Genomic DNA, 72,089 nt, shown 5'->3' with positions numbered 1-72,089 from the left:
CTTTAGTATTACTGTCTTCTGGCAACCAGGTACAAAGGTTGTGACTTAAATCTAGACCAGAGCATTATAACATCGATGTTATACCCCAGAGGAAGACAGTGTGGCATTGTCTCTCAGTGAAAAAGTAGTTAGACACCAAAAGCGGGTTCAGAAAAGATTGGTGTGTCTACTGGCTTACAAAAGGATCAGCTGCTTACTATTCCACATCAAGATACAAAGGCTAGTCTTGTGCTTCTCTTTCCATACTAGAAAAGCTTTGTGAAGTAGTAAAGAGAAAGAAGAATAATACTCACCTCTGTGGCTTTTATAGAAACTTTCTCTGACATAGTCCTGAAAAGCATCATTTTCTTTCCTGAGTCACATAAACTCACCCAAGCTCTTTTGTGCATTTGTATGAGGTCTTTTTTAATTGCATGACTGTTCTTCCCAGTTTCTTGACTGCAGTAGGGGCTGGACTACTGGCACCATATAAACAGCAATAATATCTTGTAACAAAAATATTGTGTCAAAAATATAGTTTACAAAAATGTCGTCTCCCTATAAGCACAACAATATAAACAATTAAATATTGTTTATATTTGTGTTTCACACTAATATTGTTAAAAACACGTATATAAATATTGTTTTTTTATACATATAGTTTAAAATAGCAAATCTTAAATATTTTAATATATAACAGTAATATAATCTAAATTAAATACATTTAAATAATATTTAAAATGTTATATAAATATATACTTACATAAGAACACATACATATGTATGTGTGTGTATGTTTATATTATCTGTAGTTATAGCCAGGTTCACCAGAGATAAGAACTTTTGGAATATTTGTCCCTTAATCACTTTGCACCCATTTGACGAATGTCCGCATAACTTTGCTGGCCTGTAGCACCCATTTAATTGTTGGAGGACTAAAGCTTTTGCAGAGTTGGGTCAAGGGCGTGCACACAAAAAGGGGGTCTCCAACAGGCTTCGCATTTACATAGACTTTTGTATTTCGTGTAGTGCGAAAAAGAGCAGTCGGATTTTGCTGAAATTTGGTTGCATTAGATATTAGGGTACGCAGGTGCTTCTTTTGGGTACTACAGTTAAGCTGAGTTAATATTTTTGAAGTTATAAGTTTTTTCAACTTAGTGATATCTAGTAGCACAACTCTACTAAAAGTAGCAAGGAAGCCTAAAAAATTAACTAGACTGCATATTTAAAGTTTCCAATTTAATACATGAACATTTGAAAGACCCATTTTAATGGAAACCTATAAGCAAATAACTAATGAATAGAATATAGCGTAATCTACATACGTTGTCTTTCCATGCTCCCTGGCTCACAAAATAAAACTGGCCTAGCAGGTGATCCAGCGCTCCTTTTTTTTAATTTTTTTATTTCATCATCATCAGACATAATACATTTCATTCTTCGATGATTACCATCATTTCATATATCAAAATCTTATATACATGGAAAAAAAAGAATATATTTGGTTAAATTATACAATATTTCTCCTCATACTGGAACAACATTCTACATATATTATCTATTTACATTGAGTTATGATATAGAAAAGAGGGAGAGATAGGAGTTGGAAAGAAAAAACAGAAGAAGACAGAAAGAAAAGAGGGCAAGCAGCTAATTCGAATTTCTAGCAATTTTCCAGCCTTTGTTTCCATTCGGTTATAGGGGCCCATATTCTTTTCCCCAGTTGTTTTGCTGTCCGTCCCTTTTTGTCATACATTGCTTTTTCCAATACATATATAGCAAACAACCGTGATAGCCATTGTTGGAATGTTGGCGGGTTAGGATCTTTCCACATTGTTGCAATGCATAACCGACTTAAAGTCATTGCTAAGTACACAAATTCTGAATGATATATTTCTATGTCATCCCTGGTGATCCCTAAAACCATAACTTCATTCGTTATGCTAATATTGATCCCTAGTTCTTTGTCAAAGAATTTCTCTATTGAGTTTTTAAATAAGTCCAGGGCTGGGCAGGCAGCGAACATGTGTATGGTATCCGCCTGTGTTGCCTGGCATCTAGGGCAGACAACCCCCGTAGTTCCGCCCCATTGAGCAATTCTATATGGTGTATAGTAGAGCTCAAATAGGGTCTTGTATTGCTGGGCTTGTAGGTTAGTTACTCTTAGCACTGAGTTTAGCAACCTGAACGATTTTTCAACCTCATTGCCAGTTAGATTTAGCTTGGTGTTCCATTTTTGTATGGCCTTTCCACAATAATCCTTCTTAAGCTGGATCAAAAATTGAGTATAGCAAAAGCAGTAGTAGGCGAGGTATTGGCAGTCAAAGCTGCAGGAAAGTATATGGCAGCAGGATCAATACGAGTTCAGCGAACAGATCGGCCGTATATTAGCCATTAGAACACGCCAGGCAGCAACTAAAGGGGAAATCTTACAAATTATCTCTGAGGCAGGGCTCTCAGCTACGACACCAAGAGATATATGTTTAATTTTCCAGAATTTTTATCAAAACCTATATAATCTTGATAATAATGCCGAAATCGAGGAGATAGAAAGATACCTAGAAAGTGCACAAGTCGAGAGGTTTACAACGGCAGATAAAGAAGGGTTGGAAAAGGATTTTACTTTGGAGGAAATACAGATAGCAATTAAAGATTTACCTGCTGGAAAAGCCGTGGGCCCTGATTACATTCCGTTGGAATTCTACAAAATCTTTTTACCAAATCTGGCAGAGGATATATTTCAGCTCATGGTTTTAACACAGAAAGGAGCAGTACCCCCAAAATCTTGGGGTGAGGCCACCATGGTAGTCTTCCTGAAAAAGAACAAACCTCCAACAGATCCCGGGTCTTATCGTCCCATAAGCTTGATGAATAGCGATACGAAGATTTTTTCAAAGATATTAGCCAATAGAATAAGTTCGATCATCGGTAAAATCATATCCCCTAGACAACATGGGTTTATTCCGGGCAGGGGTACGGCAGATCACATCAGAAGAGTGTGTACCATGTTTGATGGGACGGCTGCCTCACGAGACCCTATGGCCCTAATATTGCTAGATGCTGAGAAAGCATTTGATAGGGTCTCGTGGGACTTCCTCTGGGCAGCACTAGCAAAGGCAAATATTGGTGATGCTTGCATCAAGGCTCTAAGCGTTTTATATGTAAATCCGACAATAAGACTCAGGATAATGGGAGAACAGAGTGGGACTATAAATATCGGACGAGGAACTAGGCAAGGATGCCCATGCTCCCCTCTGCTCTTCGCCTTTTATATAGATGCCTTCATCAGAAGGATAGAGCTAAATAGGAACATCATACCAATTGTACTGAATGGATACGAAACAAAAATTCTAGGCTATGCTGATGATCTAGCCATAACATCTGCGGACCCGGCCAGTGCGCTCTTGGAGATAGAAAGAGAAGCTAACATATACGGGGCACTGTCGGGCTATAAATTAAACCAGAGCAAAACTCAAATCGTAATTAACAAAAAAATAACAATGGCAGATCAAAGGGTAACGGACTCCACAGTATATCTAGGTGTAACAATAACCTCGGATCTCTCTAAGATAGTGGAAATGAACCTAGGGCCGCTCATTAAAAAGACTAAGAATGATCTAGATAGATTAAATAATCTACACTTAACAATAATCGGACAGTGTAACTTAATAAAAATGACATTTCTGCCTAAAGATTTATACTTGTTTCGGACAATGCCATTGAAATTTAATAACAAATGGCTTGAGGAAATAGAGAGAGTCACAAACCGCTTCATCTGGGCTAAGGGCAGAACACGGCGAGCACTAAAATTTCTATCTCTGCCAAGGGAGAGAGGAGGCCTCGCGGCTCCCGACTTTAAGGCCTATTACTGGGCAACTGTTCTACAATGTCTTAAAGGGTTAGTTGGCGGGAGCATGGAGGACCAGTGGAGAGGGCGAGAAAGTGTCCCCGACATATATGAGTTATTAATTAAGGGCTCCAACAACTGGCTTCTTACATTTAATGAAGCCAGTTACTACAAAAAAGTTAAGTTCAAGACCCTCGGAACAGCAATATCAATCTGGTCTGCCCTCAAGAAGAAAATAAAAATGGGGAGGATGAATCATTATACACCTCTGTATAAGAACCAACTTTTACCGGTGATATTTCACGACCAGGTAATGAAAAGGTGGGATACATCGGGAGTGAAAATTATCGGGGACCTCACAGATACGACAGGCTTTATGACATTTACGCACTTACAACAACTATATAACATAGACCGTAGAGACTTCTTTAAGTATTTACAAATTAGATCTGTGTTGGCAAAAAAGCAGGGAGGGGATATTAATTACAAGAGGGAGGAAATTATGGAATTATTAAGAGAACAGAAGGGCTGCTCGATATCCCAGATTTATGGCGAATTGATCCAGCGCTCCTAATGAAAAACTGTCCCACAAACTCTATCTATCACCACAATACTTACCATTAATCATAAAACACATATAAAGGCCCATAAACCAACGAGACAATTTTTGAGCAACTGAATCAAGTGGCCTAAGTAATCGAACTATTCACAATTTATTTACATTTTATATACATCTGCAGTTTATCTATTCTCAACATGGTTTTAAAACGTATAACATTTTAATTAAGCCACTAAGGCGAATGGATCAACTGATGATAACTAGACCATGAATTAACAAGACCAGCTTGTCATTTCAAATCTAATTTTTATTAACTTTATTATTCAAGAAAGAGCATTGTAGTTAAGAATCTCTGTTTTATTAGCAAATAAAGCAGCATTTAATAGAAAATGACTTTTAAAGACTGACACTCCCAAAGAAAGTCAGAAAGCATGAATTAAAAGCATATAACAGTTTTCATTCCCTAATTCTATTTCCCTGTCTAAAACTCACTCCACCTAGAAAGGAATAATCATTAAAGTCTGCTGTCCTTACGTGTGCCAAAGAGTCCAACAGCACGTCACGTCATTCAGGAATCAGAAAAGCGAGAAGAAGAAGTAAGGAATTATTCTCTACTCACGATGTCAGGTTTTATACCTTTCTTCCTAACTAAACTTTCTACAAATTATATCTTTCTTAGAAATCCAAGTCACTCATTGGCTCTGCCTTGTCAGTCCACGATAAAATGTTAGGTCCCTACCGTTTCTTGACCAAGTCCAGGCTTTTTCTTAAGCCCTATTGTCTTTCATTTCCATGACATTCGGCTTCCTCAAGAAAGATACTTTCTGCGAATTCCAATATAACTTCCTAGCCTTGGCAAAGACATCGGGTTTCTGTCCTTGGGCCTTTCCTCAGAGTGCACGTTCTGCACAAAGAAAAGAACTGCTTTTTAAACATTCATGTCAGCGTGGTAAAAATCTTCACAACTGCGCATGTGCTAGGCTTCACTCTGGACAAGTTTTTCGCATCAGAACCTCTGTCAGCCATATTTCTGAATCATCTTTAGGCCTCTCTCTCTGAAACTATTATTAAACAAACACAACATCAATTAATTAAAGAATTGAAACCCATTCTGTTTCCTACCCCCAAAACTAATTAAATCCGTTAATCATGTTACCTAGCATAGCACACAAAACCAGCATTATATTTACCAATCTTCTTCTAACTGGACGAATCTCCGCAAGCATTTTATCACAGAAAAGACAAAAGACATAACATAAGCACACATAATAAGCACATGCCATTAGTTAAACAGCCGCATTTAATACTGACAAAGACAATAGACATGGTTAGTTTATTATTTTCTCTTCACGTTTGCAACATAAAGCATATTAGTTAACCCCATGTGTTCTGATGAATAAGTCCTTATACTAAGTTGATTAGTAATTTCACCACATGCTTATTAATTCAATTAATATTATTATGGGAGATTAACTTTGCAAGTTTGAACAAAATCTTGTTCATCACCTTGCTCCATCACAGGTTAAAAGAAATCATCTTTCTTAGGCACCCCTGTACAACAAAATGAAAAATTTACTTAGCAGAAAGCTACACAAACTGCTATTTGTAGGACTTAATAATTGGCCACTAGGAAAAAATAATAACTCTATTTGTATAACAATGACAACGATTGCTTTTCATTTACTTTGGCCTTCAAATACAGCATAATACTTCTAAAAGTAGCAAGGAAGCCCAAAACATAAACTAGACTGCATATGTAAAGTTTCAGATTCTACTACACGAACAAATGAAAGATCCATATATGGTTACGTTCTAATGGAAACCTATAAACAAATACATAATGAATAGAATACATCTTAATCTACATACATTTTCTAAGCATGCTCTCTTGCTCAGAATAGAAACAAGCATTTGCAATGCAATAGGTCTCCAATTTAAGTGAGACATATTACATTCCAAACGGTTGGCAAAACGGGAGGGAGAGCTGGGGGGGGGGAGAAGGCACAGACATTGGTAGGGAGGGAGGGAGCACGGGCACAGCTGCCAAGGTTTCCGATTGCTATGTGTGACATTTGTATAATTTCAGTGTAATTATGAGTGACATTTCAATGACTATGAGTGACACTTTCCCAAAGCAATGAAAACGAGGGAAAGATAAATATGAAACATGAGACCCATTTGAGCAACAAGAAACTATAAGATCCTAAAACTGCTGCAAAAGCAATAGAAGGGCACTAACCTAGTGCCCTTGTAAACGGATTGTACTGTTAAATGTGTAACCATGATATTAAACATGAAACAAGTCTTTCAGCGGCAGCACTTATTAAAGTCTTCTACACATATGCAGACACACCTTTCAGTTGAAGGTTATTTCTAAAACAAAACTAAAGACTACAGTGCTTAAGCCTGGTAAAAATCACTATCAGCCAGCTGAGCAGTCCGCCCCCATTAGCGCGCTGCTACCTGCCCAGGTCCGCAGCCAGCGGCACCAGACCTACTACACCTGACCAGACTTAGCTGAATTAAGTGACGCCGCTGGCGCTGGCCGGGCAGTGTCCTCTATTAAACTAATAATTTATTAGACCACATTTTTGAAGCAGTACGAAATACCTAACTCTAGGCATTATTTACTGTGCGAGGCGACTCGAGGAGCTGCAATTCGTAGGGGCTGGCTCGTGCCTGCAACGACTCCTGCGGCAAACGGCGGCCAGGGCATGTGATTCTGTGGCTCAGCAGCAGCTGCACAGAGGACGGCAGGTGTACTCTGGGCTGCTCAGTGCTGAGAAAATGCAGCTGCTGTCACGGGCCATGGGGGGGTTCAGCTGAGCCTCCGGTCCCGACTCAGAATAATTTTTTTATATATATCAAATAAACACGGCAGTGCCAGCAGCGCTGCTATGCCACTACTTCAGCCTGCCACACTTTATTCAAAGTGCAGCCAGCCGCATTGCGCCGCCACAGGCAGCAGCAGCAGGACGTCTCCGCTTATTACAGAGTATGTGTTTAAGCTTATTTTGGGGCAGAAGGCATGGATAATGGGAGGGCGGGCGGGCGTGGGGGAGCAGGAGAGAAGGCACGGACAACAGGAGGGAGGGAGGGTGGTGAGGCGAAAAGACACTACATAGTTACCTGGTCCATCTGCTGTGGCGGGCTCGGGCTGCTCCCTGGGACTCGGGCCTTGGACTTCCAGAGGAACTTCACCACTGCAATAAAGGAAACAGTACATGCCATTGTAACAACCAAGTAAAGGGGCCAGTAGCCATGGGAGGATACAAATGACGACATGGCTGTACTAAGGCGGGACTAACAAGCCTCATAATGAATCAGAAGACAGCATTTACAAAGGATAAACACACAAGCCCAACAAATTAAGGGTGGGGGAGTGGGCATGGCTTCTCTCCATACTCTCTTCGTACTGAAATACCAAAGCTCTTCGAAGAGCAGGGCTTGCTCGCTAGCTCACGCTCGACCTAAAAAGTGGCCAACAATCCAAACAGAAAACATTTTCCTTATCTATTCCTGCGCAACAAAATTAAAATGTGACGTAATATTAAGCTACACAAACTACCATATGGAGGACATGATAATTGGCCATTAGGAAAAAATTATAATAATCTTAATTTTTATAACAACAATGATTTGCTTTCACTCTCTTTGGGCTTCATATGTAGCACAATTCTACTAAAAGAAGCAGGGAAGCCCCAAAAATAAACCAGACTGCATATGTAAAGTTTCAGAATTACTACATGAACAACTACAATACATATTTAAGGAGACACGATTATGTAAACCAATAAACAAAATACATAACAAAATACAAAAAATAAAAAGAAAGAAAGCACATTAAATCTGATTGCCATTCTGTAGGTATAGTTAGTATTCCCAAAGATAGAAGTTCCTTGGCTATTAGCTCTCTAATAACGTACCACCCGTTTGATGAATCACCACAAAACTTTGCAGACCGATAGCCTTTTCTACATTCTGAAATGATGTACACTTTTGTGGCGAATCCCTAAGTGGGGCAAAGATAAAAGCGGAGGTCTCAAAACTTGTTTTTCCACAAATGCGGCGTGAAAATGGCTGAATTAATTTATATGAAATTAAAAAAATTGTAAAAGATTATACATTATGGTGCAGAGATGATGCTTTTTGGGTACTGCAGTTAAGAAGGGTTACTATTCTTTTAAGTTAAACTTAGTGATATCTATCAACGCTGTAGTTTCATAGAATTTCACAAAAGCTTGTGAAACTACTGTTGTACATGGCAGTAAACTTATTTAAAAGTATATACAAATATAAATACATATCCCTACCTATTACCATTTTAATGAAGCGGTAATAGGTAGGGACCTACTACTTACCTCTATCTAAGGCCCTAACACTGAACACAGCAAAATGTTGTAAAAACAATATGGTCACCTTATCATTCTCTGAAAACGGGCATTATCGAATTGTATACTGGCTAGTCATTGCCATATACCATGGTATGCTGCAAAGTAATCACGGTATACCATATCACAAAATATACCTATGGCATAGCTGTATTTTTGGATTTCAGTACCCTTGCGCCACTCATAGTTTCGTATGCACAATGCAAAAAAAGCTAGATTTACAAAGGAACGCAAGGCCACCAAGCGTGGCTCTGTGTTGGTTGGAAAATCTGGAGAATTGCAGGAGAGCGCAATTCGCTATTTTGCATTACTCTGCACACTATATTCTGCATTGCTGCTACATTTCACATACACCCGTATGCCGACACTGTAGTCAGTCCACTACGCTTTATTCTACTCTATGCCACTCCAGTCTATGCCTCTCCACTGTATGAGACTCCCCTCTATGCCACTCCACTCTACGCTACTACACTGTACTCAATGCCACTGTACGGCACTCCAGGCTACGTCACTCCTCTACACGCCACACCACTGGAAGTTACTGCACTATACACTATTCCACTCCAAGCCATTCTACTGTGCGCCACTCCACTCTACTGTATTCCACTGTATGCCCCTCCAGTGTACGCTATTCCACTGTATGCCACTCCACTGTACGCTACTCCACTCTGCCACTCCAGTGTATGGCACTCCACTCTAAGCCACTTTATTCTATGCTACTTGATTGGACTTCACTCTAATGTACGCCATTCCACTGTATACTATTACACGCTACTGCATACCACTCTGCTCCACTCCAGTCTACATCAATCTATTACACGCCACTCCACTGTACGCTAATCTCCTATACATTATTACACTTTACGCCACTCCACTGTACAACACAATGCTCTACACCACTCCACTCTACTCTATTAAATTGTATACAATTCCAATCTACAACAGTTCACTCTACACTATTACAATGTATGCACCTTCATTCTATGCCTCTTCAGTGTATGCCACTCAACTGAATGCTACTTGCTATACGCTACTCCAGTATATGCTATTCCTGTCTATGCTATTCTACAGCATGAACGTCCACTCTATGCGATTCCACTGTATGCCATTCCACTGTAAGCTTCTCCACTCTTTGCCACTCCAGTGTATGGCACTCCTCTCTATTCCACTTAATTCTACCCTATTTGATTAGACCCCACTCCAATGTACACCACTCAGCTGTATGCTGTTACACTCTACCCCACCCCACTGTATGCCACTCCAGTCTACACCACTCCATTATATGCCACTCGACTGTGCGCTACACCGCTATACACTATTACAATATACGCCACTTCACTGTACAACATTCCGCTGGATACCACTCCACTCTACGTTATTACATTGTACACAACTCCAGTCTACGGCAGTCCACTCTATGCTATTTTACATGTTTGCAAAGCCACTATATGCTTCTTCTTTGTACACCACTCCACTGTATTCCACTCCACTTTACGCTCCTCCAGTATATGCTATTCCACTGTACGCCACTCCACCACATGCTATTCCACTGTATGCCACTCCACTGTATACCAGACCCTCCAGGATATCGCGATTTCGCGATTTGCCGCGAAATCGGCACCTTTTTAAAAATGCCGCGATTTTTACAAAAGTGCCCGCGAAATCGGCACTTTTGTAGAAATCGCGGCATTTTTACAAAAGCCGCTATATCCTGGGGGTCTAATGGATGTAATCCTGTTCATGGGATTAACTCCGAGGTTCCACTAGGGGGAGCTGCAGTCTCGCTGCATTTCTGGACAGTCTAGCTACCTTACTCTGCGCCTTGCATGGAGCTGAAACGCAAAGAGCCAACTGGTTTCAAAAATAGTGACTAGAGAACAACTCTTATGTCGGCCCACGAAGCTGCAAACATGCAGCAAAATGCCCCGATCCCTGTCTTTGATAACAAGCCCCTCTTTGCTATAGCGACACCCTCTGTGCCTCTGTGTATTCTCTTTGGCACTCTAGAGGTGTTCTATTCACATTACTGCCATAAACCTCCTTTCTGCTTACACCCTTAGCTCCAGGGCACAATCTATAATCAGAGTCGGCTGCGATTTAAACAAAGGATGTGGGCATTCATTTCCGTGATCAGAGGGGAAAGGGTGTATCACATGAAAAAATAGCATTCCTAGTCACTGAAAAAAACACATTGATTTTGGATTTTTAAGGTATAAGCAATCTGGCAACGAAAATATGCTAAACTGTGTTGACACGACTCAGTGTCTTCACCACAAATCCTGAGAAACGCTTGAATGGCACTGGACAACACTCAGCTCTCCTGTTCAACATGCCACTATATTGTACAATGTGCCTCTACGATACTCCACTCCACGATATGATACACCATGCCACTCCACTGTATAACACTTTACTCTCCTGTATGCTATGTCATTCCACTCTAATCAACTCCACTCTAATCCACTCTACAATACTCCACTCTACGACACTTGACTCTACAACACTTCACTGTACTGTACTACACTCTGCTTCACGACACTCCAGTAAATGACACTCCACATTGTGATTTGAAACACATTTTATTAAAATAAAAACCATTAACATACAGTGAAAAAAACGAAGTTAAGGATAATTTATAGTTAGAAATACTTTACGTATTCTTTCTATACAAACCAACTTAAAATGCATAAACATTAAAAATTGTAAAGTTATAGTTATAACTTCAATTTATAATTTATACATCACCTTCAAATCACTAAAAGTTGTGCACCTCCGAACACAGTCTTCTCACCTCACTTGCCACACTACATTATAAAACTCATGTATTTTCCATTCACTGTTTATACTCTTGCATTCTGCATTCTCTTATAACATGTGAAATCATAACATTCATAACAACAAATACATTTTTAAATTATATTATTTGTCATAACACTTCATTTTAGAGTGTCAAGTTATAATTAGTGTTGTTTTGTTAGCAAGCTAAAAAGAGTGTGTAATGAGGCCTGCTATTTATAATAGTTTGAAGGTGGTGGATAAATTGTAAATGAAAGTTATAACTATAACTACAATTTTTAAAGTTTGTTTTGTTTAAACTTGGTTTGTATAGGAAAAGTACGTTTTACCAAACATAACTAAGCTTTAACCTTTTTTAAATTAATAAATATATATCCAGGCTCCGGTTGTACCGTAAATCCCAAGGCACTCGTGGGCGGGTGCTCCAACACGCCGGTACAGCGAGTGAAAATCAAAGCTCGGAACTTCGTGGTATTGGAACACAAAGCAGAAGCACTCCGTGGTGGGCGGAAAGTTATTTTAATCCAGCAAACAGCAAAAGTGTGTACAGACGCGTTTCGGACGTCTAGTCCTTCGTCAGTGTTTCACAAAGTCTGTGTGAAATGGCTGTATTTAAAACACGTCATCGCAACGTGATATTGAAAGCGATGACAGTTAAGGAACATTCATATAGCATGCAAATCTGGCGGCCATAATGGTACTGTTTACATACAGATATTTGAGTGTTAAAACGCTACAGATGAAAGCGCCATTCTTTCAAATACCATAATCTCGCCGTGTATCGGCAATTACGCCGCTGTGAGCCGGTATTATTGACAACAATCTTGCCGTGTATCGGCACAGTACCAGCTATCACTTTGCATGCACGAAAAATTGTGTGTGGCCCAATAAGTGAATAAATTATGGTACATAATGATTACCTGCAATTCAAGTATCATAATTTGTCACAAGCATTATTTACATTCATCTCAGCAACCTGGCAAGGTAAATCAGGCTCAATAATAATAATCAAATTACACAATACAAAATTACAATAGTGAGATTACAGCAATTAATCATGTGTTCAGTAACGAGATTAGATGCATAGTATGGATCAACATCAGTTGTTCATCAGAACTCATCAACATCCTATTTCCCCAAGTGTGCTGTTAATTCCTCCCCACTGTTCATCCCTTGTGGGGTCTTGGTTTCTAAGTCAATGATGTAGCGTGACTCTAGTCTACGCAACTTGAAAAGTCTATCACCACCTCTCGGTTGTGGAGGTACATGATCGAGCCCCCAATATTGTAATAGATCCCTATTACTCTGGTGCATTTTAGCAAAGTGCCGGGCAACAGGGTATGCTCCGTCTTTGTTGGTAATTGCACGTTGATGCTCTAAGATACATAGTTTCACACTATTTATCGTGCTGCCGATATATTTAAGGCCACAAGGGCATGACAGACAATATACTACGTAGGGGGTCGTGCAAGTGATGAATTTTGTGATTTCTCTACGTCTAGAAAGGCCCGGTATGTTGTAATTAAGTACTCTCTGACTGTTTTCGCACGCTTTGCATTTTCCACAGGGAAAAAAAACCTTTCATTTCTCTTAGAGTACCCATGTTCTTAGGTTTGGGTGGCATAAGATGACTTTGAACTATTTTATCCCTAAAGGATCTCAGCTTGCGGAATGTGATCAGTGGACGTTGTGGTACATCTTTACCTATAACAGGGTCAGTTTGCAATATGTGCCAATTTTTTGTCAATATTTTTCTTAAGCAATTGGCATCATCAGAGAAAGTTGTGATCATCCGAAATTTGTTGGTTATTTGAGTTAACTCACATCTTTTTTCTTTAGGCATTAGAAGTGTTTTCCTAGGGATTCTGAGTACCTTTTTATAGGTTTTTTCTAAGAGGGCGCTGTCATACCCTCTGATTTTAAATCTTTGCATCGATTTCTCAGCTTCCCTAATGAAATCACCATCTAGTGAGCAATTACGTCGCAGTCGCAACAATTCTCCGTAAGGTATACTGCGCACCAAATTAGCAGGGTGGCTACTCGTAGCATGTAATATGCTATTCCCAGCAGTGGGTTTTCTGTACAATGCAGTATCTAATTTTTGGTCATCATTATTAAAGACCCTAAGATCTAAATAATGGACCTCCCTACTACTGATCTCATGGGTGAAATTAAGATTTAGATTGTTTCTATTCAGGGCAGCCACAAAGTCCTCTGCTTCGCTGGAGGAGCCCCTCCATACGAGAAAGAGGTCATCAATGTAGCGTCGCCACGCCCCTACATTCGATGCCCATTTCGCATTCTCGCCTGCGAGGGCCACCTGCTCCTCCCACCAGCCCACGAATAAATTCGCGTAGCTGGGGGCGAAGCAGGTTCCCATCGCAGTCCCGGACACTTGTTTGTAATAAGTTTCTTGAAACAAAAATATGTTGTGTGTTAGGCAGAATTCTAGTAACTCTATTAACATCACCCCATGCTCTGTATATTTGGCTGGTCTCTTATTTAGAAAAAACTGTACAGCCTCCACACCTTTGACATGTTGAATGCAAGTGTACAAACTTGTGATATCTAGAGTCATCAATATGTCATTAGGGTTCCAATCAACAGTTGCTATTTGACTAATAAAGTCTTTCGTATCTCTCACATACGATTTTAGCTTGGTGACATGGGGTGCCAGAAAAGAGTCAATAAAAGTGGAAAGATTCTCTGTGAGTCCGCCCTTAGAAGAAACTATAGGCCTACCCGGAGGTGATTTAAGATCTTTATGTACTTTAGGTAATTGATAGAACGTAGGCACTATTGGTTCGGGATTCCTTAGGAATAAAAATTCATCCATATCTAGCATTGATCTATTGCGCCATTTGTTTAAAAGATCATGATACGTAGTGTGGTTACGTATCATGATCTTTTAAACAAATGGCGCAAAGACTTTATTAGTCAAATAGCAACTGTTGAAGGTCAAAGGTGTGGAGGCTGTACAGTTTTTTTCTAAATAAGAGACCAGCCAAATATACAGAGCATGGGGTGATGTTAATAGAGTTACTAGAATTCTGCCTAACACACAACATATTTTTGTTTCAAGAAACTTAGTACAAACAAGTGTCCGGGACTGCGATGGGAACCTGCTTCGCCCCCAGCTACGCAAATTTATTCGTGGGCTGGTGGGAGGAGCAGGTGGCCCTCGCAGGCGAGAATGCGAAATGGGCATCGAATGTAGTGGCGTGGCGACGCTACATTGATGACCTCTTTCTCGTATGGAGGGGCTCCTCCAGCAAAGCAGAGGACTTTGTGGCTGCCCTGAATAGAAACAATCTAAATCTTAATTTCACCCATGAGATCAGTAGTAGGGAGGTCCAATATTTAGATCTTAGGGTCTTTAATAATGATGACCAAAAATTAGATACTGCATTGTACAGAAAACCCACTGCTGGGAATAGCATATTACATGCTACGAGTAGCCACCCTGCTAATTTGGTGCGCAGTATACCTTACTGAGAATTGTTGCGACTGCGACATAATTGCTCACTAGATGGTGATTTCATTAGGGAAGCAGAGAAATCGATGCAAAGATTTAAAATCAGAGGGTATGACAGCGCCCTCTTAGAAAAAAACTATAAAAAGGTACTCAGAATCCCTAGGAAAACACTTCTAATGCCTAAAGAAAAAAGATGTGAGTTAACTCAAATAACCAACAAATTTCGGATGATCACAACTTTCTCTGATGATGCCAATTGCTCAAGAAAAATATTGACAAAAAATTGGCACATATTGCAAACTGACCCTGTTATAGGTAAAGATGTACCACAACGTCCACTGATCACATTCCGCAAGCTGAGATCCTTTAGGGATAAAATAGTTCCAAGTCATCTTATGCCACCCAAACCTAAGAACATGGGTACTCTAAGAGAAATGAAAGTTTTTTTCCCCTGTGGAAAATGCAAAGCGTGCGAAAACAGTCAGAGAGTACTTAATTACAACATACCGGGCCTTTCTAGATGTAGAGAAATCACAAAATTCATCACTTGCACGACCCCTACGTAGTATATTGTCTGTCATGCCCTTGTGGCCTTAAATATATCGGCAGCACGATAAATAGTGTGAAACTACGTATCTTAGAGCATCAACGTGCAGTTACCAACAAAGACGGAGCATACCCTGTTGCCCGGCACTTTGCTAAAATGCACCAGAGTAATAGGGATCTATTACAATATTGGGGGCTCGATCATGTACCTCCACAACCGAGAGGTGGTGATAGACTTCTCAAGTTGCGTAGACTAGAGTCACGCTACATCATTGACTTAGAAACCAAGACCCCACAAGGGATGAACAGTGGGGGGGAATTAACAGCACACTTGGGGAAATAGGATGTTGATGAGTTCTGATGAACAACTGATGTTGATCCATACTATGCATCTAATCTCGTTACTGAACACATGATTAATTGCTGTAATCTCACTATTGTAATTTTGTATTGTGTAATTTGATTATTATTATTGAGCCTGATTTACCTTGCCAGGTTGCTGAGATGAATGTAAATAATGTTTGTGACAAATTATGATACTTGAATTGCAGGTAATCATTATGTACCATAATTTATTCACTTATTGGGCCACACACAATTTTTCGTGCATGCAAAGTGATAGCTGGTACTGTGCCGATACACGGCAAGATTGTTGTCAATAATACCGGCTCACAGCGGCGTAATTGCCGATACACGGCGAGATTATGGTATTTGAAAGAATGGCGCTTTCATCTGTAGCGTTTTAACACTCAAATATCTGTATGTAAACAGTACCATTATGGCCGCCAGATTTGCATGCTATATGAATGTTCCTTAACTGTCATCGCTTTCAATATCACGTTGCGATGACGTGTTTTAAATACAGCCATTTCACACAGACTTTGTGAAACACTGACGAAGGACTAGACGTCCGAAACGCGTCTGTACACACTTTTGCTGTTTGCTGGATTAAAATAACTTTCCGCCCACCACGGAGTGCTTCTGCTTTGTGTTCCAATACCACGAAGTTCCGAGCTTTGATTAATAAATATATATTGATATATTTATTATATAGCTTATAGAGCCTGGTTACTCCAACTGAGTGTCCTCACGCTAAAACACCAAATTAGTACCCATTAGCTGGGTCTGAGATCACCCACCCATCCTGCAGCCCAAAACCCCCTAAAGAACAGTTGCATAAGACCTATGGACAGCGAAATAGACACGTCTTAAGTTTTTTCTGAAACAAAGTCTCCGACGGGCACATCCTTAGATCAGCAGGGAGGTTGTTCCAGGCTTTCACCGCCAGCCTTCGTGAAATAAAGTATCACTTGGACTACAACCTACCTGTTTGTGGCTCTTCCACTGGGGGTAACTCTGTTTGACTGATGTAAGCGGCCGGACCGGCCGCGGAAGAAGCCCCGCTGTAAGCACAGCGTTTCCAAGGTGCGGCCATTTCGGCGTCATCGCAAAGGACGGTAGCCTGCTTCACGAAGGCGCAAAGATGCAACAGACTTGAAAAAAGGAGTGTCATCATCGCACTTGGGAAGAATCTTGTAAAAATCGCGTTGCACAGACCGGACCCACTTGAGTTTCATATTGGTGCATACTACAGAGACCATAAGGCCTTACGATAGGCCACGCCCACTGGGGCTGGAGACTTGAATTGGCCATACGACAGGCCATGCCCACCGGGGTTGGAGAATTGAATTTAAGTAGTTGCACGTTCCCGCCAGATGTCACGTGAGCCCAAGATGCCATGGAAGAAGAGTCAGGAGACTCGAAACGCGTCTGGCAGGGCAGCTGAATTGGGATGAATTCCGTGCCATTTTTGTGTGCAGCCTTCGTGAAATAAAGTATAACTTGGACTACAACCTACCTGTTTGTGGCTCTTCCACTGGGGGTAACTCTGTTTGACTGATGTAAGCGGCCGGCCCGGCCGCGGAAGAAGCCCCGCTGTCAGCACAGCGTTTCCCAGGTGCGGCCATTTCGGCGTCACCGGAAAGGACAGTAGCCTGCTTCACGAAGGCGCAAAGATGCAACAGACTTGAAAAAAGGGGTGTCATCATCCCACTTGGGAAGAATCTTGTAAAAATCGTGTTGCGCAGACCGGACTCACTTGAGTTTCAAATTGGTGCATACTACAGAGACCATAAGTTCTTACGATAGGCCACGCCCACTGGGGCTGGAGACTTGAAATGGCCATACGACAGGCCATGCCCACCGGGGTTGGAGAATTGAATTTAAGTAGTTGCACGTTCCGGCCAGATGTCACGTGAGCCCAAGATGCCATGGAAGAAGAGTCAGGAGACTCGAAACGCGTCTGGCAGGGCAGCTGAATTGGGATTACTTCCTTGCCATTTTTGTGTGCATCCTTCGTGAAATAAAGTATAACTTGGACTACAACCTACCTGTTTGTGGCTCTTCCACTGGGGGTAACTCTGTTTAACTGATGTAAGCGGCTGTCCCGGCCGCGGAAGAAGCCCCGCTGTCAGCACAGCATTTCCAAGGTGCGGCCATTTTGGCGTCACCGCAATGGATGGTAGCCTGCTTCACGAAGGCGCAAAGATGCAACAGACTTGAAAAAAGGGGTGTCATCATCCCACTTGGGAAGAATCTTGTAAAAATTGTGTTGCGCAGACCGGACTCACTTGAGTTTCATATTGGTGCATACTACAGAGACCATAAGGCCTTACGATAGGCCACGCCCACTGAGGCTGGAGACTTGAATTGGCCGTACGACAGGCCATGCCCACCGGGGTTGGAGAATTGAATTTAAGTAGTGGCACGTTCCGGCCACAATTCACGTGAGCCCAAGATGCCATGGAAGAAGAGTCAGGAGACTCGAAACGCGTCTGGCAGGGCAGCTGAATTGGGATGACTTCCTTGCCATTTTTGTGTGCAGCCTTCGTGAAATAAAGTATATGGACTACAACCTACCTGTTTGTGGCTCTTCCACTGGGGGTAACTCTGTTTGACTGATATATATATATATATATATATATATATACACATATAGACACACGCGTGCACACACACACACACACACACACACACACACACACACACACACACACATAGGTGTTTCATTTACCTTATATATCCTTACCTTAATTTGTAAAGATATATGTGTGGTACATTTTTGCCTGGTAAAGGCATTGTGTTGTAATGGATGTGTGGTAAAAACCATGCATTGTAATTGCACATATGGTAATGTCATGCAACCTTTATTCTGTGTTCTGGCACCTTCACTCTGGAACTCTTAGAGGGTCATTAGGATGGTGGGCAGACTTTGTCTGCCTGCCATCCTTTTGGAGAATGGGAACACCCACCATTGGGGCGGGGGTCCGGTTGGTGGCATTAGGATGTGCCCGCCACACTGACGGGTGCATCCTGCATTCTTGACATTGCGGTGGGTGGTGCTCTCACTTCCATGGCAGGCACCGCGCTGTGCCTGCCATGTTGTGCCTGGAACTGCAGGGGGGTACCATAGGTAACCCCATGTGAACCCCCACCCCCCCCCAGAAACCCTGGGGGCCCGCTATGGGCCCCCAATGGCAAAAACCACCTGCCTTCCCCGCCATTGTAATTTGGCGGGGGAAAATCTAAGCGGGCTGAGGTTTTTAGCGGGCGGATCGCCATCGCCATACGGGCGGTGGCGATCCGCCCACTATCCAAATGACCCCCTTAGTCTCTGGTGTTTGGGTCTGTTGTTAACCAGTCACAAAGATCATAAATACTCGAGAAGCTTTTAGTTATACAGTATGCTTCAAAAATCTAGAAATAAAATACTTCTAGAAATATGGCTGAAAGATGTCTATTTTCTGTTGCCTGCTTTTTTTTCATAAAATGGAAAAGGAAAAATCTATAAATTATATTTTTTTACAAGTTTTCCACAAATAACATTTTTGTAGAGCAAACTCCGTCCCTTTTGCTCGAATCCCTGGAGTGGGGGATAAAGTGATTCCAAACATGGACAGGAGAAACTTGTTAATCGCAGACGCACATATAGGCGAGGGTCTCAGACACCTCAAACTAAAAGATTCTCTGGAAGAATTACAATCAATGTACTGGTGGCCAGGCATGAGCCTGCATCATACCCTGTTTGTAAAAAACTGCCCAAACTGCAACAGGAATCGCAGTGGTGAGAGAAACGGTGTAATACCGTGTCGTTTCACTCCAGAAAAAATAAACAGTAAAAAGCAAGGCTTGCGATTAACATATACAGGCTAGTTTCCACTTATAATGTAGATCACCAGCACTCGGCTGACGTCTGGACTGTTATACAAGATTTGCAAGTCTAAATGGCATATACGCTAAGAGCATGCTACGTTTGACCATTGTTTTTACTCTAGCCCTCCAGCCTGATGGGAAACCTGGCCAAATGAGCATAGCACAGCGGGAATCTTCTCACTTCCTTCCTGAGGGATACGGGATGGTGTAAAGAAAAAACCAAGGCATAAAGCAATCTATAACGGAAAGGATATTAGGTTCGGGAGCTGGGTGGGTCAAACATCTAATAAGTGTCCAACGTAGTCTAAATAACTTGCCAAGAAATTCTCTGAGGGGATTCAGTCCGTACGAATTATTATTTGGAACTAGGATGTTAATCTCTGACCTTGACAGTCAAACTTCAGTGGTGAAGGAAAAAAGCTTTGATATCAAAGACCGTTTGGCTATTTTGCAGGACTTAAATGAAACAAGAAAAGACCTGAGCAACATAAAGTTGAAACAACAGCCAACAACCACTGAAGAACCACCACCTGTCCCAGCAAGACCTGTCTGGATTCCAAAAGTCGGGGATCTAGTCAGAGAAAAGATCGCGGTAAAGAAGGAATTTGGGCCTTCTTACAGAAAAGCAGTTCCTGTCTTGTCTGTCAACGGGACAAGATCAGTTGTACTACCGCCGCTTGCTGGTAAAAAGGAGAACCGAGTTGTATCCATCGACCTGGTAAAACCACAATCATGTGGCCGATAACAAATAGTAGGCCAAGTGGACCCCCAAATAAGTAGCAGAACACCAAGGTTTGCTACCAATACAGAGGTCCTAACAAAGAGGCTAATCACATTCGAAACGCCTACAGAAGAACAACAAGGACTATGCAACAATGCAATGGAACTTAAACCTCTGAAAATCCAAATAAAAACATTTAGCAGAGACACACCAATCTATAATGAAGTACCAAATGATAATGCAAGAAACAGTAATCCTGAAGCAATTGGAACAATTGACAGAACTGCATCCGGCTACTTCATAAACTTCGATGATTCCTCTGACGGCTTCAGTGAATCAAAGACACAGCCATCATCAAAAACCTTTAAAGATAAAGCTAAAGAACTTTTGAAACAACTGAAAGAAACATATCTGATTTCTCCATGGATCGAATTTTGGGTGGGTTTTGGTGCCTTTATCCTCATACTTTGGCTCATCATGGTACTAACTTTGGGACGCTTCATTGAGGGAAAATATGCCAAAATGGACACAGCAAGTCAGAAAATCAACTTGATCCTCAAACCACACACATCTTCACACGTCGAGAAAAGAGAACTTTCTTCAGTCAACTTCACAGCCAATCCTATACCGGGTGGGGTAGCATGGGACAACACTGACTACGAAATCTATGGTCCGGTTGAAATCCTGAAATATCCACACCAAATTAAGATCTCATTGAGTGACTTTGTAAAACCAAACTCATTTGCTGATGATTGGGACTTCGAAAGCATTAATAATATGATGTCTGACTTAGTAATGTCTGCTAAATTTACCAAACATGATTATTTGCAGGGTTCTACAAATTATGATAGTATGTATTGTTATAACCACTATGGTAACCATTTTCTACATAAATCTGCACAACCTAGAAATGTTTTAAATTATAATCAATGGGAACATTGTGCAACCCCTCCAAAAGGAAGCTCAAGAACCTTTTATGACAAATATCCATATTTTTCAGGTTTTAACACAAGTAATGCTGAAACATTTTATTTCAAATTGTCAAATAAGACAGGGACAAAGACCATGATAACAAACACGAAATTGATATATTCAGACTCATTCTTTGAAAAAATGAATACTTTTGGTTTTGATTATTGGGACAAACATGTTGAAGTAAAAAGTGTTTGGGGTACAAAAGAATGGCAAGTACAGGGTATAGAATCTTTGTTTAGAGCCTGCATGATCCCAGAACAAATTATATTTTTAAATGACACTGTTCAACAAACCACCTGTCTTGGCCTAGCCAAAATCAAAGACTTAAATAAACCGTCTATTCCAAAACCAACAATGAACAGCAATAGCTCTACAGATGAAGAGATAGACGTAAATTATGTATTAAACCAAAACAGAACACATCCTGATTGGAAACAGTGGTTGATCTGGCCCACAGATACTAATAACTGTCAAGACAGATTCCTGAACAAAACACAGGGGTTCAAAATGACCAGGCCAGACCCTAGATATCCTCAAAGACAACACCCAGGGATAATAACCACCTACAGTGTGGGCAAATTATGCCTTCAATGGCTACAAACTTCCACACTGGCAGAAATTAAGCAACACCTAACTTTACTGACTGATGGTGCTGACTTGCGTGATTTCATTATGGGACCGCGCAAACAGCGTCAAAAACGTTTCATAGCAGCCTCTGTATATGCAGCATACAATGAGGCCTGGAAGGTTACTCAAATTGAGACAGCAGAAAGAATACGGGAAATTGACCGAATTAATTTGGAAAAATCACTTTCTGTAGTGGACAATGGGTTAATGACTCTGTCCTCCAGAATTTTTTCTTTGGACAGCATTGTGTCTTCAGCAATCGACATATTATCGCAAGACTTACTGCTATTACAACACGGTCAGTCTCAATTGCGTTCTATTGTACAGCTTGGCTGGACGTTACAAAATCTGCGTTCAGGCTATGTGCCTTGGCGTTTAATCAACACGACGTCACTATTCAATATCTTTAACCTTACTGATAAACAAATCAGTATGGCCCAGAAGGGTGCTGATTATACAATCCTGAGCATTGAGAAACTTGAGAGATTACCAGTGACAATGTCAGAACGACCTGTCAGTGAATGGATAATACATGGGATAATTAATATTCCAATTTCAACCTTCAGGTTTCAATACTGCCAAAAACATATACAGGCTGGCATGTACGAAAAATTGGGAAAAGGGTACATTAAAACAACATGGAACCTGCCCTATTCACATGCATGTGTCAGTAATAAAGGACAGAAAGTGTTTCTTAGTGGCAATAATTGTGCAATGTCACTAAGCGGTACTCTTCTGTGTAATGGAATTAGTTTGCACGGAGCCTGTGAAGGGAACTCGAATAACCTTTCATGTCACCAGCAAGGCGCACCTGCAACAGAGATAGAACCATTCTTTCAAAGACTCTACAATGGGAGTTACATTCTAATTGTAGATCGCAGATGTTGTAGTCTTATGCCCGGGACTCCTTATCTCGTAACTACGACTGCGAAGGTCAAGTGCTGTGGACACTTATTGTTCCCCAGCTCCTTTCCAGACAGGGAGGCAAGGGCATGGCCCAACTTGAAAACTACTTCTATTCGAATAGACACTTTAAGCAGAATGAAAACAGTGCTTCTTCAGACGCCGACCAGGCTCACGTCATCAAAAGAAACGTATGATCTCCAAGGCGCAAGGACGACTGCAGAGATACGCTCCTTATTATCAACTAATTCCCCCATACATTTCGCAGAAATCCTGAATGAAATCTTAAATATTTCTGATACCAGTGGAGTCTCACAAGTATTTAAGACAGTATTTTCGATGGCATTAACACCATTCAAAGCCATACTGGGTATTTTTCCAGATTTCGTCCACTCGATTTTTGGCGGACTTCCCCTCATTTTAGGACTGATTGCAGGAATCCTATTCCTAGTCCTTATATTTCGTTATGGCAAACCGTGTCACAGACAAAACACCTGCGACAAGGGAAGAAACAATCCGAGCCATTGGATACCGGGACCGGATATCAAAAATCCTGGGACTATCCCGGCTTAGAGACCTGAACATGACTTGGTTTCTATCATTTCGACCAATGTGGCATCGATGTGTTTTACCTGTATTAAGGTGCCTGCTATGCGGAGAAGAATGCGTGTTAGACACCTGTCTGACGCTACAATCGGATGCGCCAATGGATGCAGAAACATTGTTGAGTCCAATAAAGGCTCATGCTTTGTGCTGCCCTCAACGGCTACCAATCCTGATGACGGCATTCGTGGAAGCTTCACCATCACGATTAAGGGGTAGTGAAGTTCAAGATGAAAGCAGCATCGATCAGGTACGACCTTCTGTCATCATTCCAAATCAAAACGCCAGCGGAGACAATCATGCGACCGAATGCATGGTTACACCTTTTTCCGAGTTAGTGGAACTCTCCCAGGAAGCTGTTGACAGCTTTTTCGAAAGCCTAAATGATATGATGTTCTCACCAGAGCAGAAATAGAGACTTTTGAGCAAGCTTGCACACGGCGTTCCCTGAATTTGGCCTTCAACTTTAATAATAGAGTCACATGAACAATTTTCCCACCAGTTCACGGACAGCAATTTTTTCACCAGCCCCAAAATATTTTTGCATATTTTTCGGGACACTATCTTGTGCTTAAAGTAAGAACTATTCTTAAAGAACTAAAATTTCTAATTTTAGATAGCTTATAGACATTAGCTGCCCGCAGGAATGTTCATAATTATTTTACTCTGTGATGAAATGGTCTCGAACTTTTTTTCTGTATTAAGAGCCGTTTCATGTGTAAATTCTCATATACCAAATAGCAATAATGTATACTAATGCGTAATTACTTTAGCATTATTTCACAGCTTGAGTGCATACAATACATGTAACTGCATTTTTCCGTATATTTGATAATTTCAAAATGCATTTATGTATTTTGGGGAGGTAAGGTATACACTATACTCTACAGTATGTTTTACTATGCATAGATTAGTAAATATGTCCATAGTTAGCGTGGAGTGAGTGTGATGTATTCCTATAGGTTCTGTATCGATCCCCCTATTCCTGACCCTATTCTGGTTAACAAACTAACGAGTTAACTAAGCAGCAATCCCATGAGGCAGAAAACCCCCATGATGCAGGAACCGTTATCTGATAAAGCCACACTACGGCACAGGAACGTGTTATCTGATTAGGTCATAACGCTTGCCATCTAATTAGACAAGCGATAATCCTCCAGCCCCTGATAAGGCATACGGAGTTCTCAAAACAAATCAAACCTATGTCAACCTGGAAAAACCCTGCGGCCATTGTTTTGATTTCTTCGAGAACTTCAGCAAAAGAATGTGCTAACGACCAAGTCGTATGACATCCTTATTGACGTATCTATGTCCATCCTTACGTCAATCTCGGCACCTTAAAGGTATAAATATTACCGATATTGCCCTATGCAAACACACGCGGTGGTGACGAGCTCGGAGCAGCCAGACTTGCCGAAGCCCAGAGCAGAGCAGACCCCGCTGGCGCAGCCCCGCCTTCCTGACGCGCTGAGAACGAGACGCTGCTTTTCTCCTGCCGAGAAATCCAGCTCCGGCGCTTCCGGGTAGCCCTCGCAGGCAGCCTGGAATATCGAGACCAGAGACGAGAGATACCATCACTCATTCATCCTAACTTCCAGGTACAGAACTGAATAACTCCTCGCAGATAATTCTTTAGTCAGTCACTTGGCAAAAACAAACTTAACTTAAACTGTAACTTTCTATTCCCGCCCACGTATTAGGCTTAGGTCAGGTACACGGGGTAGGCGTAGCTAGAAACACCAGTTGAGTACGATTAGTCAAATGTATATGTATATGTATATATTTTATTCTTTATTCTATTTTATATATTTTATTCATTTTAAACCTTCATATGGCTTAGAAACCATATCAATGTTTTTACAGTATTATTTTATACTTCTGCTTTTAATGTATGCACTTTACTTAACTATAAGTATTGCAATAATATCGATCCATTTCTCTTGTATGAGAAAAGAGACTGATCAATAAATAACATCTTTTATTGAACACGCCCGTCTCTTCCTTTTCTCTACAATCTGATGAGACTAAGAATGCACGTACTGACTGAGTAAAATAAATTGCCTTTTGTTCACACGACTCTCGAGATACACTCTTGATTAGGGGAGAGCAAAGTTGTCATGTTCTATGGTTGTCAGAAACTAAATCCCTTCTTGTCTATCCAGGAAGGTTCAACTCCTCCTTGCCTATTCGAGAAAGTTTCTAGTGAACTCTGAGCTAAGCTGGCAAACCCAAAACTTTAAGTCTAATATCGACAGTAGTAGACCTAGTTAACGTCTGGTCTAGGCCTATACTATTGAAGGTATTATTCCAATGCGCAGAGCCTATTGGGATAATAGGAACTACACTACATGGCAAATGTCATGCTGGTCAGTCGTACAAATGAGGTAAAAAATAAGCAGTGTAAAAACGGCTTCAGAGCGCAGTCATCACGCACCTTACAGTATCTATGAAAACAACTAAATGTACAGACAAGCATGGGGTCAATAAGCACAGGTATTTATTATTATATGAAGTAGTTTTCTTGGGGTCCTTTTATCAAAAGTGCCCAAGGGCACAACAGGCTTGGGCTGTCCTGTCTGTAATGCAAATAGCACCAGTGCACATGTAGTGTCTGTGCAATATCAAGAAATAGATCCCCCATTTGCATGCAATTGAGGGAACCATTTTCCTCTTCTCTTGTACAGTGTTACAGATATGGGGCACAGGCCAGGGAGGGGCCTGGGGGAGCACTGATTGTGCCACAGTGATCTGGCGCTTTTTCAGTGTGACCTCCACAGGCAAATTTTGGAAGGGGAGAATGGGGTACCCATAGACCCTTCAGACATCCCTGTTCTAACAGATGCAGACTCATAAATGAATTGGCCTGATGTCGTTCATTGGTAATGGGTAATATATAGATTCCTGGAGGGAATGAAAAAATCCAGGGGAGATTCAAACAACTAAATATATTTATCTATACTATCTGTATAGTGAAGGAAATTTCATCTGTGAATGCTTCACTGAATTTTCCATTTCTTCCAGGAATTGGAGGATTCTTAGTTACCGTTCATCTCTAAATTAAAATTCCTTTTCGCTCTAATTTAGGCTCTTAGCATGCAAAATCACAACTCTACCAAGAGATTACTCTTCAGCTGTACTTACAGCAAGTTTGTAGCAACCAAACCAGTTTTTGCAGTGATGGCGCCAGTGAACTAGGTCAATAGGAAGCAACTTAGGGGCCCATTAGGATGGCGGGCGGATCGCCCCCGCCAGGCTGGCAGTTGCCACTGCCGGCCTGGTGGGAGCGATACGCCCGCCATCCTTGCCGGAATGAGCCCCCGCCATATTAGTATGGCTGGGGGGTCCCCGGCGTACGGAAAGACCGCCCGCCGCTTTTCCGCCCTGGTCACCTTGCGACCGGGGCGGAAAAGGGTTTATATGGTGGCGGTGTCTATTAGACACCACCAGCCATATTACCATGGGCATTTTCCAATGCCTTTCCGTGGCGGCAATGCTGCCATGGAAAGGCATGAGGAGCCTACTTTGGGGGCCCCTTGCAGGCCCCCAAGGACTCCGGAGGGGTGGGGGATTCATATGGGGATACCTATGGTACAACCCCCTACATTTCAAAGGACAACGTGGCAGGCACCATGCGGTGCCTGTCACGTTTGCTATGAAATGCACATCATGTATTTTGGACATTGCGGCGTGCGGTGCATTCAGCACCGCCCGCCGCAATGTTAAAAATACAGGATGCGCCCGCCACAGTGGCGGGCGCATCCTAATTCCCTCCACGGGACCCCCGCCCTTATGGCGGGCAGTCCTGTTATCCGAAAGGATGGCGGGCGGACAAAGTCCGCTCGTCATCCTAATGACCACCCTAGTCTTTGTAATATATTCCAGTGCCAGTTCAATTAAACATTTGGGGCCATTTACCCAGAATGCCTTGTGTTTCAAACATGTGACCCTAATGCCTGCTGCTGAACTTGGCACCAAATTCAACAGTCTTCATGTGACTTGATCATGTGCAGAGAGCCTGTCTTGGACATGTTTTACTCGCTTCAATGATCTTGTCTGGAAGGGCTGTTGAGCCTGCTGTGGTCTAAATAAGATAGAAAAGAGCTACAGTTTGCACAAGGGCAGCTATGCGCTTGAATCCCAATATAGAAGAATACCAAATAGCAGGGCCGGCTCTAGGCTCCTGGCGGCCCTGGGCAGGGAGCGTAGGTAGGGGGCCACTGGAGGAACACAGGCGCAGAGGCCAGTGAAGAGGGGGGGTCAGGGTGTTTGGAAGTGGAACAGAGCCGGAGGCCGCCAAATCCCAGCCAGGGGCCGCCACGCAAATATGTATCTATCCTCAGAGGATTATTATATTAAGGATATATATTGGCATGGCGGCCCCTGGGGTTTGGCGGCCTGTGCAGGTGCACAGCTTGCACATGCCTAAGACCGCCCCTGCAAATAGCTTATGTTGAAGGAAATTTTGGTGCCTTACCCATGGATGGTGATTCAACAAAATGCCAATGGTAGCGGAAGCGATGACTGCAGAGTATTGACAGCCTTCTCTCTCTTCCTTACGGGAAAGGCAAGTAGTGAAAACGAATGTACTACTAGTACCCTAAAGGCAAATATACTTTCGTTCCTTCCACTTCAATCATTTCCCATGCTACCAGGGACAGCCAGGGTAGTTACCTGGGCAGCATGTGCTCCTGCTTGCTACCCCGATTGACATTCATGTCATTACCAGTCTGTTTACCTGTACATTAAAGTAAAGATCATTTTTGGACATAATCTGCAGATTAAGGTATTTATTTAGAGTTTGGCAGAGAGCTACTCGGTCACAAACATGACCTACATCCTGCCCGTTTTATTACAAGTTCATTATATGCGAATATACTTGTAATGAGGTGGACAGGAGATCTGTCACATTTGTGACAGAGTACTCATCCGCCAAACACTAAATGAGACCATAAATTCCTTGTTCACTTGTGCTGCGGCTGAGCCAGTCTGTTCTGCTGGCCAAATGAGTGGTCCCCATCCAGGCTGTAGCAAAGAGCAGGGTCTCCTGTTTACTGCTACTGATGTCAGAGCCAGTAATCTTGAATACAGCCATATGTCAAGCTCAGACATTCTATAATTAAATGGTAGTATCTAAGTATAACGGACGGATCGTAGGCACACTTCTGTGCATGGACATTAATTAGGGGCTGCCAGAGGTCGCAGCTCTGATCCCTGCCCCTTGCGACCCCTGGCACTGCCTTTGCAACCCTTGGTGTGCATACAAAACATCAAGTTGGAAATGTCGAACTACAGAAATATCGAGTCCTAAATATCATGAGTCAGAAATATCGACAGACAGAATATCGTTGTCAGGAATATCGATTTTAAGGTAAGAAATATCGTTTTAAAAAATATAGAAGTCATTAATAGCATTTGCAAAACTATAGTTGTTTAAAATATCGATTTTTTATTAGTGTTATGTATTTTAGTATATTTTTTAAATGTATGTGATGTATTTTCTTGTATAAGAATTGTTTATGTTTTTTAATATATGTATTAAATTGTTAGTAGTTATCAATTTTATTTTAATTAAATTTCTTCAGTTCCGTAGCGGGTTGTGGGTTTATAGGGGAATAGGGTAGAAAGTAATTTATTATAATAAATTACTAAATATTTTTTCTTTCTTAATATTTATTTAATTGAGATTTTATAGTGTTAATTGTGGGAGGTAATTTATTATTAGTTAATTATTAATTGGTTGTTAATTAAGATTCATTAATTGGTAATTAATTATGGTAATTGTGTAATCGTTTAGGTGCGGGTTGTTGGGTTTATAGGGGTAAAGGGTGGGAAGTAATTTATTTTTAATTAATTACTAATAAGTTGTTAACTATTATTAATTCATTTTTTGAAAATTAAAGATAGAAATTGTGTAATTTATTTTAGGTGCCGGCTGTGGGGTTTATAAGGGTAATGGGTGGGAAGTAATTTACTTTTGATTAATTAATAATTAGTTGTTAATTGATATCAACTAATTGAAAATTAATTATGGAAATTGTGTAATTCATTTTAGGTGCAGGTTGTGGGGTTTATAGGGGTAAAGGGTGGAAAGAAATGTATGTTTAATTAATTAATAATTAGTTAATTAATATTCATTCATTAATTACATTTAAATATGGAAATTGTGTAATTAATTTTTGTGGGGTGTAAAGGGGTAAAGGGTGGGAAGTCATTTATGTTTAAATAATTAAAGTAGTTGATCATTAATTTTAATTAATTAATTGATATCTAATTAGGGTAATATTTATTTTTTTGTGTGTGGGTTTTGCTTTTATAGGGTTAAGGGAGGGGGGTACATTAATTTGACTTATTTAGAATTAGTTGTTAAATACTATTAGTTTTATAATTGAAAATAAGTTTTAATTGTGAAATTCATTTTTTAGAGTTTATTTGTAGGTGTGGGTTGTGAGGATTATAGGGGTAAAGTGTGGGAAGTTAATTCATTTTTATGAGTTTTAATTTGATTTAATGAATAATATTTCTTTAATTGGTAATTAATTATGTTAATTATGAGTACTTTTTTAAAAGTTTAGATGTGTGTTGTGAATTGTGTAGTGTCAGAGGGAAGGAAATAAAAAATAAATGTATGTAATAAATAATGTTTTTGTTTCTAAATATTTTCGAATAAAAAATATTTATTTGTTTGAAAATTATTTTTTATTTGATTTATTATAATATTTGTAGTTATTTGTCATACGTATTTAACATTATAATATGATTTTATTTTTTAATTTGTAATATTAAACATATTTGTATTTTAATTTTTAATATATTTATTTATATTTTATTTATTTTGTTTTTTAAATATTTGTTTGTTATTTATTTTTATTTTTTTACTGACTGGAGTGGTAATATTAATTATTACCCCTCTGCAATCCCACACTTTCCCTACTGTTGCACTGATTAGAGTGGGAATAGTACATTTTATCCTGCCATTATCCAACACTTTCCCTACTATTGGAGTGGGAATAGTAATTTTTACCCCTCTGCTAGCCAACATTTTTCCTACTGTTACACTTTTTGGAGTGGGAATAGTAATTTTTTCTTCTCCGCGATCCAACACTTTCCCTAATGTTGCTTCACTGGAGTGGGAACAGTAATTTTTACCCCTTTGCTATCAAATTCTTTCCCTACTGTTGCCCTGACTGGAGTGGGAATAGTACATTTTATTCCTCCGCTATCCAACACTTTCCCTACTGTTGCACCCCTTGGAGAGGAGTGAGAATAATCATTTTTACCCCTCCGCTATCCAACACTTTCCCTACTGTTGCACTGAATGGAGTGGGAATAGTAAATTTTATTCCTTCGCTGTCCAACGCTCTCCATACTGTTGCACTCACTCGAGTGGGAATAGTAATTTTTACCCCTCCGCTATCCAACACTTTCCCTACTGTTGCACTGAATGGAGTGGGAATAGTACATTTTATTCCTCTGCTGTCCAACTCTCTCCATACTGTTGCACTCACTGGAGTGAAAATAGTAATTTTTACCCCTCCACTATCCAACACTTTCTCTACTGTTGCACTCATTGGAGTGGGAATAGCAATTGTTACCCCTCCGCTATCCAACACTTTCCCTACTGTTGCTCTTACTGGAGTGGGAAATGTAAGTTGAAAATGTTTTCATAGTTGAATGTTTACATTTATAATAGAATGTTTTTTTAGTAGATTTTATGTAATATATATATTCCTCAGCAAACAGTGCAGATTCAGCGCGCACTATCGCACAGCCGTTGCGGTATTGGGAGGTTGGACTTAACTTCTTAACATGTGATATATACGAACTTTCGGTAAACCATCCATGTAACTTAGAACTTGTTTATCCAAATACAAATCACAGAACTCATAGTTCCAGAATGCCTCATAATGAGCTAACATGGAACTACTATATAAAAGAGACATAAAAAAAGGACTCACGATACCGTGATCAAGGCCATTTCTTGGCTGAAAGGTTGGTGGCGATAGTGGTGAAAATTGTGCTTTAAATAAAGTTAATTGTTGGAGATTTGTGGAGTGTGGTACCCTTTCTTGATGAGGAATATATATATATATATATATATATATATTTGTATTTTTTTTATAACTTTAAAATTATAAAATAAAGTTAATAGTTTATTAATTGTTTGAAAGTAATTATATATATTATTTATCTAGGTTTAACTTTTTAAAGTAAGTTTCATCGTATATATTTGTTTAAATGTATATTAAATCCAAATTAATTTATTAATTTTATTATTGAATATATTTAATATTTATTATTTTATTTTCTATATATATGAAAATCGATATTATGTACAACTCTTTTTTTGACACGATATTTTGTGTGTGATATTTTTGTACTTACCTGTTTAAGTATGGGGGTATTTTTGCATTCTATATTTTGACCTCGATATTTTTTACATATATATTTTTGAGGTCACTATTCTGTCAGTCAACTGTAACCTTTGGGCTCAGAGACGGCAAATTGAGGGGACGGGGACACAGGGGCAGCTGTCCCTAAGGAGCCCAGCTGATGTAAGCAAAAAATGCTTTTAAGTGTATGTCGTGTGTGTGTTTGTGGGTGAGAGTATGTTTATGTGAGAGACAGTGTATGTGTGAATGTTTGTGTATTTATGTAAGCATGCGTGTGTGAGTAAAAGTAAATGTCAATTGGTGTGTGATGTCGCTTCCGCTACCCCAGGCATTTTGGTAAATTGATGTCCATGTTTCTGTGATCTTTAATGGAGGTGCTATGCCGAGAGGTCTAAGGACCTGAAACAGAGCTTGGCAGACAGAAATTCCCTCCACCTTTGTGGCAGATTTTACTTTTCGACCAATATTATAGAGGAAAATTCACCATATTTAAAGTTCTCTGCTAGGCAGGTAGATGATTCTCAGCCAAAATGGATGAATCCACCATCACAGAAGTCAACAGGAGCAATATTTATTTATTTATTTTTTCTTTTTTTAAAACCTTTATTGTACAGAAAGCGCTCACAAATACGGGCCTACAACCCGTCGGGCCGGCCACCACAATGAAAGAAACATATCAGGCAGTACAGAAGCTCCAAAAGGATAGCACAACAATCCATACAGGAAGCAAAGGCGAAAAGCCACCGAGCAACCACCACGAACAGGATGAGAGAAGGTTGATTTTATAATAGAAGAAAGGGTGTCGCAGAATAATGGCAAGCCGTAGATTCCAGAGGGCCGTGGTGGGCCGCGAGCAAGCAGAAATATCGAACACAGGAAAAATCAAAAAGAACAGTCACATTTTGGTAAAGGCAGAACGTGAGTCCCACCACAATAAGCAATTGCAACCGCTGCCCAGCGCCCTCCCACCACTACGAAAACACACATTAATACACAAAACTAAAATTAAGCTTACAAAACAAGAGCCCTCTGTTACAACAACCCGGGGAAGGAAAGAAAAAAGGGAGGGAAGGGGAAAAAAGGGGGGGGAGAAGAAGAACGCAGCATCACTGCACGCGCCCCACGGCTAACGAAGCACTCAAGAATAGACCGGCCCATGGAACTAGTGGTAACAGGAGGAATGAATGCATAGTAGACCGTGACGGCAGAAATACCAGAAGGCCCATGCTAGCAAAAAACACCCCAGGGAGCCACATGCCGACACCACGTCTCGAAAAAGGGGATACACAAGAGCCATAGAACCAAAAAGAATAAGGGGAAAACACAATACGACAGACCCCCCCCCCCACCCCGCACATCCCACCCTGCACCCCTGCAGAAGGCTATGGCCTACCCCCCCCCCCCCCGGCAGCGTGCCTGTCGCCCTAATCAGAACCCGAAATATAGAGAGATAAAGTAAGAAAGAACCACAAAGACAAAAAGAAGAAGGGAAAACAGGGAAGAAACAACGGGAGAGGAGCCATACAATCAAAACCCCAGCAGCTCCCACCTCCCCGTCCGAAAACATTCAAAGCCCACGGGAAGATAGTAAGCACAAGGATAAAGTCCAGGAACATGAAGGAGAATCGAACATAGTCATACAGTTACAAACGGATCATCCGACCATACCGCAAGATAATAGTCCACCGTGGCAAGTTCATCTCAACCCTGTCCTTGTTTATCCCAAGCTGTAGTCGTCCAACGCACAAGGAACCAGATCATGTGGAACAGGAGGTGAATAACAGGGAGTCCGATCGGCATTCCACACAAGTCATATCGATTGCAACTCGGATGAACAGGATAGAACGGCAAGCACATCAGGCAATGCAGGCACAGTCCCGGCGACAATATGAGGAAAGCCGATCCGGCGGAGCAATCACAGGATCTTCGTTCGGCCATGCGAGGCAAAAAAGGAAGGGGAGATCCAACGAGGCCGGTCCGGACGGGACCCGGCCGGCGGACCCCCTGCACAGGGGGGAGCACAGGATGAAGGAGGGCAGCAGACATCCGTACACCCACACCGATAACAGCCGCCGGGCCCACGACCTCCAGGAAAGTTCCAGCAGCACACAACAGAGATGAAGCCGCACCCATCAAGGGGGGCCCAGCAGGCCCGGCAAAATGATCCTCCTCCAGGTCAATGATAGGTGCGGCCATGGGAGCACCCCAGGAGCGCAAGGCGGCGAGGATGTCGCCAAGCGTAGGCTCACCTTTACGGTATTCAGCAAACGTGCCATGCGGCGGACCAGCGTCGCCCGTCTCGGCCAGGTCGAGAGACATGGGGCCGGCCGCCATTTTAGAAGCCCGGTGGGGCCGCGGCAAACTCCGACCCCCGTCCGGACACCAGCGGGGCAAACAGGATACAGCCGACCACCAGCAGAGGAACCACCAGAGCAGGAAGGGGGGCCACCAGAAGAAGGCGGGTCGCCGGCTCCCCACACGCCACCGGCTCCGTTCTCCGAGTCCGGGCGGAGGAACTCAAAATGGCCGGACCGGAGAACAAAGGGAAGACGAGCCACATACACGGTCAACCCCGTCCATGGAAGGCAGCGCCCCAACACCAGGCCGCAGGACCGTCGGACCAGGCCCGGATAGCCGTCACCGGCCTAATTGCACATCGGCCTCACCGACCGAACCCACACCGCCACCAAGGGCCGGCCACAGCGCATCGTCCCTCCCGGGCGCCGCCAAGGAGTGTCAGGCCCGCTCGCTCCGGAGGCCCCGAAGCAGACAAGGGCGCAGCTCAGGATCCGCAGCACCCAGGAACAAACGGATCAAACGGTAAGTGCCTGTGAAATGTCGTAGTTCTATTGTCCATCAAAGAATACTTCCCGGGGCAGGATAAAACACAGGATAGACGTTCCAGACAGGAAAGCGAACGGAGCCGAGCTAAAACGCGGCCATCTCGGACGCGAGCTTGGCTCCTCCAACAGGAGCAATATTAAGTTGAAAAATCGGCCACTGAGCTTCTCGGCTGGCAGAATTAGACCCAACAAAGGTGGGCACTGGGACACAAGGAATCTGATTGCCTTTCTTCCTGACTTGCAGCGGAGGGGTGAGAAGGACTGGTTAGCATCATCCTTAGGACACTTTAAGTACCCTAACATGAAAGGCGCCCTCTAATTTAATGGCGGCATGTCACAAAAATAAGACCGTTAGACATTGTTTTATACCACCCCTGCCACTTTTACATTTCTTTCTGGGGCCTACTCATGACTTGGATTTTTCCCAGACAAGGGCCTATTGGAATTCCCTTACAAGTCCTGGGGGTGACCCAGGCAGTTAACTGGTTCCAGCATTCTTAGGCATGGATAGCAACTGGAGCTGCCTTGAAGTGCAGGCTTTCCTCCATGTGTACTGATAGACTGTGGGCTACTAATGGCATTGTGTATGCCTGGTACAAGCCTTAGCCCTACCCTGTAAACAACCTGCTCATGGGCAGGGGACGACTATAAGGAAACCTTTGGATTCCTAAGTCTGGGTGGAAACTATGTGAGCTGCCAAGAGGTAAAGACATGTGGAGCTAGCTGGAGGGACTCTTTCTCCCTCAGAAGGTAAGCACTCCCTGGACACCGGCAGAGGATTGCAAGGGGGCACACTTGGAGATGGAAAAGGGTTGAGCAGTTGAAGTGTGGAATCCATTGGAGGGCCAGGGGACCAAGCCCAATCCTCCGTCATCTGCTAATACAGCAGTGACCTGACTTCAAGTCTCACTAGCACCCTCATCTCGTCCATGGGTTCCTCCTGCTTGACCAGATATTGTGGAGTTTGATGAGCATCAGCCACAAAACATATATGTACATTATAGACGAGCCATACAACGCTTATTTGCAATATTGTCAGAAAGTAGTAAGATGGGCTCTGTCCATGGTAAGCTTTTTAGAGGGAGGTGCTAATGAAGACTTAAGGGAGTTCAAGTTCGGGCATTTATATAGCGCACTACTCACCCAGAGGGTCTCAAGGCGCTGGAGGGATGGGTTCATTATTTGTCGAATAGCCAGGTTTTCAGTTCTTTTCTGAAGGAGATGTGGTTCTGAGTAAGGCGGAGGTGGGTGGGGAGTGAGTTCCAGGTTTTGGCAGCCAGGAAGGAGAATGATCTGCCACCCATGGTGGTTTTTCGGAAGCGCGGGACTGCGGCGAGGGCTTGACTGGATGATCTTAGTTGGCGGGTGGGAATGTAGAAGGACAGTCGGGTGTTGAGGCATTCGGGTCCCAGATTATAAAGGGCCTTGTGTGCATGGGTAAGAAGGCGGAAAGTAATTCTCTTGTTGACGGGAAGCCAGTGGAGATTTTTTAGGTGTCCGGTGATGTGTTCTTGGCGCGGGATGTCTAATATGAGTCTCGCTGACGCGTTTTGGATGCGCTGGAGCTTTTTCTGCAGTGTTGTTGTAATTCCGGCGTAAAGTGTGTTGCCATAGTCCAGTCGACTCGTGACCAGTGCATGGGTGACAGTCTTTCTTGTTTCGAGGGGGATCCAGCGAAAGATCTTTTTGAGAATGCGAAGGACGTTAAAGCAGGAGGATGATATGGCGTTGACTTGTCTGGACATTGAGAGAGAGGAGTCTAGAATGAAGCCAAGGTTACGTGCATGGTCTGTGGGTGTGGGTGCTGATCCCAAAGCGGACGGCCACCATGAGTCGTCCCATGCTGAGGGGGAGGATCCTAGGATAAGCACCTCCGTTTTGTCTGAGTTGAGTTTTAGGCGGCTCTGTTTCATCCATTCGGCTACTTCTTTCATACCTTCGTGAAGATTGGTTTTGGCGGTGTTGGGGTCTTTGGTGAGTGAAAGGATTAGCTGGGTGTCGTCGGCGTAGGAGATGATGTTGAGGTTGTGTTGACGTGCGATGGAGGCGAGAGGACTCATGTAGACGTTGAAGAGGGTGGGACTGAGTGAGGAACCTTGAGGAACGCCGCAGATGACTTCGGTGGGCTCTGAGTAGAAAGGGGGGAGTCGGACTCTTTGGGTTCTTCCAGCTAGGAAAGAGATGATCCATTCCAAGGCTTTTCCTTGTATGCCGATGTTGTTGAGGCGTTGTATGAGGGTGCTGTGGCAGACAGTGTCGAAGGCGGCGGAGAGGTCGAGTAGAATGAGGGCCACTGTTTCTCCGTTGTCTAGGAGTGCTCGGATGTCGTCGGTCGCCGCAATGAGGGCTGTTTCGGTGCTGTGTTTGGCTCGAAAGCCGTTCTGTGAGGGATCCAGGGAGTTGTTGGATTCAAGGAAGGCGGCGAGTTGGCTGTTGACGGCTTTCTCGATGACTTTGGCCGGGAAAGGGAGGAGGGATATGGGTCGGTAGTTTTTCAGTTCTGAGGGGTCTGCTGTGGGTTTTTTCAGAAGGGCGCTGAGTTCGGCGTGTTTCCAGATTTCTGGAAAGGTGGCAGAGTTGAAAGAGCAGTTGATGACATCGCGGAGTTGGGGAGCGATGATGGAGTCAGCTTTGTTGAAGATGTAGTGGGGACAGGGGTCAGAAGGCGAGCCAGAGTGTATTGATTTCATGAGGCGAATGGTGTCTTCAGTGGTGATTGGGTTCCAGGAGCTGAGGTTGTTAGTTGGAGGGGTGGGATCAGAAGGGGGTGGGGGGGTTGGTCACTGGGAGTATTCTTGAAGCTGTTGTGGATGTCGGCAATTTTGTTGTAGAAGAAGGAGGATAGCGCGTCGCAGAGGTCTTGGGAGTTGGTGATATCGTTGGATGCTGCGGAAGGGTTGGTGAATTCTTTGACGATATTGAAGAGTTCCTTGCTGTTATGAGAATTGTTGTCGAGACGGTCCTTGAAAGCTGATTTCTTGGCGGATCGAATCAGTTGGTGGTGTTTGCGGGTGGCTGTCTTGAGGGAGGCCATGTTGTCTGGGGTTGGTTCTTTTCTCCAGTTCTTCTCCAGGGTGCGGCATGTCTTTTTGGATTTTTTACGGTCATCATTGAACCAGGGAGCCTTTTTGCTGGATGATTTCAACTGGTGTTTTTTCAGGGGTGCTAGTTCGTCCGCACTGTGGGTAATCCATTGTCTGAGGTTGGTGGCCGCTTGGTCTGGGTCCGTTGCTAGGGTGGGAGGGTTTTGGTTGAGTGATGCGAGGAGTTGGTCGGTGGTGATTTTATTCCATTTTCTCATGGGAATGGGTTGTGGACGGTTGTGGGATAGGGTGGTTTTGTAGCTGAAGTGAACACAGCTGTGATCCGTCCAGTGGAGAGCTGTAGTGCGATTGAAGGAGATGTGCTTGCTGGAGGTGAAGATAGGGTCGAGCGTGTGTCCGGCTGTGTGAGTGGGGGTGTCAACAAGTTGTTTGAGTCCGAGATTGGACAGGTTGTCCAGAAGGGTGGTGGTGTTTTTGTCGAGTATGTTTTCAAGGTGGTAGTTGAGGTCTCCTAGAAGAATGTAGTTCTCGGAGGCGAGGGCGTGCGGGCTGACGAAGTCTGTGATGTCGTCGCTGAATTGAGATCGGGTGCCTGGAGGCCTGTAAATGAGGGTGCCTCTAAGGGTGGTCCTGGGGTCGGTGTGGATCTGAAAGTGGAGATGTTCGGCGGTTGCAAGATTGTCGTCAGAGCTGGTTGTGATTTTGATGGTGTTTCTATGGACGATGGCGATGCCTCCTCCAGTTTTTTTAATGGTGCGGTCTTTTCGAATGATCTTGTAACTGTCCGGTATGGCTATGGCGATGTCCGGGGCCGAAGATGCGTTCATCCATGTTTCAGTAAGGAAGGCGATGTCAGGTGATGCAGTGTCGATTAGGTCCCAGAGTTCTGTTGCATGTCTATGGACCGAGCGGGTGTTCAGTAGGATGCATTTCAGGCTGTTGAGTTCGGAGCTGTGTGTGGAGGAAGTGGGTTTGGTGAGGGTCCTGAAGCAGTTGAACTTGCAGGAGAGGCAGGCGAATGGGCCGTGGGTACGGCCTGGGGAGGCTTTGTAGCATAGTGGGGTGCGTCCGGGGTTGAGGGCGAGGAGTGTTGCGGCATCATATGTGACTCTAGGGGGTTGGGAGCGGCGGGGGCCAGGGGGTCTGGCGCTGGGCGCGGTCCAGGCGCGGACGGGCGTAGACGGGCTTACCTTTAGCGCACCTTCGGCGCGACTGGGGCGCGGCCGCTGCGCGTGAACGCTGCGCGCAAGAGCATCTGTCATATATAGATAGTTGAGGGGGAGGGGCGAGGGAGGAGCAGCTGGGAGGCGGGTGTGGGGCGGGAAGCCGAGGCAAAACAACCACAAGTAAACAGTCAAAATGGCAGCGAGCCAGAAAGCGCAACAGGACGCGGTGGGGTATAGCGCTACAATATGAAATCAATTTGAATTGCAAGCAAGTCAGGCAACAGGCGCTACAATGCCTAGCAGCTTCAACAAAATAAGTGCAAGCTAGTGCGAGCAATGTGCGCAGAGCTACAATGCCTGGCAGCTTCAACAAAACAAGTACAATCAATGCGTGCAGAGCTACAATGCCTAGCAGCTTTAACAAAATAAGTACAATCAATGAGTGCAGAGCGTGATGTCAACGATACCAGCAGATGTGAGGGGAGCAGCGAGGGGAGCGACCGCTTCGCCGAGGCTCAGGACGGTCACAGCGCTAATTCCGGATGTGTAGGGCTTTACTCTCTGTGGGAGGGAGGAGCAGCTGGGAGGCGGGTGCGGGGCGGGAAGCCGAGGCAAAACAACCACAAGTAAACAGTCAAAATGGCAGCGAGCCAGAAAGCGCAACAGGACGCGGTGGGGTATAGCGCTACAATATGAAATCAATTTGAATTGCAAGCAAGTCAGGCAACAGGCGCTACAATGCCTAGCAGCTTCAACAAAATAAGTGCAAGCTAGTGCGAGCAATGTGCGCAGAGCTACAATGCCTGGCAGCTTCAACAAAACAAGTACAATCAATGCGTGCAGAGCTACAATGCCTAGCAGCTTTAACAAAATAAGTACAATCAATGAGTGCAGAGCGTGATGTCAACGATACCAGCAGATGTGAGGGGAGCAGCGAGGGGAGCGACCGCTTCGCCGAGGCTCAGGACGGTCACAGCGCTAATTCCGGATGTGTAGGGCTTTACTCTCTGTGGGAGGGAGGAGCAGCTGGGAGGCGGGTGCGGGGCGGGAAGCCGAGGCAAAACAACCACAAGTAAACAGTCAAAATGGCAGCGAGCCAGAAAGCGCAACAGGACGCGGTGGGGTATAGCGCTACAATATGAAATCAATTTGAATTGCAAGCAAGTCAGGCAACAGGCGCTACAATGCCTAGCAGCTTCAACAAAATAAGTGCAAGCTAGTGCGAGCAATGTGCGCAGAGCTACAATGCCTGGCAGCTTCATCCATTAAGCTTTGAGTCTCATCCATTAAGCTTTGACTTGCTGCATACTCAATTTGGAGCCCAGATTACACATGTTTTGCTTGTGAATTTAACTTTTTACACACCTCACGTTAAGTTTATGGACTCCGCAGTCCATATGGACTAAACAGTATTAGCCTAAATGTAGCTTTCTCCAGATCTCCGACCAACATGGTCACTTGAATGCAGAGTGAACTAATGTTTCTATTTATCCTGTTTACTTGGTGGATCCTTGGTACAATTTACTCGGAAAAATCCTCATAATTCAGGACTCCTAGATGATACATAAATTGGAGCTCTGATTAGACTTAGGAGATGGAGGGTAATCTTGAACAGCCTTTGTGGCCCTTTGGTGATAGGCGTTGCGGGAGAGCCTGAGGCTGCACCTATGTTCGATCCACAATGGTGGATGATTTAGTGAAACTTCTGAAGGCAGTGATCCTCCGTGAACTGTTGCATAGAATCCTTCCCTGCCTATCCTGCACTATCTCACACCCAGATCTTTTCCGAGAATAATGTAGTCTACAGCAGTCGATATCGTGGGAAGAGGGAACCATAAGCTGAGTAATCTTTCCTTTAAACAGAAAAGACCATCCCAGGTGAAGTAAGACAAGGCACTTGATCGAGGTGGCAATGGTGAAGAGTATCCTACTAGATATGAAGAGCAGTCTCAAGTGAATAGATAGCAAAATTAATACTGTCATCATGTAAAGAAATAGTTTGACAAATAAAACACCAGAATTATGGCATACCTTTATCTATCAGACCTCAAGGACAATGTCGGTTTCTCTAGTGAATAGAACAATTTATTTACTTAGGCCAAGGCCAAGAAGAAAGACTGTAAACATGTTCTCGCAGTAACAATATCAGATTTCTGGGTCGGTCAGAGTTTACAGAAATGGGGAAATTTGAGATGTTTGTAGAGACCCTGCCTTCTGACTTGCTAGGCCTGTCAAAACTCATGTGCCATGTTTACAGTGGTGACGGCCTACTGGTGACATTGTTAGTGCTTATGTTATTCCTGAAGCCTCTTAGGCAGGTTATTGATAAGGTCTTGAGCTACTACGATTAGTCCTCCAACTAGTCAGGGAAAAGGGAGATCTGAAAAGTCAGTCTTTGACTATATCTTTGTATAATGACTTCACAGGGTTGGCCCAGGAAGCCTGTAGAGCAATTATGGAACCCAAGAAGCAACTGCGCTCCTCTAATGTTGAATTCTCTATTTTCTATCTGGTGAGGCTCGATGTCATGCTAAACGGGAAAGTACACCTCTTTAAGGAACAGGCTGAGGTCTCAACATTCATAAAAACTCATTTGGAAAAATTAGGAAGGAACAGTCCTGCTTGTGCAGAGGAGACTGCATCACTTCCCCTAGATATGCACAGAGATACTGGTAGGATTCACTGATGGTAGCGGTGTAAATAGGTGACAACTCTGGTCCTGATCACGTGTTGACTTGATAGGGCTCACAACAAAGGATACTCATTTACACCAGAGCTCCTACACAGTCTTAGATTTCTACTGTACCACATCCAGATAATACACATTAAATAGATCTCTAAGTGATATCTGATACAGTCCCTTCTTTCAATAAATTTGTTGTTTTTAAGGCTGGTGACACACAAAGTTCCCACATGTGTATCACCTTTGGTTTGATACTGTGTGACATCATGGTTATATCTTTGGGGGGATGCTTTGCTGATTGTTGGGGGATCACTGTGGGAGGTGGCATGGGTAGGTGTAGAAGTTCTGTTTGTTATCAGACAGTGCCTCTGCAGTGCTTACCCCAATATGGCCGTCATCAATCAATGCAGAAAACCCATGCGATTACAAAGAAATGACCAAGTGTTGAAGAAGACTAAGAACGCCTGGAATATTCAGGACTACCTATGTTGACACGAGGTCTACTTTCTCATGCTTCAAAAGATACACCTTGAGCCACAACACCAGCTGAAATCCACCTCAAAATTGGGGAATACCATACTTTTTTGTTGCTTCGGCTCCTATTTCAGAAAAGTGGCGATATTGATATGCAAGACCTTAGATTTTACATTTTAAGATGCATATATAGACTCTTAAGATAAGTGTTTGATAGTGCAAGTGAGATTGTTTTACACACTAGTTGCTCTATAAATACGTATGGGCCTATTTTTAATTCTCAACAGCGTGACAGTGAGGGTTATGTTCTAGATTATAGAGAAACAGGAGTTAGCAGGCTTATGAAGGGTACGACATGGTAAGCAGGAAGCTATCCCTCAGTAGATGACTCTGTGTCCCACATTGACTATTTGTCAAGTGGCAGATACAGTGGTCACTCTTTTATCCTGAAGTTCCTGAACCACAGGTAAAGTCAATTCCTACCAGTAGACACTTTCCCCATTAATGTTAATTTCAAAAAGAAATCAGAAGTATTTTGGAGGGAAAATCTTTGGCACAGAAACAGCCAAGATGACCAATTACATGTCTGAAGAACAATGAATAGGCAGAGACCAAGATAATAAATCACACAATGGGACGGAGTGGAAAACAGGTAGCACCAAGGTAAAAAGAGACAAAATTGCGAAGGAGGTAATGATCCTGCCCACAGAAACAAACTTGAAGCATTGCAATGCATAACTTCTCTGTAGAGTGTGAATGTATACTAAATACAGACAGGATTACCTCATTACTGATTGCCACTGTAGATTACATCAGAACACTCCTCGACCGAGGAGAAACGGTGGCCCTGATCTACCTCGACTTCTATGCGGCATTCTCATTCTCCCGCAACACTCTCATCAACAGACTTTACAACATAGGCATACAGCACTCCGCCCTCAAGTGGATCGCCTCCTTCCTTACAGGACAAACACAGAACAACTGACTTCACATCTGTACCCCAAGACATCATATGCAGCATACTGCAAGGATCATCCCTCCGCTCCACCCTGCTCAACATCTACATGACCCCCCTACCTGACGTCATCGGATCCCATGGACTCAACATAATCTCCTACACAGACAACACTCAAGTGTTTCTCTCGCTCACTGAGGATCACGCCAACATCAAAACCAACTTCTGCAGTGCCATGACCAACGTAGCAAAATGGATGAGAGACAACTGCCTCCAACTCAACTCTGTCAAAACTGAAGTCCTAATCTCCAGAAAGAACACCTCCACATGGGACCACAGCTGGTGGCCTGCAGAACTCGGACCCACACCCCCACCGACTGATCATGGATGCAACCTCGGCATCATCCTCGACAGCCAACTGACAAATTAATGCAGTCACCTACTCCTGCTTCCACACACTTTGCATGCTCTGCAGATGGATCTCCACCAACACCGGAAAGACTGTCAACAGTTGCCACGACAGTGGCAATGCCATCTACGCCGGCATCTCCACTCAGCTCCTCAGAAGACTCCAGACCATACAGCACGCAGCAACCAGACTCATCCTGCACCAGGACTCTCTAGTTTTGAGTAGCTGTGCGCTATAACAAATCTGCCCATTCATTCATTCATCCTGCAACTCCCCAAATGAACCCATATCGCCCCCACCTAAGAGACCAACACTAACTCCCCATCCAGAAATTATGCTAGCTCAAGATCCTAACGCACGCCTACACGACCTAGGACCTGCCTACCTCAACCATAGACTGAACTTCCACTAACCCGCCAAACATCTACGCTCCTCTTCACTTGCCCTTGCACACACACCCACATCTGCAGCACTCGCAGTGGTGGCCACTCCTTGTGCTACATCGCAGCCAAGACCCAGACCAACCTCCTCCTCCAGCTCCGTATAGCCCCTTCGCTGGCAGACTTCAGAAAGAGACTCAAGACCTGGCTCTTCGACCGAGACACAGCATCTGGATACTGCTTGGGGTGACAGAGTTGTGCTTTAAAATGCTGATTGATTGATCTTCATACCTGTTTCAGTATATAGTGACTCCCCATCCCCAGAAACAAAGACCCACCTGTTCCCCAAAGAAAGGACTTGTTGCATCACACTTGAAGTATCCACTGCCGAAGGTGAGAGTCCACCTTGGGTAGCACAGTGCTCCAGCACTAAGGCTGTCAACAGGTCAACCACATCTCTCTTCTGCTGCTGCTCCCACGTAAGCCTGCAGGTGAGAGAGAACTCAGTAGTCCCTGTGAAGCCTTAAGATTGGAAAGGCGAGTTTGAACTGTGGGGTTCATAATACTATTGGCTGATCTAAAAGGCTTTTGACCTTGTGTGTCCCATCCATTGCCTATTACCCCTACACCGATCCAATCACTGCCCACTCATACTAGAACTGGTGATCTTGTTTTAATGTTCATGTGTGTATGTTTTGTGACTAGTAAACCTAGCTAGACACTAAATCATTTTTCATAAACATATACTTTACTGCTTCCTTACTTAGTTGTTAATATATTTAGATGATCAGAAAGCGTATTCAAATTTCATAACCATGAAGCTTGGCCAAAAAATGTGCTTGCTTAAATTACTAATGGCTGAGAAGCGTTCCTACATGTGACATCTCCTCGAGCAACGCCTACTCTCCTTTGAGAATTGGTACATCACATGAGATTCCCCACAGTATTTGGTAATTACTAAGTTATGCAATGTTTGGTGGCCACATTAAGATCTATAGCCAGGCCTCACTGATGACCAAGATCATGTGATGGACTTTCAGCAAGCCGACTACAATACCGCATTTCTAACATGCAAGAATAGCCTTGCTTAAAATAATGTTCGCCTGGCCAATTCTTGCTGTAAACTCCCCAGCACTGAAGAGTCATCACTCTAGAAACAAAGTAACCTATTTAGACATGGATGTAGAAGATGACAAAGAATCAGTCGCTGCCAAGATCTTAAAGTCATTACCCAGATGTTAAAGTCCCTTAGTGTCTTCCAGCAGCCCAGTACAATGTGTTGTAACCTACTTCATCAGAGAATCATGGTTCACAGAGATTCCACGTGTATTGTGATAACCAAACACGAAGTATGGAGTTATGGTAAATCTGTTGAAAGGCAAAGAGCCGAGCTGGCTGTACTTCATGTTGTTGGAATAAAGAGGAAGATTTGAACTTCACTTGGCTTTGGAAGTACTTCTTAACACTGGTGACCAGTTGCCTGTGAGAGGCTGGTTATCCACCAACACCCCTCAGAAGAAGCTGTCTGAACCCTGCCTTGTTCAATAAGGCATGTTTTATACACTAAATCGTTTTTGAAGAGTTCTGGCGCCATATGGTATTGGTGCGGTGAGAAACCAGAAAATGTGTCTGTTTTCGACAATTTGTAAGCGTGTCAGTATATTTTTTAGCATAAAGAGTGTGGCAGCACTTTAACCGATCGCGTGCCACTAGTACATGCTGCAAAGTTGGTAAAAGGAGCAGGCCGCTTGCAGGCCATTGTCCCACTTTTGCATCTCTATGAGGACAATCTGGCGTTCGCTAACTAAGGAGGGCTACATGCCAGCGTTGATGTGCCAGCAACTGCAGGGCTTACTGTGGAAACTTGTTCTGTGGCACGTGCATGCCACGGGCATTTGGGTCGCATTCAGGGGGCTTGTGTGATGTGACACTTGATTTCCGTCATGGGTGCGCTGATGAAGAGTGCAGTTCTGTAGTAGCAGGGAAGACAACATGAGGATTTTAGTGCGCTGACATCCTTTGTGACACTGCTAGGGGCATTCAGGTTTGTGAGATTGCCTTTCGGCTTAGCCTCAGCTGCAGCTTGTTTCCAACGTCTCATGAAGAATATGCTGAAAATGATTGATTTTGTGAAGTTTTTCCAAGATGACATCTTGGTATAGGGGAAGGATACCCAGAGTCAAGATCTTGCACTGAGGCAAGTACTGGCAAGACTGAGAGAGCCATACTCTCAAAAGATAGAAATTCAGATTTGGAGTGGATTCGCTCTTTTACTTAGTCAAGTCCATTTTGTATGCTCCAAACCCAACAATAAGGAACAGGTCAGGTCTTTCGTGGGTCTCGTGGAGTACTATGCCAAGTTCTTCCCAAATTTTGATACTGTGATAAAATCAATTTGGCTTCTTCTTTTGTTTGGTTGGTCAGAAGACTCTGAGAATGTGTTTGTTTCAGTCAAGGGAAGTATAGCCAAGATGCCTACTTTGGGACATTTCAATTCTACTAACAAAACATCCTCACCACTGATGCAAGTATGAAAGGATTGGGTGCGATGTTGTCCCGAATGGAAGATGGAGAAGAAAGAGTGGTTGCCTTTGCATCTCGTTCTCTGAGGGCGGCTGAGGAGAGGTACTCAATAGTAGAACGAGGAGCATTGGTGTGTATGTGGGCAGTCCATCAATTTAATTTTTTTCTCTGGGGCATACTATTTGTTTTGAAGATGGACCATAATCCCCTGATTGAATTATTAGAGTGCAGGAATATAGATAAAACCACAACACACATCAAAAGATGGATGGAAAGTTTAAAGCAATACATCTACCGAGTAGAGTATCTTCCGGGAGCAAGAAATATACCGGCAGATTGCCTGTCCAGGTTACCAGTTGAAAGGAGTGAGGTTCAGGAAGTGGATCAACATATTAGGTGGTTCAAGGAGCCTTAAACAAGATTGAATGGGAAGTTGAAGTGGAGAATGATGAAACAAGGTAATACGTCACGGAGTTTGTGGTGACAGGATAGCCTGATCCTAGGAAAAAGTATGACAAGGTAAAGCAATTTTGGATGTCAAGGAGGAACTAGTATCTTGTGGTATATATACCGGGGTGAATGTATGATTCCACCAGTGGGCTTGTGAAATATAATTGTGAATCTGGCACATGAGGGACATCTGGGCAAGAATCTAACCAAACCTATGGTGAGAGAGTGTTACTGGTGGCCAGGTGTTGATAGGCAATTTGAGGGTGTGGTCAAGGACTGTTTAAAGTGTGCTGGAAGTGATAAAATAAAGTTTGTCAAGACGGTCCCAATATCACCTTAGGAGGTTCAAACTGAACCCTGGAATAAGTTGGAGTTATACATTGTAGGACCATTTGAGTTGTTGCTTCCATGGAAATATTTGGTTTTTCTTGGTGGATTACACTTCAAAGTGGGTCACAGCAAGTTGTGTTAGTTCTGTGGCAACCAAGTGCATGGTAGAGTTTTTACGTGTTTGTGAAGGTGTGCCCATGACCATCATAACAGACAATGTGGTACAGTTTGCTTCAATGGAAATGAGAGCATTTTTGAATGATCTGGCAATGAAAGCTTATCGCATGGCTTTGTATTCTCCCCAGGCCAGTGGCTTAGTTGAAAGCATGAACCAATTGGTCAAGGCATGTGCTCATACCGCATTGGACAACAGGATGTCCCTAGGATTGGTGCTCATTGATAAACTCTGGGCCCATTGTAACACTCCAAATTTCATCACCAAAAGTTCTACTTTTCTGTGTTTGAAGGAGAGATTGGGTGGCAGCAAGTGAAATACAGCCTGGTTGAATTTTAAAACAAATTGTACACATAATATTGACACACAGACTGTCAAACTTTCTTGAGACCCTTAAGGGTGAGTAGTCGCACTTTAAAAGAACCCTGATTGATTGGGTAATTGAGGATAACCATGTGGCACTGTCTCTCAGTGAAACAGTGCTTAGACACCTACAGCGGGTTCAGAAAGGATCGCTGTGCCTACTGGCTTACAAAAGGATTAGGCAGGTTACAATTCCACATCAAGACACAAAGGCTGTTGTCCTTCTTGCGCTTAATTACTGGAAAAGCTTTGTGAAGTAGTAAAGAAGAAGAAGCATAATACTCACCTCTGTGGCTTTTATTGAATCTAGACTTTTTCTAACATAGCCCTGAAAATTATAATTTTCTTTGCCGACTTACATGTACTCACTGAAGGTCATCTGTTTTTTTGAATGAGGTTTGTTTTTTGTTTAACTGCATGACTATTTCTCCCGATTTCTTGACTGCAGTAAAAGCCGCACTTGAAATGTCATTTTTCACATAGTCATCAGTTCTGTATAGTGTCAACAGCCCTAAACACGCGACAATAAAGGAAGTGGTAAGCTATTCCAGAAGACCTGTGTCAACTAAGATGCCTTCCTTTCCTCAGCAACACATGCAACATATGATAACTTGTCCTGGCAAGAACGACAAGAATGCTGAGACTCATTAGGAGCAAGCTTCCTCTATGAGGGACGGTGGTCCTTGATCTTAAATTAAAAGTAATGCTATGTCATTTAATGCATATTTTTATGGTTAATATTCTGCATAGAAATGGCTTTGCAACGCCAAATAGGCTTGTACTTGCTTGCCCTGGTTTATAGTTTTCGAATACAAAAAGGAGTTTTGCATGATTTGTGGTACTTGGCAGGAAGTATGAAGATATTTGCTGTTCTGTTGTTGATGATTAGATGTGTGAGAAGCTGGTTGGTAGTGGCTATTGACCGTGCATAATTGCTCATGTGCTAATTCAGTCATTATGCTTGTGCACTGCCCAGTAAGTTTGTAGCTGTGTGAATTAACAAAACTATTGGATGCTGCTGCGGAGTGGGATATGCACCTACCGGCATATCTGGATTGTGTTGGGTGGGAGTTATAGACTCTGTTTAGATGTACGCTGTTTGATGGTGTGTGCTGGAGACATGTTTAGATCCTATTATGGGTACACTGATCTCCATTTAAGGGGTATATCTGTACGGTGCCATACAGAACACCGTAAACTACACTAGAGCCTTCATGAGTTCCCACTGAGAAGTGCAGAGGATCATGGAGACTGGATCAGATGAGCTGTCATGTTGTGGAGTAGTTGGAGACAGCATTGCAAGTATCCAGGAGTGGAGATTTGTGATTCCAGAGTGAATAGCACCTGACTTCAGGAAATTGACATTCTTGTTAAAAGTTAACGAAAGGAAACATCCTGTTAAGAGTGTGCCTAGGGCAGAAAATAGGAGGTGCAGTGTTTACCTCTGGCATCAAAGGCAGTTTGGCATCCAAGACAAAGCCTTCTTGTACACATAGGTAAGGTTTACTGGCAGCATCTCAGAGCGATGGATAGTCGCAGTTTGCAGTACAATCAGCAACAGTTATGATTAAAAATACGAGCAATTTTCAACTCAACTGGTATTTAAAACTAAAAATTGAAGAAAAGAGACGAGGGCTGTTATTGGAACTGTCTACTTTCAATAAATATCAGGATCAAGGAAGAAAGGACATGAATGCATTAATAGTGAGAAGCTGAGTGCATGCAATGATGGATGAGGGACTGATAAATATAAACTTCCAGGCAATTTCAGTTACAGGCCGGACCTATTGGCTTTGTCAAAGCTTGTTGATACTTATGAAGGCTAGCCATCTAATAATTGTCACGATCTCAGCTAGGCACCTGATGTTTTCTCTTTTTTGTTTTGTTTTTATTAAAGTCAGATTTGTTCAACATACAAATAGTGCAGAATTCAAAAGCATATCAGTAAGCATGGAAATCCACAGTATAAAACACAAGACCAAGATAAACCACAAATCAGAAGTGGAGGAACAAAAAAGAAGAGAAGAAAAAAAACTGAAAGTAGAATCAGCAAAACTCTGACTGGAGAAATGAATAAATAAAAAATAAAAAAAGGGGAATTACATTATTTTTCATTATTAGAGTTTACACTCTCCCAGCTAAAATGAATCCAAATCAGGGAAGAGAGACCTCTAGCGTTTGCCAGAGCTAAGTCATGAATCTGTTGAATGAGGGCACACCATTCAACCGCTTTGGCGGGGCCATGAAGACTCAAGACCTTGCAATGCAGAGCCTGGCACAAACTAACTTTATTGTGGTTAAGTGCTGTAAGCCACCCTTGTAACCAGCACTATCTCCTTAGTAGATAGTGAGACTCTGCGGCACATACTGTATAACATAAACTTAATTACCCTATCCTAAAATTCTGGTAAGATAGGACATAACACAAACATATGTACAATATCTGCAGTTGGTAGATTTAATTCAGGACATTTTGGGGGTCATTAGGATGGCGGGCGGACCTAGTCCGCCCGCCATCCATCGGTGAATGGGACCGCCCGCCATAAGGGCGGGGGTCCCGTGGGGGGCATTAGGATGCACCCGCCACAGTGGTGCACTCAGCCCCGCCCATCACAATGCTAAACATGCTTGTGACGCATTTACATAAACAAAGCGGCAGGCACCGCGTGGTGCCTGCCTCTTTGTTTATGCAAACGCAGGGGGGTACCTGTACCCCCGTGTGCACCCCCCACCCCTCCTTCACTTTGGGGGCCCGCAGGGGGCCCCCAAAGTGAAGACCACATGCCTCCACGGAAAGGCATCTGTCCTGGCCCATCTTAATATGGCTGGCGGTGTCAAATATCCCACCATTTTAAACCTTTTCCGCCCCGCGGGGTGGAAAAGCGGCGGACGGTCTTTCCGACCGCTGCTGTCCCCCCGCCATACTAATATGGCGGGGGGGCATTTAGGAGAGGATGTCGGGCAGACTGCCCCCACCAGGCCGGCGGTGGCTACCGCCAGCCTGGCGGGGGCAATCCGCCCGACATCCTAATGGGTCCCATAGTCTTATCTAAGGTGGAATTAACTCCCCATCGACACATTTTTTGCTAGCTGTTGCAACTTTAAATTGGTAGAGTGTACAGATCAGTTGAGTGTTCCCAATGAGAATGAATCTCTAAGAGTTGAATCTAGGATGCAAGAGACCGACTCCATTTTGTTGCTAACAAAGCCATATCATCCATAAGATATTGACAGAAACCTTGGTACAATATACTAATCTACTATACTAATCAAAGGTTTCCTGGTAGATTTATAGTAATAGAGCGTCTGCTCTGAACATTAATTATCGAACGGGTGTTCACATCCTGACAGTAGATAATCCCTGATTTGTAAATACTTAAAAAAAACTTGATGAGGGAGTTCATAAAGGATTAAAAGAAAACATGCAGATCTTGCAGCTGTCCCAGCGTTTAAACCCCATGCTATGCCCAAACCCTACAGACTGAATAAAGGAAAGTTTAGGGAAAAGTAGGATTATCCCAAAGTGCTGTATCTTTATTTAAAAAAGCTATTAAATATTTAGTGCAAATCCCACACCAAATAAAATGATATCACTTATTATTTTAAAGCGTAACCTCTTAAAATCGTTAGGGTCCCCTAGCCTATAATAAAGCCTAAGCTCAGATCAGAGATCTAGTTGGTAGCCAAAAGATGAGTTAAAGTCGTTGGGCCCGATTCACAGAACAAACTTAAGACAAAATTCTAAACTTACTGTTTTCACAGAAGTTAGGACTTTGTCTTAAGTTTGTCTTAAGACAGACTTAAGACAAACTTAAGACAAAATCCTAACTTCTGTGAATACCAAAAGGAGTAAGTTTAGGATCTTGTCTTAAGTTAGTTCTGTAAATCGGGCCCGGGGAGTTGAAGCCCTCCTTTTTCGTACGGAAGCTTAATAAAACAGATGGCACATCTTGTGCATCTATAGCCCCATATGAAACTTCCAATGGCACACTCCGAGAGATTACAAAAGGACTCAGGGCAAGATGGCTTCAACCTAGAGTATCTCCCGACCGAGCCCGAAATATTAGTTAAAATCCGCTGCTATCATTTTAATTGTTGGCAACATTTTAAATGTTTAAACATTTGTGTATTGTGACTGTACCTTGCACTTGTGGCTGTTTGTACTCGCTCCCAGCGCCCTTCACTTCCTGAATTCCGCACTTCCGGCGAAGTCCGTGGTCTAGTGTTCCGGAATAGGCAGCCGTTGCACAGCAGGGCTGAATGGGGGCTGGGAGGAGTCCTAGACTTTTACACAAGTTGGAGCAAGCGCGCTGAAACCAATAGCTGTGCCTATACAGCGATTAAATTCGGTAAGCGCCGCGGCATTCTGAGCCCACCGCGCTTACCAAATTTAATCGCTGTTGAAACTGCTGCTAAAACGCTGCTATCATTTTAATTGTTGCCACCATTTTAATTTTTTTAAACATTTGTGTATTGTGACTGTACCTTGCACTTGTGGCTGTTTGTACTCGCTCCCAGCGCCCTTCACTTTCTGTATTCCACACTTCCGGCGAAGTCCGCGGTCTAATGTTCAGGAATAGGCTGCCGTTGCACAGCAGGGCTGAGTGGGGGGTAGGAGGAGTCCTAGGCTTTTAAACAAATTGGAGTAAGCGTGCAGAGGGCACGCCGCAGGCAAGCGCGTCTGCACCCGTCCGCGCCCGACCGGGACCAGGGCCAGGACTCCTGGCCCCCACCTCCTATACTCCATGGATGAACTCCTGCTACTAAATGAAGGTCAGCAGCCACTTAATGACATGTAACAGTTGCACTCAGGCAGGAAGGGTTGCTGAGGCCACAAACAGGTAGGGGGAATCTAAATCTGATAACATCCCACCCTAGGCCACATTGGCCCATCGGTCCGCAAGGACTGGGTTTTGCCACCCTCAACACCCGCTGCCTTCAGAAACATAGCCTGGAGGTCTTTTCACTCCTTCAAGATGATTCTCTGGATATTTTAGGTATCACAGCGACCTGGCTTGAAGAGTCCTCAACCCCGGACTTGGTAGCTGCTTTGCCTCTGAACTATGCAGCTCTGTACCACAATAGACCTGGTAGTTCTATAGGTGGGGGGGGGGGGGTTGCAATTCTCTACAATAATCGATTAAAGGCTGAGACCCAGTGTTCAGAAAGTATCAAGGGTGCTGATGTTCTGGGGGCAATGTTCGGCTCCCAGACTGATTGTCTGGTCATCCTGATAGTGTATCGCCCACCATGTACAGCGCCGAGGTTCGTTGAACTTTTTATGGAATTAGTCCACGACCTCCGCTCACGGTACCAGTATATGGTGGTGATGGGGGATTTCATCCTGCACTGGTTGCAAACGCCCAAAGATAGCCAGGCTAAACAGCTAGACGAAGCATTGATCTCTTTAGAATTCCACCAACTAGTGGATGGGCCCACTCATGAGAAGGGCCATACACTCAATCTGGTTTGGTCATCACATCTGCTCACCAGCCCTACAGTCATTAGTCCCTGCCCTTGGTCCTACCATTATGCAATTTATGGCCAGTTACCACTTACTAAACAAACAGTTAGTCCACCCTTGGAGTGGAAAGTGTTGCGGAGTTGGAACAAGATCAGAGCTGAAGACTTGGTCACTATTGTCCATAAATCTACCATTCCAATGATAATAAAGGGAGATCTTGATGCAGAAAGCTCCGCCCTGGCGACAAGGATCAAGAATGCCATGGATATAGTAGCTCCAGCTCGCAGGGAAAGAATAAGGGACAAGGGGAAAGGGGCCCCCTGGTTCAATGATGCTTTGAGAGACATGAAACAAATACTTCGCCGGAGCGAGAGAGCTTGGCGGAAAGCCTATGACCCAGGTGCCCGGGCACACTATCACTCAATGTTTGCAGTGTAAAAAAAGGCTATTCTGACTAGGAAAGCAGAATTCTATGAAGCTAAAATTGCGGCGGCTGATAACCCACAAAAGGAGATCTTTTGGATCCTAAAAGAGCTAAGACAAGAGAAGGAACAGAAGGCTATCTTTTGTCGAGATGACTGCAATAAATTGCAGTCCTTTTTTACAATGAAAGTTAATGATCTTGTAAGGGAGAAATTTCTCTCACACCCTCGTTCCCGTGCTCAGTGATGCCAACATTTATGTCCCCTACGTTCGATAATTCACTGACCTCGTTCCCCTTGCTTACTAATGATTCCCTGTCTCTCCTAATAGGATGGGTAAAATCAGGATCGCCGGCTGACCCCTGTCCGCCTAGGATCTTCAAGATGGCTCTCCCTGGGATTGAAGGTGAGGTTCTTTCACTGATTAATCAATCCCTGGTAACAGAGTACGTTCCTACTAACTTTAAGGAGGCCTGTGTCATCCCTCTTCTAAAACAAATGGGGGCTGATACGCAGAATCTCAAAAATGTCAGGCCTATTTCCCAGCTGCCATTTCTTGCCAAAGTACTTGAACAGCACGTGCTATACTCTCTTTCACACCACCAAGAGGAAAACCACCTCTTACAATCCAATCAGGCAGGGTTCAGGGCTCACCGTAGCACGGACTTGTCATGCTGTCCGTACTGGATGACCTGAGACGGAGGGAAGACGAGAAAAATCCATGTGCCCTGGTGTTGCTGGACTTATCCTCTGCATTTAACACGGTCAATCATGACCCACTTTTGTTTCAGGTTTCAGAGCTGGGAATCCAGGGCACGGTTCTTGCGTGGCTAACATCTTTTCTTAGTGGCCGGTCCCAGAGAGCTTAGTTATCTGATCATACTGTAGTGTAGTTCCTATATTCCCAATAGGCTCTGCGCATTGGAATAATATAAACAGCAGTGTAGACGTAGGACTGAGGTCGACTAGGTCTCTACTGACTATATTAGACTTAATTAGTTTTGCCAGCTAGCTGAGAGTTCACTAGAAACTATCTCGAATAAACAAGGAGGAGTTTAACTTCCCTGGATAGACAAGAAAGGATTAGCTTCTGACAACCATATAACATGACAACTTTGCTCCCTCAGAATAAGAGTGTATCTCTAGAGTCGTGTGAAAACAATAGACAGCTATTTTACTCAGTCGATTGTGCATACTTAGTTTCACCAGAGTGCAGAGAAATAGAGAGACGGGCGTTTTCAATAAAAGGTGTTATTTATTGTGCAGTCTTCTTTCTCATGCAAGAGAAATGAATTGCCACAATTGCAATACTTATCATAAAGTAAAGTGCGTACAGTAAAAGGAGTATTTTGAAATAATACTGTAAAAACATCGATATGGTTTTTAGCCATATGATACTTTAAAATAGATAAAATATATACATACATAAAAACATTGACTAACATGCTCAACTGGTGCTTCTAAATATGCCTACCCCGGTGTACCTGACCTAAGACTAATATGTGGGAAGGAGTAAGTAAGTAGCAGTTTAAGTTAAGTTGGTTTTGCCAAGAATCTGAATCAAGAATTCTCTTTAAGGGTTTAGTCAGCTCCGTACCTTGGTAATAGAATGTAGGAGGTCTGGTATCTCTCTCTCAGGACTCGATATACCAGTAACCCGCAAGGGTGGCTGGAAACACCGGAGCTGGATTTTCTCGGCTGGAGAAAAAGACAGCGTCTTTCTCAGTGCGTCAAAAAGGGAGGGGCGGCGTCCGTGGGCTCTCGCATCAGCTGGGCTCTCGGGCAAGTAGATAGCCGCTCTGCTCCAAACCACCGTGTGTTTGCTTAAGGCAGCGTTGGTATATTTATACCTGAAAGGTGCCGGGTTTGACGTAAGGTTGGACATAAGACGTCACTAAGAACTAACAGTTCTTTCTGGACTCCAGGAGTTCTTATACAAATCAAAACAAAAGCAGGGGGATTTCCCGGGCTGCTGGAGGCTTGGTTTGTTTAAAGAACGCGTTGTACTTTCTAGGAGTCTAGGGGAGTAGCCTTGCCGTATTTGGACTGCATGGGCTATTACTAAATATGGATATGATTCTTATGCCTTTATAAGGATATTGTTTGTTATAGCCATATAAGGGCATAAATCGGGAATATCGAATTAGGGTCCTATATAGAACTACAACAATACGTCCGACCCTGGCATACTTGCGTGCGGGGTACCACAGGGCTCAGCATTTTCACCCCTCTTTTTTAACGCGTATCTTCAGCCCCTGATAGCTGAACTGAACCACATGGAGTGTCAGATGTATAATTACGCTGATGACACCCACATTATTATTCAGATAGATAGCTTCCCGATTGCCCACGCAAATATACAAAACATTCTTAAATTTACTGTCAATTGGATGACGGCCAACTCCCTTAAAATCAATCCGGATAAGACTGAGGCATTGCCTGTGACTACAGACTCCAATCCCTGAAGCGATCTTTTTTGGCCACAAGAGCTTGATACCTATCCGGATCCGGCTGGGCCATAAAGAGTCTGGGAATCAAAATTGATGCCAAGCTTTCCATGACTCAACAGGTGTCGGCAGTGGTGGGAACATGTGTCGGCTTGTTGAGACAATTGCGGAAACTGCTTACCTTTGCTACACTTAGGCTGTATCAGCTGTGATATTGTCACGTCTGGACTATGGCAATTTCCTGTTATCGGCCTCCCGCGACAACTGCTGGCCAGATTACAGGTGATTATGAACGATGCTGCCAGATTAATCTACAGAGTGCCCAGACGATCCCACACCACCCCTCTATTGCGTCCGTTGCACTGGTTCCCAGGCAGGCAGAGATCTAAGTTTAAAGGCCTCTGCATCGCACACAAAGCCATTTATGGCCAAGCCCCGAGATATATCAAAGACCGTTTAGCTAACTACATTCCTAGTAGGGTGCTTTGGTCGGCAGAGGCCAGCCTACTGGTTTGCCCTCGTTTCAACCTGTCTTCCGTTGGACTTAGAGCCTTCTCAACATCTATCCCCCAAATCCGGAACAACCTGCCAGAGAATGTACGTAAGGAACAGGCCCTCCTCCCATTTAGGAAGAAGCTGAAGACAATTCTGTTCTCGGAAGCCTGGGGAATCATCTAACAGCTGACATCTCCCCTCTGCTTGGATAGGTGCTCTCTCTGGTAGCGCTTAGAGACCTGTAGGTGATAAGGCGCTTTACAAATAACAATTACAATACAATACAATACGCATGGTGGCCCGCAAGCGGACTTGAAGGGGGAGGGATGACTCCCACACCCTCTAGCTAACCCCTGCTCTGGCCTGGATTGATTCTGACCCAGGGCGGCCTGGACAGCGGGCTATGAGGCCATTTGGAGCTGCTAGCCTGCGTGGTTAGAGCGGAGATTGAGGGCAGGCTGGAGATTGGTTCCAGAGGTGGCGACTCCGAAGACATGAGAGGTGTGGCATAATCTGCACTCCAAATGAAGGAAACCTAACAGAGACAGGTCTGTGGGGTGAGAGTGTATGTATCTGCCCTGTGCATGCATGTGGTGCGGATCCTGAATTACGATCCATCAGAGCTCGCTCTGCGAATCGCAGACCCAGCCCCACAGATTGATTTACGGACGACCTGTGAGAAGTCGGAGAGATGATGGTGAAACCGAAGGCTGTGGACCTCCCTCAAACCAATAAGATGGACAACTATGTTGTACCGAAGCCCACCAAAAACATGGAGGAACGAGGGGCCGGGGAGCCCTCACTAGCACCTATAATGGTGGCTATCAGAGATGTGAAGGGCTCACTGGAACTTAAAATAGACTCAGTGCCAGTCGAGGTCACTCTAATCTGAGAGGACCTCTCTAAATTGAGTGACAAACTCTCCACTGCCGAAACCCACATTGCCCAACTCCAGTCTGCAACAAAGCACCTAGAGTCACAGTGTGAGCACAGCAGGCCTCGCAAATGGCCGCCAGGTTTGAAGACCAGGAAGGCAGAGCAACGAGACACAACATAAGGATTGTGGGGGTCCCATAGGGACGGAGGTCCCCAAAGTCGACCTATTTTAGGAGGATTTCATTGTGAAAAAGCTACAGCCCAAACGACTTCTCTATAGAGATAGTGATAGTACATAGTACTCCAGTGCTCCCCAAACCTGGAGCCCCGCATGAACAATCATCACAAGGATTTTTTTTTAAATAAATATTTTTATTTTGATTTTCACTTTAGGCCTAGTTACATAAACATATTCCATTCGACAGTTTGACGAATTATACAGCAGATTAACAACCCTAGGGGAAAAACCATCAATTACAATCATGGCAAAGTCATGTGTGGCTCTCCAGTGCATCGCAATTCCATTTCTACTGATGGAGAAATGCATATGTCACCCTGGTAGGCGTTCCACTTGTCCCACTTTCTGTCCCATTTCTTAGGACACCCTCATGCTTTAAATACGTCTTTTTCTTCTATCATGCAGTTATCATATTCTCTAACCCGTACTCTAAATGTAGGTCTATCCGCAACCCCCCACCGCCTTGCTATCTCCCGTTTAGCTAGAGTGTATCCCAGGTATGCCAGTTGTTGTTCTATCTCCGTGAGGTCAGTCTGTTCCCACATGTTAAGGAGCCCCAATCTCGACGTAAGGGTGAGTTCCTTCCCCAGGGCTGCACAAATGTGACCCGTGGCCCCCTGCCATAACGGTCGTATCCCTGGGCATTCCCAGATCATATGATAAAAGGTGGCATCTTGTGGGCAACCCTGAAGACAGAGCAAACTCGTCCACGAGCCTATTCTAGCTAGGGGTAGTCTAGTCAGATAAGATCTATGTAGGATTTTAAGTTGAATAAGCCGGTAGCAAAGGGTAATGGTGGCCTCCGGGGGGACATTAGTGCTGCCTGACAGTCTTCTTTGTCAATCGGCCTGAGGTCCACCTGCGACTTCTCCCGAAGTTTACAGAACGTATTGGGTCAATTGTTACATAGCTTTTTGTATATTAATGATATGGCTTTGGTGAGCAACGGCCCATCTAGTAGTCTGTCCTCCAGGGGGGACGAATCCGGAACGTCCGCCATGTCCGGAAGAGCTGTGGCGATAGCATGTCAGATTTGTAGGTATCTAAACACTTCTCCTTGGGCCAGGTCATATTTCTCTCGTAAGTCTTCAAATTTAAAGATTGCACCTCTCTTCACCAGGTATCTTATAGTAGAGATCCCGATAGCATGCCACTTGTCGAACCCTGGTTGGTGACACAAAGTCCCAGCTTTTGGGTAAACCACAGTGGCATGGCTTTGGTGAGGACATTTGACCAGCCAAGACGGTAGTTTGCCAGGTGCCATTTTGCCACAATGTAGGCTGTGGGGCCGAGATATTGTCCTTTCTGAGCCTTAGAATACAGTGCATCCAGGTATCCTGCGCATCCCATTTGGTATTTATCCAACATGTAGGCTGGATCAATCAGGGAGCGGTAGATACAATGATTCACCACCACTAGCTGTTAAGCCCAATAACAGGGTCTAAAGTCTGAGACGGCAATGCCTCCGTCATGCCACCCCTTGGTTAACTTGTTCAGTGCTATGCGTGGGGCTCCCCCGTCCCACAGCAGCGTTTGGACTTCACTCTCCACCCCTGAGAAGTATGCATCCGAGACCTTGTGTGGACAGTTTTGAAGAATATAGAGGAATGGTGGAAGGGCCAGCATCTTAAAAAGAGCCGCACGACCACTAGAGACCGCCAGTGTTTAACATCTGTACGGAATCGGGCAAGAGGAGCAGCCAGATTCCGCTCATAAAAAAGTTGAGAGTCTGGGGTTATAAAAACCCAAAGTATCGAAAACCCTCCGTGGTCACCTCTACCTTGCATCCCGGGGCAGCCGGGGAACCTGGCCTCTAAGGGCAAACAGCATTGACTTGCTCCAATATATAGCATAACCAGAATATTTTCAGAAGTTTGTGAATATATTTAATACCCAATGGGGGAGGCGAGATAAAGCAATATGTCATCAGCATAAAGCGATCTTCAGTCATCATGCCCTTCCGCCCACTTCAGCCCTCTCACCATGACGTCTCGTCTGACCCAGGAAGCTAGCTGCTCCTACATTAAAGAGAAGATTAGGGGGAATAGAGGACATCCCTGTCTAATGCCCCTTTTCAGTGAGATGATTTGAGACATGTAATTATTTACTCGAACTTGCCCACGCATCCCAAGGATTTTAATTATAGTTACAGAGATGCCATTCTTTAGGCAGCCAGAGCAAAGGGGGAAATACATTTTGAGAATACCCTGGTCAGATTCTTTCCCGGCCTTACTCTGCAAATTCAGCGACAAAGGAGATGCTTTGAGCCGTTGCTAATTAAGAGAAAGGGACATTAAATACATGATGCTTTTTTTCTGCAAAGCTTCCGGCCATAGTGGAGGGGAAGACTTGGCACTTCGTGTCTCCGGAAGAAGCCTGGGAGTGGCTGGAGGGCTGGCGCACTGTGGGCCATAACAGGGACAGAGATCGAGATCTGGGCTGCAAACGGGGAGCAAACAAAGGTGGCAAGGAACGTGGACCCTCGCAAAGCCAACAAACTGCAGACTTGCAAGGGGAAAGTCTGCAGATGGATGCCCGGACTTTGGGGACTCAATTAGGTGGGGTCTCCAAAGAGGTAAGAGTGAGTGGGACTGATAATTTATCAAGAGGAGGGCAGCATTTGAGGGCACCATGACAGGGACATTGTGCTAAAGCAATCTGGAACTGCGGGTCAGGTGGGGGTCCTAAGAGACACACAGGGACGGCAATTCGAATAGGGGTTTGGAAGGAGTAGAATTTGAAATTCTGCAAGCTTTCTGATTCTCTTGGTGGGATAAGCCTACCCCAGTTGAAGTTTAGTGTTGTTAGTTAATGGGTGACAGACACTCTGCAGGCTGGGTAGTTGGGGAATTTGTATCTAGCTTAGCAGGGTAGCAGGGAGGGGAGTTTTATACTTGTTATACACAGACAACTCAGTGATAAAACAAGGAAAACTCAATAAATAAAAAAAACACAAAACAAAAACTCAGTGATAAGACAATGTGCAAAGGGTAGGACCAGGATGAAGTGGGGAGGAGTTGGGGTTATAGCTCCTTGCAGCCAGATGTATCCGTAAAGGGGGGAAAATCCAAACTTCTGTACCAATGCCTAACTGCCTAATACAGTCAATGATGATATGGTTATGGAATGTGAACGGTCTAAACGGTAGGGTGAAACGCACAGTATCCTTGCAATTCTTTAAGAAACATGACCCAGACATCATCCTTTAAAAGAAACATACCTCAAAGGAAATCAGTGTAAGGCCCTAGATAGATATGGCTACACTCTGCTGGCGAATGCGGGCTATACCACGGGCTCCAGACGGGTAGGAGTGTTATGTAGCAAAATGTTCCCCTTTATATCTATACTGGGGAAACTATGGACAGACCCCCTGGGTAGATACATGGCACTGAGTGGCCAATGAAAGGGCCATACTGTTAACCCCTGCTCGGTGTATGCTCCACCAATGCTGCAAGCCCACACATTAGATACATTGGGTTCTCTTCTACATGAGCTCCCACAAGGGAGCCTGATCTTGGGCGGGTGATATGAATTACATGCTTTCAGTCGAGATGGACGTCCTGGGAGGTGTATCAACTGGAAGGTGGCTGGGGCGTTAGGAGATTTCCTTATGACCATAGAGCTAGGTGACATATGGCGACATCATCATCCCAATCTAAAACAGTGCACTTACCTGTCTGCGGCGCACAGCAGCCTCACACGTCTAGATTACCTGTTTACACATAAGCATGGCATGGGTCATTTCAAGGAGACCAAGCATGTGGCCCAGGTGATATCCACGGGAACGTGTAATTCAGCCGCAGAATGACCATGGTATCTCCATGACCCACAATTTAAAGACAGCGTCAGGAAATGCACAAGCCACTTCTTTGCTGAGAACAAGGGATCAGTGGACCCAGGGCTGACACTGTGGGAAACGTTCAAAACAGTACTTAGGGGCCATGCCCAGGCTCAGATTGGGGGCCTCCTGAAAAGAAAAGAAATTGAAATGCATGACCCTTGAGAGAGAGATTTTGAACCTGGAGGTGGAAAGACAGGAGGGAAAGCCTGGGGAGGTGGTACACTGCCTCGTCCTACATCAGAGAAAATTGAGGGAATAACTGGAAGAGGAGGCCAGGGCATTAGCCAGGGCCTCACAATACAGTATATACAAGATATCCAGTAACGATTATTTCCAACAACAAAGGCAGATGGGCAATCGCCAGAGTAAGAATTGGAAATAATCGTTACACAATAGTAGGATATTACGGCCCGAACATAGATGACTCAGGGCCACTACAACATCTATATACTCACCTCTTGTCAGCTACCTCTCCAATAATAATGGGTGGTGACTTCAACATAATCATAGACCCTAAAGTTGATAGATTGCCCCCGGGAAGACACAAAAATCTTCCAAATATGAGAGAGTGGCTCGGAAACTACAAGAGAGACTTAGACCTAGTAGATATCTGGAAAATAAAAGGGAATAAAACACAACCTTTTACACTATATAATAAGAAACTTGGACATAGGTCCAGAATTGATTATTTCCTAACTGACAGAGTCCTGACAAAAGACATAATCACATTAAAACATCTCCCTGCTCATATGTCAGACCACTCTGCTGTCCAGCTCACGATACAAAGATCAGAAACCCAAACGCAAAGAAGATTGACAATCGAAAGGGCTATATTGTTAGACCAACACTGCCTACATGAGCTTAAACTGGAAACAGAATCCTTTTTTGAAAATAACAGGATAGGCACATCAAGACAAATCTTATGGGACACCTATAAGGCAGTAATTAGAGGGAAATTAGTAAGCCTAGGAGCATATCGATCCAAAACAATAAAACTCAAAATAAAGGAGTTGGAAGACTCTATAACTCTTATAGATGGGCAAATAGTGGTTGAACAAAGTACAATCAGAAGGGAGAAGATGGAGACAGAAAGGCAAAGACAAAGGGATTGCCTTGCGGATATTCTCGAAGAAAAAGTGAGGTCGAAATGGGAAGCTAGCAAACTAGCAAACCATGAGTATGGGGAAGGGTGCGGGAAGTTTCTGGCCTGGAAACGAAAATCAGACTTAACGAGGAATAAGGTAGCAAGTATCCAAAAAGATAGCCAATCACCACCATCTTCTGAAGATACGGTTATAAGGCAGGAATTTACGAAATTTTTCAGTGAATTATACTCTGAAGACATAAACCCAACAGAAGAGCAAATAGAATGTTACATGAATAGTCTACCCACTCTATCTCTAACAGAGGAAGAGAAAAAATCCCTAAATGAAGCAATTACTAGAGAAGAGGTAGAAGATGCAATAAAGGGGCTGAAAAGAGGAAAGGCGGCGGGACCGGATGCTCTCCCAAATGAGCTATATATGGCACTCAGAGAATCTTTATCTCTACAAATAACAGACTTACTTAATGGGGTGTACAAACAACATGAAAAGATCCCAGATTCTTGGAACGATGCCATTATTACCATAATTTTTAAACCCGGAAAAAAGCCGACATTATGAGAATCATACCGCCCGATATCACTTCTCAATTGTGATTACAAGATCTGCACAAAAATTATGGCAAAAAGGCTGGGGGATGTGATGACCCAGCTAGTTCACTTTGACCAGAAAGGATTCATTAAGGGAAGACAGATTCATGACTTAACCCATGAACTATTTGGGGCAATAGATGTCGCTTCCTCCGAAAAAACTCCACTTACAATTCTTACCTTTGACGCCGCAAAGGCGTTCGATCGGGTGAACTGGGCCTTTCTAAACGAGGTAATGATAAGAAATAATCTGGGGGATTCCTTCCGACATATGGTGAAAGAGATTTATAAGACTCCAAGATCTAAAATTTTGGTAAACGGAGATTTAACTAATAACATAAGAATCGAAAGAGGCACAAGGCAAGGGTGCCCCCTTTCGCCATTATTATTCAATCTATACATTGAACCCTTAGCAAGCTTACTCAGGGAAAATGAAAAAATACTCCCATTTAAACACCAGGAGTGGTCCAAAAAAGTGGCCCTATATGCGGATGACTTAATGATTTTACTAACGATTACGAATCCTCCATACCTGAAATCCAAATTATTCTTGAGAATTTTGGGAAAATTTCAGGCTATTTGGTAAACCACTCAAAAACAGAGATTATGTCTTGGAACACTAACTTCACCAACCAAAACATCAAGAAAGAAATCAAATATCTAGGGATCACAGTAGTCCATGACCTGGAAAAAATTCCACAGATAAACTTAAACAGAGTGGCAGGCGAAGTAAGAAAGCTCTTAAAGACCTGGAGCACCCTCCCCTTAAGTCTAATAGGCAGATCAAACATCATTAAAATGTCTATCCTCCCGAAATATACATATTTGTTTAATACAATACCGCTTGAATTAAAAAAAAAGTCATTGAAGAAACTGCAGGGAGAAATCTCAAGCTTTATTTGGGCCTCCAAAGGAATCAGAATATCGTGGAAAAAAATCAGGAGAAGGAAATTACAAGGAGGGATAGCGAGCCCTGACTTGTGGGAATATTATAGAGCTTTTTTCCTCAAAAATATGAGATCAATGATGGGGGCTCATCACTACTACCCTGATTATCTCCAAGCATTAACCAGGAAAGTTGACCATTTTCTGTATAAATTTGGGCACCCAAAGTACTTTAAAAAAATAAAACTAAAGATCTTAAAGGGCTCAGATCAGAGGAACCCTAAACATTTCATATTATAGCTCTCTAGCTCCTATATGGGACTCCCCAGGTACCCCAGAATGCTTTAAAGACAGTTTGGCAAATCCTCTGAAAAATGCAAACATAGAACATTGGGGGCAAATACTGAGGAGGTCAATACTGATATCTTGGGAAAATCTCCAAGTAATTACAAATTTCACCATCTCCAAATTTAAATATTACCAGCTAGCCAAAAACCCTGACAAAACATGAAAAGGATACCGAAGAACTGGAAAGAGAAATGAAGAAAGTTCTACCCATAAAAAAAGAGATAGCCAGATGGTACTGGGTACTAACAACCTCAGATGAGGAAGATGCTAAGATAGCAGAATCAATTTGGGGGAGAGACCTACAAATCCCAAATCTAGAAGAAGTTTGGTTAAAGTCAATTGAGAAGTGTTGGGATACATTAAAATCTGCAGCGTTAAAAATAAATCATCTTTTCACAATCCACAGGGCTTATTGGACCCCCAAAAAACTGTCCAAATTTAAAGGTGCACAAATAAGGAAATGTCAGAAATGTGGAGAGGAAAAGGCAGATGATATCCACATTTTTAAAGACTGCCCTTCCCTCACTGAGTTCTGGTCCGACGTGGGTAAGATATTGAGCGCGATACTACATCAGCAACTAACTGTAAGTACCATCCTTGTTTTGTTTGGGATTGATAACAACAATATAGGAGCAGGTAGTCTAACAAAGATACAAGAAAACCTGGTTTTTGTAACGATACTTCTTGCAAGAAGGGAGATATGCATTAAGTGGGTAGGTTCATCAACCCCCACGGTTGGTGAATGGATGAAATCAGTCATGAAAACTAACAAACTAGACAGAAGGGGAAAGCAATCCAATAGAAATAACTTTTGGGAAATATGGGAAAATCACTTTAACCCTATTAACTGATGGTCGAGATGAAACAGTGATCCGATGATTACGCGATGGAAACTTCTGTGGATGAAAATAATTTTCATCGAGTAGTCAAGGTGGCTATCTCCCTTCCACGAACGATAAAAACACAGAAAGTTATTTATGTGTTGGTTTTAAAGGAGACCCCTTTGCAAAATCTGATGGCTGAGAAACTCCCCTCACACCCGCGCATCGGGGCAGTGCTGGCATGGTAATTGCAGAGGCTGAACCTTGATACTACCAAAAAAACATAAAAATCGCAATATGAGGAAAAAAAAATAAAAAGATATCCAGTAAACAATTAGTGTGGTTGGATAGGCATGATTAGCGGTGCTAAGATGCATGGGGTTTGGACAAAGGTTTATTGGTTGGATAAAGTTGCTATACAAACAACCACTAGCAAAGGTGTGGCTTAATTCAACCGTTTCCCGTGAGTTTCCCTTACAGAAAGGGACAAGGCAGGGATGCCCCCTGTCGCCCAGTGTATTTGCCCTGGCCCTTGAGCCTCTGGCTGCTTGGGTCCGTCAGGACCCATTAATTTGGGGTATTCCACTGGGTGACAAGTGGGAAGAGCGTATATCCATATACACTGATGATATTCCGTTATATATCCACTGCCCAATTGTTGTACATATCAAGTTACATACAGTTTACCTGTTAGGTCTCTGCCATTCTTCCGTAATTACATTTTAAGGTTGGTTATCCCCTAACTGATTAGCATGCATCTGTTTTGTGAATAATGGTCCCCAACAATTCCCTCCTACCATACCCCCACTGCAGGTCGCTATTAGTGTTCTGTTGTGTGTTTATGGTGCCCTTTATCAATTAAGGTATTAATGCCTGTCTCTCCTGTTTCTAGTCTCCTCTTTTGAGCCTCCCAGGATCTTCCCAGTTTATCTAAATTTTAATTTACTGTTCCGTGCTTGTATTGGGCTTCCCTCTCGGGACAGTGTTTCCGGTGTTGAATTGCCATAACCCAGGTCGGCGTGTCGTATACTCTCCACCAGTGCCTCCCAGGCCCTGGCCCTTTCAATTTCGCCTAACCCCCTTCGTGCATTCCTAAGCAGGATCCTGCCCTCACAGCCCCCCCCATTTCTCTAGTTCCCGTTCCACCTAGTAATGCAGGGTCCCCCCGGTGCTTTCCATCGGCTAGTAAATTCACTCTTGGCTAAGATATAAGACGAGTCCTGAAATTTGTTGGTGAGCTTTGTTTTAGCTGTATAGGGGAATAGGTTAGGAATGCACTGCGCCGGTGAACATGGTACCTCCCGGTCGATAATTCTTGCTGTGTCAGCTGTCACTTCCTGCCACTATGTAACCAAACCCCGGCAACTCCAAATGATATGCAATAGGTCTGTTCCCAGCTTCCAGCATCATGGGCATCCCACATCGTCCCTGTGGAAGTAGCGGTTGATGTGATCTGGAGTGAGGTATGCCCGGTGTAGGTCGTAAAAGCTGTTAAGTCTAAAACAGGCGTTTCTCGAGACCCTGAGAGCTCTATCCAGTATGTTCTCCCAATCCTTGTCTTCCAGAGGCATATCCAGGTCTACTGTCCAACGGTCTCTGAACTTCACAAGAGGTTTGATGGAATCTAAGCTTATTTGTCTGTAAAGGCAGGTGACGGCCTTTATGGTGCCTCCTGCCATTCCTATGTATCCACATGTGAAGTGGTTGTCAGGTTCTAAGTTGCCCATCCCCCAGTGCCTTTGTATAGCCCCTGTAATCGCTCTATGTAGCAAGAAATGGCCTTGCAGGATGTACCAGTCCGTTCTAAATGTTTCGAACGGTATTAGTTCCCCAACCCTGTATAGGTCTCCCAATGTTGTGTCTCCCGCATGCATCCAGTCCTCTAGTCCCCTCCATTGACCCCCATGTGGCAGCGCTCGGACCGCCATCAGTGGGACGTCCAGAGAGTAGGGTCGTTGAGGCTGTGTCTTCTGGAGACACCTATTCCAGCACAACCATATCACTTTGAGTTTGTTTGTGCATTCCTGTGGTATTCCCGCAGTCCGCAAGAGGGTGCGTCAGAGTTTGTCTCTCCCAGGAGTGAAGGGCCCTATATCTCTCTCTGATGTCAGTCTCCCGGCTATCCACTGTGTAAGCCTCTGTAGTTGCCCCGCCAAGTAGTATGATTCGAAGTCAGAGACGGCCATTACCCCATCTGCAGCCTGTCATTTCAGTGTCGTCAAAGCCACCCTCCCCTGGCCAGCCACCCATATGAAAGAAGACATGCATGAGTCAAGTTCTGCAAACCATGCCCTTGATACCCGCACAGTGTGGTGAACAAATATAGCAGCCTGGGGAGAGCCACCATCTTTACCAGGACAATCCTACCCGCCACAGATACAGGGAGACCCCCAGAAGGTCATGCTGTCTTTTAGGGATCTTAGTGCCCCTCCCATATTCCCTTCCTGGCTGTCTAGCTGGGAATTATAGATATTTACCCACAGGCATTTAAGGCAGTGAGGTTCCCACATCAAATCTCCCAGTCCCTCCAGCGGAATACTGCCCTCCATCAACGGGAAGATGTAGGATTTCTACAAGTTGACTCTAAGCCCCAACAGGGACCCAAACTCCTCCATCATGTCTCTGGCTCAACGCAGTTCCCCCTCCAAATCCTTCAGGAAAAAGATTAAATCATGGGCATACAGCGCAATGTGGTGTGTATGTCCCACCAGGTGTAACCCTCAGTATCTACCGCCTGTTCAGGCTAAGCAGGCCAAGGGCTCCATGGCTAAGTCGAACAGCAGGGGGTAGAGGGAGCACCCCTGGCATGTTTCCCTCTCCACCCAGTACTGCTCCGATATCGTGCGGTTCGTCCGCACCCTGCCCAGTACAGCAGACGTTATGTTATGTTATGTTATGTTATATCGGCTCTTCTATAGCGCACGGCTACTCCAAGGAGTGTCCCGGCGCTTTGTCGAAGAGAAAAACAAGGAAAAGTACACAACATAGCAGTGCTCTGAGGGCGGCGCAAGAATTACAGAGAGAAGAGCCAGGTCTTCAGCTCCTTTCTGAAGGCTAACAGATTGGTAGCTGTTCTCAAAGATCGGGGAGATCGTTCCAACAACGCGGTGCTAGGTACCGGAAGGAACGACCTCCGATACGTGTGCGCCTGATGGAAGGAACCACAGCCTTGGCCTCGTAAGCAGACCTGAGAGTTCTTCTAGGGACATAGAAGGCAATCCGCTTTCCAAGGTAGCTTGTGCCCATCCGGTGAAGCGCCTTGAAAGCCACAGTCAGGATCTTAAAGGTGACTCTCTTTGCGATCGGAAGCCAGTGAAGTTGCTCAAGGAGCAACGAAGCTCGCGCCCTTCTCGGTAGTCCAAAGATGGCTCTAGCCGCCAAATTCTGCACGACCTGCAGGCGGGCCATCAGATATTTAGGAAGGCCCAAATAGAGAGCGTTCACGTAGTCAAGTCGTGAACCTATAAGGGCCTGCACAGTGATTTTTTTTTTTTTTTTGTGCTGAAGGGACAGTAAAGGAAGGAATTTCCTCAGCATTTTTAGGATGCCGAAACACTTCCCTGTGAGCCCAATGATCTGGGGTCTAAAGGAAAGGTCGACATCACACAGGAAGACCTGATTTTTTGCCTTTAATGATGCAGTGTCAGGTGGAGACATATCACAAGGCCACCATGACTTCCAGCCCGGATCCGGCGGGCAGCCAAAGAAGAGCAACTCAGACTTGTCTGAGTTACACTTCAGGCTGTGTCTTTGAAACCACTTGAAAATGGCTTCAAGGCATTCCCGGATCCTACCGCTGTCGAAATTTTCACCCTTGCCGCACGAAAAAAGAAGCTGGGTGTCATCCGCATAGGATATGATCTGGGCACCGAAAGATTCCGCCACCGCCGCAAGAGGAGCCATATAGATATTGAAAAGGGTGGGGCTCAGGATAGACCCCTGAGGAACCCCCACCTCAAGCGGCGGCATTTCGGCGGAAAACGGAGGTGCCCAGACCACTTGCCGGCGATTGGTCAGAAAAGACTTAAACCAATTCCACACCGTCCCACAGAAGCCTATCTCCCAGAGTCTTGAAAGGAGACCGGCATAGGGTACGGTGTCGAACGCCGCCGACAAGTCCAGCATGACCAAGATGGCTTTTCCCCCCCATCCAATATCTCTCGAATGGCATCAGTGATTTCGAGAAGAGCCGTTTCCGTGCTAAAATTAGCACGGAAACCCGACTGAGAGTCGTGCAGAATATTATTCCTCTCTATAAAGGTGGAGATAGAGAAGTGCACATGCTTCTCAATCACCTTGGCCAGCGATGGGAGGAGGGAGATTGGTCTGTAATTCGCGTGTACAAGGGGATCTAAAGATGTTTTTTTCAACAGCGGAAGGATTAGGGCGTGCTTCCAGGCCTTGGGAACCTCTCCTGAAGTCAGGGAGGCATTGAGCAGTGGATTGAGCAGAATATTGACTGCCGGTGCCACTCTCCCCAGTCACTTGGCGGGGCAGGGGTCAAGCGGCGAGCCCGATTTAAGCCAAGACAGCAGATCAGAAGAGGAGCAAGAGAAATAGGAGGAAAAGCCAAAAGCAGGGGGCCTTCATCCACACCAGATGGAAACATAGATGTCAGGTGGTCGGCAACAGGGCTAAGCCCCGAGCCCGGAAAAGAACCTTGAATAAGTTTGATTTTATTAATGAAAAATTCACCAAGTTGACTAATCCAGGCTTCGGTATGATCATGGGTGGGTGTACTAGACACAGGTGAAACAAATTCCCGTACAATTTTAAAAATTTCTTTGCTCACACTTTCTGCAGCATCAATTCTGCGCTCTAAGTACACTTTTTTTTCATCAAAAAGTGCTTATGGTAGAGACAGATAAGCTTCCTGTATTTGCTCTTTTCCTCCAAGTCATACCTACGCCTCCAGGCCCTTTCTGCCCTCTTGCAGTCTTGGCGCATCCTGCCCAAGAAAGGAGTAAACCAGGGGGGCGATACGTGTCCACCCGCATGGTTGCTAGGTTTACCAGGGGCTAACTCCTCCAATCTAGTGGGGAGCCATTTCTGAAACAATTCAATGTCTTGTTCCAGATGACCTGTTAGCTGACAAGGATGCCGCCCAAGAGCATCCGATAACATGTCCGCCGTAACTCGATGAAAAGGTCGAGACACTCTTCTAGCATCTCTCAACCCTCTTGAGCCAGACGTGACTGCAGCTAAGATGCAAAATTTGATCAAGAAGTGATCGGACCACAAGACTGGCAGAGGAGAAGATGCCTCTATAATCCTGGTGGAAAAAATCTGATCCAACACATGGCCTTTATCATGAGTAGAACTGACAACATAAGGGGTCATCCCAAATGGACAAACAATGTCCAGGAGTTTGATGGTGTCTGAGTCTACTACGTTATCCATATGTAGATTGAAATCTCCCAAAAGGATACAGTGCTCTGATCTGAGACAAGGCACTGAAAGAGCAGCCTGCAGATCATCAAAGAAGGTGCCTAACGGGCCAGGAGCCCAGTACATGATAATCCCTGTGCAGGTTTGACGGGGAGACAGTTTAAGAGTGAAGCCAAGGGCCTCACTACCTGCAATGTTCTCTACGGCAAAAGTCAAGCAGGAAATGCTGTTGTCCACTATTATTGCCACTCCACCACCTCTGCCAGCACCTCTATCCCTCCTGAAGATGGTATAATTTGGGGGGATAGCAGCGGCTACATCCGGAGCAGAGCATTCGCTCAACGAAGTCTCAGTGAGAAACAGACAAGAGATTTTAGAGTCCGAGAGCAAATTCCAGATGTCTGTGGAATGCTTGCTGAGCGATCTGGTGTTAAGCAAATAACAGGGATAATGTGAGGGGTTATGTCCAGGAGAAAGATCTTCCTTATGGGACAGATTCCAACCACAGCCGGAGCAGCCCTTCCTAAGCGAGCGGCCGCCCGGGAAGACATCGTGGCAAGAAGAAGCCGAGCGTCTAAGCGCAAATAACTCATTTGAAGAATAACACAACATAGCAGCATGTGAAATGTCTACACCGCCCAACAAAGTTAGAGGGCAATAAAAGCTAGAGGCCTACCTCGCCGCCTTCCGAGACGCTGACGAGCGCAGACAGGCAGGACTCTGGGACGACTCAGGCACAGAGAAGGCACGCCCGCTGCGCGTTACCGCTGCGCGCCATGAGGAGACCTTTAAGTAGGCAGCTCCCCCAGTCCACGAGCGTAAGGACGCTCAAAGATGGTGCCCACAGTTCCTCCCCACTCCAAGATGGCGCTCCCCGCCCTCTGCCTCCCCGGAACCGGACCCGCTCACCAGCGGTGGGTTTCACAGAAATTAGAGTGCGGGTGAGTGGCCAGAGACCCTGTGCTTAAAACCAGGGGAAAATGAAAAGGAAAATAAAATTAAATAAAAAAACGGGCAGTTTTAAAAATCGAAAGTAGCGCTGAGAGAGCGCGCACGACCTACAGCAAAGAGCTGCTGCAGTCCTTGACCTGAAGTCCACTTCACCAGACGCACCCATCATATGAAACCGTGTCCCACTCCCATCTGTTCCAGGACCTCATTGAAAAATCTCCATTCCAGGCTATCGAATGCCTTCTCAATGTCTATGACAAATGTCGCTCCTTCCCCTTCCCTGCCGCCCGCCTCAGGTATGGATAGGAGCCACCTAATATTGAGAGCCGTGTTCCTTCCCTGGATGAACCCTGCCTGGTCTGGGTGGACGAGAGTGGTCATGAAGGGGTGGAGTCTCGTTG

Source organism: Lissotriton helveticus, chromosome 4_1 (genome assembly GCF_964261635.1).
Source record: "Lissotriton helveticus chromosome 4_1, aLisHel1.1, whole genome shotgun sequence".
Lineage (NCBI taxonomy): Eukaryota > Metazoa > Chordata > Amphibia > Caudata > Salamandridae > Lissotriton > Lissotriton helveticus.
This window is presented reverse-complemented; position numbering follows the sequence as displayed.